The 72,089-nt window shown below is 47.4% G+C and overlaps 2 protein-coding genes across 2 annotated transcripts; both read left to right on the top strand.

The window, feature by feature from the left end:
* The first annotated feature begins 1,954 nt into the window (after positions 1-1,954).
* Positions 1,955-32,691, top strand: LOC146075904 (uncharacterized). Its single transcript, XM_083185588.1, has 2 exons — positions 1,955-2,114; positions 27,052-32,691. Exon 2 carries the CDS (start codon positions 27,226-27,228, stop codon positions 28,438-28,440), a length of 1,215 nt encoding a protein of 404 aa, XP_083041714.1. The 5' UTR covers positions 1,955-2,114; positions 27,052-27,225; the 3' UTR covers positions 28,441-32,691.
* A 27,692-nt stretch (positions 32,692-60,383) lies between these two features.
* On the top strand, positions 60,384-71,169 carry LOC146075903 (uncharacterized). The gene is made up of 2 exons (XM_083185587.1): positions 60,384-60,475; positions 67,839-71,169. The coding sequence occupies exon 2, from the start codon at positions 68,010-68,012 to the stop codon at positions 69,309-69,311; it is 1,302 nt and encodes a 433-aa protein (XP_083041713.1). The 5' UTR covers positions 60,384-60,475; positions 67,839-68,009; the 3' UTR covers positions 69,312-71,169.
* Positions 71,170-72,089: the final 920 nt, after the last annotated feature.

Raw genomic sequence — 72,089 nt, 5'->3', positions numbered from 1 at the left:
ACATCCTCGTGGAGGATTTTTGCCTGGTAGCAATTTGATAGGACAGTCCCATGGACGATGAGGAGGTAATTGGTCAGTAGCTTTCTTGCAGAATACGTCAGCGAAGTCTCTATATGAGGTAGGTAACCCTTCTGGGATTTGGAGGGTGACTTGACGGGATGGTGTCACCGTTTTAAGGCAGGACTTGGTGCAGGATGCACCCCACGCCAAGACCTGGGACGAGGCCCAATCGATACTAGGGTTATGGGCACGTAACCAGGGGAGGCCCAAAACAATTGGGTATGTTGACTTGGGTATGACAAGAAACTGTATTTTTTCTACATGCAACAGACCGATTTGTAGGGTTAAAGGTTGGGTTTGCAAAGTAACAGTGTCACCTAATATACGACTTCCATCCACAGCTGTTAGATATAATGGACGCTGAAGGGGAACAGTAGGTAATTGCCAACGTTTGACGACATCAGCCGTGATGAAACTTTCCGCTGCGCCTGAGTCCAGGAGCGCTGGTAAATGTCGGAGCTGTTGTTTGACTTGTAGTGATACTTGAAAAATACAGTCTTTAGTATTTGGAGAGGTAGTAACAACTCCTAACCTGCCCTCTCTCTTACAGGTTAAGTTCTGGCGTTTCCCGGTCTCTTGGGACAAGAATCCACGGAATGCTGAGGATCAGCGCAATAGAGACAGAGATGTTCATCATGCCGACGTCTTAGTTCGGCTGAGGACAACTTGAAACGGTTAGCCTGCATAGGTTCTTCCGTCAGTAGTGACGGAGTTTTGGGTATAGGTAGATGCCGACTAGGAGATGCTCGACTTTTCTCTTGATGTCTCTCTCTGAGTCTTAGGTCAATCTTAGTGCATAAGTAGATTAGATCCTCCAACGTGGAAGGCAGGTCTCTAGCCGCTAGTTCGTCTTTAATTTCAGGAAGGCTGCGAGGAAAGCCTCCTCATTCCATGCTAGCTCAGCTGCCAGAATTTTAAACTGGATAAGGTATTGACCCACTGTCCTGGAACCTTGAAGTAGGCGTAGTATCTCAGTGGCAGCAGTACTAATTCGACCTGGCTCATCGAAGATAATTTTAAAAGTACTGATAAATCGAGCATAGTCTGACAGCAGTGGATCTGCTTTTTCCCATAAGGGAGAAGCCCAATTGGCTGAAGGTAATTGGTAGTGCAGGCAGCCTGCAGGGAAGGCGACAGGTTTCAGAACCAGGAAGTGTGTGCAGTACACTCCAGGCAGCGTGTCCAGCAAGGCCCAGGCAGAGTTCACAGCATCATGGCGCCTCAGTGTGGGAGGCATGGGTGGCAGACATGGCGGTCGTCACAGACATATCATTAATCATTGAAAAGTTATTAATATATTATATAGCTGTGCAAACTGTAGAATGCTACACTTGCTGAATGACTCTAATCATACAGAGTATAAGACCTTCCCTTTGCCTCTAACATAGGCAGGTGTGTGTCTCATGCAGCAGCCATTTTGTGTCATGATGGGTATTCAGAGTGGATTACTTTTGTGCAAATTCTCAATCCTATTGTTTACCAAACGACCGTGGACACGCAAGGCAAAAAAGTGAGGAAAATAGCGAATGGATCTAATTTGATTTGACAGACAGCCACCATTTGTCGGTGGTAACTGTCTGGTTTCTTGTAGTGTCATGAATAATGCAGGCATGCCCAAAAGTTTTCAGGGAGGGTCTGTGACATTAGCTCTGGCCTCCATCAGCCGGATTCTGTTGCTCAGATGTGGAAGGGTCGGACTTGATGGTGAGTGAATGTGCAACCCATTCTGTTTGTACTAGATCAATGATTTTGCTTTCTCTGGCAAGCTCTCTCCAATGGCTGCAAATGTCCAGTCACACACGCACATCTGTGATGTCACTTGGCAGTGATTCTGTCCTCTCAGACTGGCCCCTTCTAGTCAGCAGGGCTGTAGTGATGCTCCACTTCCTGTCAGTCAGCCATGACACCAGGCTGGGGTGTGTGAGAGGAAAGAATCCCAGCAGCAGATGTGAAGATCTGAGATCAGAGACCTGGATATCGCGCTGCACTTCTCTCATCTTCCAGTAACAGGGTGGAGGAAATAAGCAGATTGCAGCAGTCAGCCCTCATCTGAGGTAAGACATAAGCGCTGCAGCCCCTGTCACTCCTCACAGATACAGTCTCTCTCCCTCCTGATGTACAGGGCTAGCCCCGTATGTGTCCTGCCCCAGACTCATGGCTCCCTGCTAGTTACACATGACCTGCAGCAGTCAGCCCTCATCTGAGGTAAGACACTAGTGCTGCAGCCCCTGTCACTCCTCACAGATACAGTCTCTCCCTCCTGATGTACAGGGCTAGCCCCGTGTGTGTCCTGCTCCAGACTCATGGCTCCCTGCTAGTTACACATGACCTGCAGCAGTCAGCCCTCATCTGAGGTAAGACACTAGTGCTGCAGCCCCTGTCACTCCTCACAGATACAGTCTCTCCCTCCTGATGTACAGGACTAGCCTCATATGTGTCCTGCCCCAGACTCATGGCTCCCTGCTAGTTACACATGTCCTGCAGCAGTCAGCCCTCATCTGAGGTAAGACACTAGTGCTGCAGCCCCTGTCACTCCTCACAGATACAGTCTCTCCCTCCTGATGTACAGGGCTAGCCCCGTATGTGTCCTGCTCCAGACTCATGGCTCCCTGCTAGTTACACATGACCTGCAGCAGTCAGCCCTCATCTGAGGTAAGACACTAGCGCTGCAGCCCCTGTCACTCCTCAGATACAGTCTCTCCCTCCTGATGTACAGGGCTAGCCCCGTATGTGTCCTGCTCCAGACTCATGGCTCCCTGCTAGTTACACATGACCTGCAGCAGTCAGCCCTCATCTGAGGTAAGACACTAGCGCTGCAGCCCCTGTCACTCCTCACAGATACAGTCTCTCCCTCCTGATGTACATGGCTAGCCCCGTATGTGTCCTGCCCCAGACTCATGGCTCCCTGCTAGTTACACATGTCCTGCAGCAGTCAGCCCTCATCTGAGGTAATACACTAGCGCTGCAGCCCCTGTCACTCCTCACAGATACAGTCTCTCTCTCCTTATGGTACAGGGCTAGCCTCGTATGTGTCCTGCTCCAGACTCATGGCTCCCTGCTAGTTACACATGACCTGCAGCAGTCAGCCCTCATCTGAGGTAAGACACTAGTGCTGCAGCCCCTGTCACTCCTCACAGATACAGTCTCTCTCTCCTGATGTACAGGGCTAGCCCCGTATGTGTCCTGCCCCAGACTCATGGCTCCCTGCTAGTTACACATGACCTGCAGCAGTCAGCCCTCATCTGAGGTAAGACACTAGCGCTGCAGCCCCTGTCACTCCTCATAGATACAGTCTCTCTCTCCCTCCTGATGTACAGGGCTAGCCCCATATGTGTCCTGCACCAGACTCATGGCTCCCTGCTAGTTACACATGACCTGCAGCAGTCAGCCCTCATCTGAGGTAAGACACTAGTGCTGCAGCCCCTGTCACTCCTCACAGATACAGTCTCTCTCCCTCCTGATGTACAGGGCTAGCCCCATATGTGTCCTGCCCCAGACTCATGGCTCCCTGCTAGTTACACATGACCTGCAGCAGTCAGCCCTCATCTGAGGTAAGACACTAGTGCTACAGCCCCTGTCACTCCCCACAGATACAGTCTCTCTCTCTCCTGATGTACAGGGCTAGCCCCGTATGTGTCCTGCTCCAGACTCATGGCTCCCTGCTAGTTACACATGACCTGCAGCAGTCAGCCCTCATCTGAGGTAAGACACTAGCGCTGCAGCCCCTGTCACTCCTCACAGATACAGTCTCTCTCTCCCTCCTGATGTACAGGGCTAGCCCCATATGTGTCCTGCACCAGACTCATGGCTCCCTGCTAGTTACACATGACCTGCAGCAGTCAGCCCTCATCTGAGGTAAGACACTAGCGCTGCAGCCCCTGTCACTCCTCACAGATACAGTCTCTCCCTCCTGATGTACAGGGCTAGCCCCGTATGTGTCCTGCACCAGACTCATGGCTCCCTGCTAGTTACACATGACCTGCAGCAGTCAGCCCTCATCTGAGGTAAGACACTAGCGCTGCAGCCCCTGTCACTCCTCACAGATACAGTCTCTCTCTCCTGATGTACAGTGCTAGCCCCGTATGTGTCCTGCCCCAGACTCATGGCTCCCTGCTAGTTACACATGACCTGCAGCAGTCAGCCCTCATCTGAGGTAAGACACTAGTGCTGCAGCCCCTGTCACTCCTCACAGATACAGTCTCTCTCTCCTGATGTACAGTGCTAGCCCCGTATGTGTCCTGCCCCAGACTCATGGCTCCCTGCTAGTTACACATGACCTGCAGCAGTCAGTTCTCATCTGAGGTAAGACACTAGCGCTGCAGCCCCTGTCACTCCTCACAGTTACAGTCTCTCTCCCTCCTGATGTACAGGGCTAGCCCCATATGTGTCCTGCACCAGACTCATGGCTCCCTGCTAGTTACACATGACCTGCAGCAGTCAGCCCTCATCTGAGGTAAGACACAAGCGCTGCAGCCCCTGTCACTCCTCACAGATACAGTCTCTCTCCCTCCTGATGTACAGGGCTAGCCCCATATGTGTCCTGCACCAGACTCATGGCTCCCTGCTAGTTACACATGACCTGTAGCAGTCAGCCCTCATCTGAGGTAATACACTAGCACTGCAGCCCCTGTCACTCCTTACAGATATAGGGCCACATTTATCAAGCAGATATTGACCAAAAAAATGCGAAAAACGGGCATTAACGCTAAATTTCAGTATCCCACAAATGTATCAAATAGCTATCACAATTATTACCGCAAAAAGCAGGGCACGGATATCGCATCTATGCTGTTTTCGCAGTTCCTATGTTTACAATGGGAACTGCAGTCTTGTGAAATGTATCAAGTTCTGAAAGCATTTCTCTTTCAGAACTTGATCGCAGATAAGCTCGCATTGTGAAAGTCGCGTTAGAACCCTCCCCAGTGTCCCCTCCTCCCTTACCTCTCACTGTGCTGCCCTGCCGCTCAGCAATACTGACAACTTTACCCACGGAGCGGGGTCCCGACAGGAGGCAGCTTGTGTCCTCAGTACAGCAGCGCTGACCAGAGGACCATCCACCCTGCAGGAGCCCCCACTGGAGACGTGTTTCCCATCAAGCTTTAGCCGCAAAAGTCAGCGACTGCACACCAGTGAAGGGGGACTGGGAGCGGCGCTGGCGGACTTTGAAAACATAAGTGACCGGGTGCAGGGGGGAACGGCCGCTGGTTGTGTTTTATATAGTGCAGCTCAGTCCCCAGTCAATCCTCCCAGCACGCCGAGTTTGAAAACATACAGTGACCGGGTGCAGGGATGAATGGACAATCAATGACCGCTGATAGAAGATAGTGCTGCTCATGCTCAGTCCCCAGTCTGCCCCCTCCCCCTTCCCCCTCACATGCCACCTACAAAGGCCTTGATTGGCCTAGTGAAAAGGGGGAGTGTCCAGGGGAGTGAGAAACACTTCTCCTCTGCATCGCTGATGATCGCCAGAATAGACTTTTTACGCACCCGCTCTCCCTGCCACTGCTCTTCATACATTCCGGTGATGTAGCTGAACATCGCGATGCGATGCTAATGCGATATTTAGCGATGTTATCGTGATGACATCGCAGTTTATTGATAAATGCAGCCCATAGTCCAGGGTTGCCGACTCTCCCGGAATTTCCGTGAGACTCCCGGAATCCTGGGACATCTCACGGACTCCCGGAAGAGGGCTCCTTTCTCCCGCAGCTGCTGCTTTGCGTCCCCTATATGTATACTGCGCATGCGCGATGACGCCACTGACATCACACGATGAAGCCGCGCCATACACATCGCGGCAATAGTAGTACCTGCAGGCTGCATCAGCTAGGAGACCTCCCCCATCTCCGCGTACAGTGTGGAAGTGAAGCCGGCCCTAGCAGCAACAGGTGCGGCTTGCACTTCCGTCCTCCAGGCAGTGTACAGCTACTGTTAGCTAGTAGTCACAGTCAGCGAAGTCTTTTCCAGCAGCAGCACAGTGACAGCCGGCTCCGACTTTCAGACTGCACACACGGAGACTGCAGCACGGTAATTGGATACTCTAGGCTTCTGTCTGAATTCCCTGCGCAGCAGATATCACTTGTATTAAAGTAAACAGTGCCCAAGCAGCAGCAGAGTTGCTGCAATAATTTATCCTCTCCCTCCTTGAGTCTGTCCTCCTCCTCCGGAGAGTAAGCATAACCATTTAACCCTTTGAGGACTACAGTGCAGGTGATCCACAGAGATATTTTTCTGATTGGTTGCGGACCATATTAATATCAAGTACTGCAGGGGCCACTGGTGACTCTAGGCCCGCCCCCAGGTGACTATAGGCCCGCCCCCTGGTGACTCTAGGCCCGCCCCCGGCTTTTAATTTTCTCCCTGAAATTATTTTTCAAAAGTAGGCAACCCTGATACAGTCTCTCCCTCCTGATGTACAGGGCTAGCCCCGTAGGTGTCCTGCACCAGACTCATGGCTCCCTGCTAGTTACACATGTCCTGCAGCAGTCAGCCCTCATCTGAGGTAACACACTAGCGCTGCAGCCCCTGTCACTCCTCACAGATACAGTCTCTCTCCCTCCTGATGTACAGGGCTAGCCCCGTATGTGTCCTGCCCCAGACTCATGGCTCCCTGCTAGTTACACATGACCTGCAGCAGTCAGCCCTCATCTGAGGTAAGGCACTAGTGCTGCAGCCCTTGTCACTCCTCACAGATACAGTCTCTCTCCCTCCTGATGTACAGGGCTAGCCCCGTATGTGTCCTGCTCCAGACTCATGGCTCCCTGCTAGTTACACATGTCCTGCAGCAGTCAGCGCTCATCTGAGGTAAGACACTAGTGCTGCAGCCCCTGTCACTCCTCACAGATACAGTCTCTCTCCCTCCTGATGTACAGGGCTAGCCCCATATGTGTCCTGCTCCAGACTCATGGCTCCCTGCTAGTTACACATGACCTGCAGCAAGTGAGCCCTCATCTGAGGTAACACACTAGTGCTGCAGCCCCTGTCACTCCTCACAGATACAGTCTCTCTCCCTCCTGATGTACAGGGCTAGCCCCGTATGTGTCCTGCCCCAGACTCATGGCTCTCTGCTAGTTACACATGACCTGCTGCAGTCAGCCCTCATCTGAGGTAACACACTAGTGCTGCAGCCCCTGTCACTCCTCACAGATACAGTCTCTATCTCTCCTGATGTACAGGGCTAGCCCCGTATGTGTCCTGCTCCAGACTCATGGCTCCCTGCTAGGTACACATGACCTGCAGCAGTCAGCCCTCATCTGAGGTAAGACACTAGCGCTGCAGCCCCTGTCACTCCTCACAGATACAGTCTCTCCCTCCTGATGTACAGGGCTAGCCCTGAATGTGTCCTGCCCCAGACTCATGGCTCCCCGCTAGTTACACATGACCTGCAGCAGTCAGCCCTCATCTGAGGTAAGACACTAGCGCTGCAGCCCCTGTCACTCCTCACAGATACAGTCTCTCTCTCCTGATGTACAGGGCTAGCCCCGTATGTGTCCTGCTCCAGACTCATGGCTCCCTGCTAGTTACACATGTCCTGCAGCAGTCAGCCCTCATCTGAGGTAAGACACTATTGCTACAGCCCCTGTCACTCCTCACAGATACAGTCTCTCTCTCCTGATGTACAGGGCTAGCCCCATATGTGTCCTGCTCCAGACTCATGGCTCCCTGCTAGTTACACATGACCTGCAGCAGTCAGCCCTCATCTGAGGTAAGACACTAGCGCTGCAGCCCCTGTCACTCCTCACAGATACAATCTCTCTCCCTCCTGATGTACAGGGCTAGCCCCGTATGTGTCCTGCTCCAGACTCATGGCTCCCTGCTAGTGACACATGACCTGCAGCAGTCAGCCCTCATCTGAGGTAACACACTAGTGCTGCAGCCCCTGTCACTCCTCACAGATACAGTCTCTCCCTCCTGATGTACAGGGCTAGCCCCGTATGTGTCCTGCCCCAGACTCATGGCTCCCCACTAGTTACACATGTCCTGCAGCAGTCAGCCCTCATCTGAGGTAACACACTAGTGCTGCAGCCCCTGTCACTCCTCACAGATACAGTCTCTATCTCTCCTGATGTACAGGGCTAGCCCCGTATGTGTCCTGCTCCAGACTCATGGCTCCCTGCTAGTTACACATGACCTGCAGCAGTCAGCCCTCATCTGAGGTAAGACACTAGTGCTGCAGCCGCTGTCACTTCTCACAGATACAGTCTCCCTCCCTCCTGATGTACAGGGCTGGCCCCGTATGTGTCCTGCCCCAGACTCATGGCTCCCTGCTAGTTACACATGTCCTGCAGCCGTCAGCCCTCATCTGAGGTAAGACACTAGTGCTGCAGCCCCTGTCACTCCTCACAGATACAGTCTCTCTCCCTCCTGATGTACAGGGCTAGCCCCGTATGTGTCCTGCTCCAGACTCATGGCTCCCTGCTAGTTACACATGACCTGCAGCAGTCAGCCCTCATCTGAGGTAAGACACTAGTGCTGCAGCCCCTGTCACTCCTCACAGATACAGTCTCTCTCTCTCCTGATGTACAGGGCTAGCCCCGTATGTGTCCTGCCCCAGACTCATGGCTCCCTGCTAGTTACACATGTCCTGCAGCAGTCAGCCCTCATCTGAGGTAAGACACTAGTGCTGCAGCCCCTGTCACTCCTCACAGATACAGTCTCTCTCCCTCCTGATGTACAGGGCTAGCCCCGTATGTGTCCTGCCCCAGACTCATGGCTCCCTGCTAGTTACACATGTCCTGCAGCAGTCAGACCTCATCTGAGGTAAGACACTAGTGCTGCAGCCCCAGTCACTCCTCACAGATACAGTCTCTCTCCCTCCTGATGTACAGGGCTAGCCCCGTATGTGTCCTGCCCCAGACTCATGGCTCCCTGCTAGTTACACATGACCTGCAGCAGTCAGTACTCATCTGAGGTAAGACACTAGTGCTGCAGCCCCTTTTTTTAGGGAAAACGCGAGCAACAAAACCACCGAATATCCAATCAACCACAAAAAAGAGGGAACACTCGGACAGAACATCAAGAAAACGAGAAGGGGATGCAGGGGGGGCCAAAAGCAAAAAACAGAGAATAAAGAGAACAAACCAGAAGACAAAAAAGTAGGAGAAGGCGTATTCAACCTGAGCAACCACACCCTGACGACAGAACATCTTAAAATACTGGACAAAGGCCTAAAATTCGCACCATCAAACAAACTAAACAAGTTCGAAACATATCTGGACCTCCATAATTTTGCACGGAAACTATCCCTCAAAAAGTTCTTCGCCAACACAGTACCAACAGAATCAAGGAACCAAGAAGGACCCCACAAACACACAACCCTGAAACCCCCCTCAAACTTCTATCCGAGCCATGTCAACGGACCACAAATTAACGCATTCGTGAAAATGGTGGAAAAAGACTTAGAAATACTTGAAACAGAAAAGAAACACAACAAAGGGAACAAGAAATACAAAGACAACCTAACCCGAAAAGAACGGGAAGCACTACAAGAACTACAAGACCAAAAATCCATCATCATTAAACCAGCCGACAAGGGAGGGGGAATAGTGATCATTAACAAAACAGACTACCTAGAAGAAGCCAACAAAATTCTCAACGACAGAACAACTTACAGCAAATTAGACGGAGACCCAACCAACACCTTCAAAAGACAACTAAACAGACTCCTCACGGAAGGCCTCACCACCGGGATCCTCAACCAGAATGAATACAAATTCATCAACACCAACCACCCGGTCATCCCTGTTTTTTATTATCTTCCAAAGATTCATAAGAACCCCACCAACCCACCAGGCAGACCTATAATCTCAGGGATCTCATCACTCACATCAAACCTTTCAGAATACCTGGATACCATACTCCAACCATATGTACAAGAACAAAGATCCTACCTGCGAGACACCACCCAAGCTCTGAACAGATTAGAAAACATCACATGGGAACAAGACCTATGGATAGCGACCTCCGACGTCACATCGCTGTACACAGTCATTGATCACGAACAAGGCAGAGAGAGCATCAAATACCACTTGGAAAAAGACCACACCACAACACCCGAATACCGCAACTTCATCCTGGACAGCATAACCTTCATACTCCAACACAACTACGTGTGGTTCGAGAACCAGTTCTACCTACAGACCACTGGGACCGCAATGGGTACGAAATTCGCACCAAGTTATGCGAATCTATTCATGGGGTGGTGGGAGGACAACTACATTTGGAATGAACACAACTGGAAAGGGAACCTTATCACATGGAACAGGTATATAGATGATGTCCTATTTATCTGGAAGGGGACCGAGGAATCACTTAAACTCTTCCTCGAACACATCAACAACAACAACAACAACCTAAGATTTACCACCGAGTACAGCAAGACAGAAGTCAACTTCCTCGACCTCAAGATCTTCATCGAGGACACAAAACTACACACAAAAACATACAGGAAAAAAGTGGATGTGAACAGCTTCATCCTCTCCACCAGCGGACACCATCCACAATGGCTGCAGACCATACCCAAAAGCCAATACATCAGATTACGCCGAAACTGCTCAAGACTGACAGACTTCCATGAACAAAGTGAAGAACTAACAACACAATTCAAAGAAAAACAATACAACAACGAACACCTGAACGAAGCAAGAAAAGAAGTAGAAGCCATAGAAAGGAAGAACCTACTCAAATACAAAAACAAAGACACCAAGAAAGAACTAGGAATACCACTCTTCATTACCAACTACTCCCAACAAGCAACAAAAATAAAGCAGATCCTCAGAAAGCACTGGCCAATACTCCTACAGGATGAACAACTGAGCGAGCACATTCAGGACAGACCAAGAGTGATATTCAGAAAAGCGCCCAACATACGAGACAAACTTGTCCACAGCTGCATTCCACCAAAGCTCAAGAAGCAAGGCACAATCAACGGGAAGGAACCACCCAAGGGCTTCTACCACTGCGGCCAATGCACCGGATGCAAGAACCAGAAACAACTCAGCACTAAACCAAGGGAAGAATTCACATCAGCATCAACAGGCAATACATATCGAATCAAAAGTCAAATCACCTGCGACAACAAAGGAGTAATATACCTTCTAGAATGCCCCTGCGGGAAACAGTATGTGGGAAGAACAACAAGAACCCTGAAGACACGCATAAAAGAACATCTAAACAACATCAAGAAGGGGTTCGAAGACCACAACCTATCACAACATTTTAAACAACACCACAACAGTGATCCCAAACATCTCACGTTCATAGGAATCGAGAGAGTAACACAAAATTGGAGAGGAGGAGACTACACACAACTCATCAACAAAACAGAACTCAGGTGGATGTACGAACTGAAAACACTTAACCCAAGAGGACTCAATCTAGACAACGAGGTCAAATCAATAGTCGGAAAAAAGAAATAAATCCGCCTGGACATTCTAAAAACCATGGAAGCGACCAACATTCACCAACAGACTATATAATCCCAAACTTTTTGTACCATTTCTAGTTTCTATTTCCTTGATCCTCACCCCCCCTCAAGCCCGCCAATCACCACACCCCCCGTCCCACCCTCCATCTTTCCGTTTCCCACCCCCCCCCCCCCCCACCGGAAAAACACCCATCCCCCCAATTAAATACGACATCACCGCCCAACAACACAAGAAATCTTCATTGCCCTATACAGGCATAGCCCGTTTAAGCATACAAATATCCTATTTAAAAACAAGCCCCCTGCGCCCGATCCTATATTTACAGACAACACCACCGTAATTGCACATTCCAAATGTGCATATATAACCCACATCCACACAATAACGTGGAATCCAGAAACAATGGTTACCACTAGCAACCACAAACGTGTCTGCTCGGGATCAGCGCAGACACAAGCATCAAAGAACACCAATCAAGAAGCAGACAGAAGCACCAACCAATCAGACACCAGCAAGAACCAGAAGCACCAATCAGATGACAAAAGACCATACAGAAGACCCGCCCCCAGCCTACTTAAGACTGACAAGCCACAGAGACTGTAAAACTCCCTAGAAGAAGGCCAGCACCAGGCCGAAACGCGTTGGAGAAACACCAGGAAAACAAGCTCCATTATCCCAACCATAAACAGCCCCAAGAGCACCCCGGCGAGTGAGAGCACCCCAAGCAACGGCAGAAGCATACGGGACCAGAAGGGAAGCGCGAGAGTAACACCGTCCGACTACCGCGACGGCAAAGTGAAACATCCGCCGGGCAGAAGGAAGATCGTGACGGGAACGGGAGGAGGTAAGTAGCCAGGGTCCGTCGGCAAGGACTCGCGACGGGGGAGACGCTAACCAGCCTAATCCCCGCTCGCGACCTCTGCCAGACGCTCCACGCCCCTGACCGCAGGCCTCAGACTAGCAAGGCAGACGGCGCATAGCCCGACACCGGACCTAGTCGAGCCAACGCGGGGAAAGGAAGCACACGGAGCGCCCAGACCCGGGCCGCTACGTCCTTCCACCCGACCAGCTCCCAAGCACTGCACACTCCAGCAGCACCCTCCGTACAGCATCAGAACGACCACCGGCAAACAACTACCCTCGGCACGCCACCCAGTATCACCAGTCTGGGCCCCCGAGCAAGACCTGTGGAAGGCTCCAAGGAACAGCGCACAGACAAGCGGGACGCCGCACCTGTGCCCACCGCCAACAAGCCCACAACCCCTTCCCCCCCCCCTCCAACCATCATCCGACCCCGGACTCTGTCCCTATCCAGAGACCCCCGGAATCGGAACATTCCCTAATACCCCAATCCCATTATCCCACCACCGCTGTTTGTGTTACCAAAAAGCCCCCCTCCCCCCCCCACCCCATCCTTGTGTGTATATGTGCCAACCGCACATATTGTATTCTATGAAACATTGTTAACCCTTTGTACTACTATTATTTCATTAAAGGCAATTTAAGCAAAACAAACCGGCTTATAATTGTGTCATCGCACCAAACACCAAAGGGGTGGAGCGCTTCACTGAACCCCCATTCTACTGCCTACCCTCGATTGGCCCAGTCACCCAATAAGTGGAGCAGCTAACCCCGACCACTGGGAACAGTGCGCAGGAACAAAAAGACTCAACACTCATCTGAGGTAAGACACTAGTGCTGCAGCCCCTGTCACTCCTCACAGATACAGTCTCTATCTCTCCTGATGTACAGGGCTAGCCCCGTATGTGTCCTGCCCCAGACTCATGGCTCCCTGCTAGTTACACATGTCCTGCAGCCGTCAGCCCTCATCTGAGGTAAGACACTAGTGCTGCAGCCCCTGTCACTCCTCACAGATACAGTCTCTCCCTCCTGATGTACAGGGCTAGCCCCGTATGTGTCCTGCTCCAGACTCATGGCTCCCTGCTAGTTACACATGACCTACAGCAGTCAGCCCTCATCTGAGGTAATACACTAGCGCTGCAGCCCCTGTCACTCCTCACAGATACAGTCTCTCTCCCTCCTGATGTACAGGGCTAGCCCCGTATGTGTCCTGCTCCAGACTCATGGCTCCCTGCTAGTTACACATGACCTGCAGCAGTCAGCCCTCATCTGAGGTAATACACTAGTGCTGCAGCCCCTGTCACTCCTCACAGATACAGTCTCTCCCTCCTGATGTACAGGGCTAGCCCCGTATGTGTCCTGCCCCAGACTCATGGCTCCCTGCTAGTTACACATGACCTGCAACAGTCAGCCCTCATCTGAGGTAAGACACTAGTGCTGCAGCCCCAGTCACTCCTCACAGATACAGTCTCTCTCCCTCCTGATGTACAGGGCTAGCCCCGTATGTGTCCTGCACCAGACTCATGGCTCCCTGCTAGTTACACATGACCTGCAGCAGTCAGCCCTCATCTGAGGTAAGACACTAGTGCTGCAGCCCCTGTCACTCCTCACAGATACAGTCTCTCCCTCCTGATGTACAGGGCTAGCCCCGTATGTGTCCTGCCCCAGACTCATGGTTCCCTGCTAGTTACACATGACCTGCAGCAGTCAGCCCTCATCTGAGGTAAGACACTAGTGCTGCAGCCCCTGTCACTCCTCACAGATACAGTCTCTCTCCCTCCTGATGTACAGGGCTAGCCCCGTATGTGTCCTGCCCCAGACTCATGGCTCCCTGCTAGTTACACATGACCTGCAGCAGTCAGTACTCATCTGAGGTAAGACACTAGCGCTGCAGCCCCTGTCACTCCTCACAGATACAGTCTCTCTCTCCCTCCTGATGTACAGGGCTAGCCCCGTATGTGTCCTGCACCAGACTCATGGATCCCTGCTAGTTACACATGTCCTGCAGCAGTCAGCCCTCATCTGAGGTAAGACACTAGCGCTGCAGCCCCTGTCACTCCTCACAGATACAGTCTCTCTCTCTCCTGATGTACAGGGCTAGCCCCGTATGTGTTCTGCTCCAGACTCATGGCACCCTGCTAGTTACACATGACCTGCAGCAGTCAGCCCTCATCTGAGGTAAGACACTAGTGCTGCAGCCCCTGTCACTCCTCACAGATACAGTCTCTCTCCCTCCTGATGTACAGGGCTAGCCCCGTATGTGTCCTGCCCCAGACTCATGGCTCCCTGCTAGTTACACATGACCTGCAGCAGTCAGTACTCATCTGAGGTAAGACACTAGCGCTGCAGCCCCTGTCACTCCTCACAGATACAGTCTCTCTCCCTCCTGATGTACAGGGCTAGCCCCGTATGTGTCCTGCTCCAGACTCATGGCTCCCTGCTAGTTACACATGACCTGCAGCAGTCAGCCCTCATCTGAGGTAAGACACTAGTGCTGCAGCCCCTGTCACTCCTCACAGATACAGTCTCTCTCTCCTGATGTACAGGGCTAGCCCCGTATGTGTCCTGCACCAGACTCATGGATCCCTGCTAGTTACACATGTCCTGCAGCAGTCAGCCCTCATCTGAGGTAAGACACTAGCGCTGCAGCCCCTGTCACTCCTCACAGATACAGTCTCTCTCTCTCCTGATGTACAGGGCTAGCCCCATATGTGTCCTGCTCCAGACTCATGGCTCCCTGCTAGTTACACATGACCTGCAGCAGTCAGCCCTCATCTGAGGTAAGACACTAGTGCTGCAGCCCCTGTCACTCCTCACAGATACAGTCTCTCTCTCTCCTGATGTACAGGGCTAGCCCCGTATGTGTCCTGCCCCAGACTCATGGCTCCCTGCTAGTTACACATGTCCTGCAGCAGTCAGCCCTCATCTGAGGTAAGACACTAGTGCTGCAGCCCCTGTCACTCCTCACAGATACAGTCTCTCTCCCTCCTGATGTACAGTGCTAGCCCCGTATGTGTCCTGCCCCAGACTCATGGCTCCCTGCTAGTTACACATGTCCTGCAGCAGTCAGCCCTCATCTGAGGTAAGACACTAGCGCTGCAGCCCTTGTCACTCCTCACAGATACAGTCTCTCTCTCTCCTGATGTACAGGGCTAGCCCCGTATGTGTCCTGCCCCAGACTCATGGCTCCCTGCTAGTTACACATGACCTGCAGCAGTCAGCCCTCATCTGAGGTAAGACACTAGCGCTGCAGCCCCTGTCACTCCTTACAGATACAGTCTCTCTCCCTCCTGATGTACAGGGATAGCTCCATATGTGTCCTGCACCAGACTCATGGCTCCCTGCTAGTTACACATGACCTGCAGCAGTCAGCCCTCATCGGAGGTAAGACACTAGTGCTGCAGCCCCTGTCACTCCTCACAGATACAGTCTCTCTCCCTCCTGATGTACAGGGCTAGCCCCGTATGTGTCCTGCATCAGACTCATGGCTCCCTGCTAGTTACACATGACCTGCAGCAGTCAGCCCTCATCTGAGGTAAGACACTAGCGCTGCAGCCCCTGTCACTCCTCACAGATACAGTCTCTCTCTCCTGATGTACAGGGCTAGCCCCGTATGTGTCCTGCTCCAGACTCATGGCTCCCTGCTAGTTACACATGACCTGTAGCAGTCAGCCCTCATCTGAGGTAAGACACTAGTGCTGCAGCCCCTGTCACTCCTCACAGATACAGTCTCTCTCTCTCCTGATGTACAGGGCTAGCCCCGTATGTGTCCTGCTCCAGACTCATGGCTCCCTGCTAGTTACACATGACCTGCAGCAGTCAGCCCTCATCTGAGGTAAGACACTAGTGCTGCAGCCCCTGTCACTCCTCACAGATACAGTCTCACTCTCCCTCCTGATGTACAGGGCTAGCCCCGTAGGTGTCCTGCTCCAGACTCATGGCTCCCTGCTAGTTACACATGACCTGCAGCAGTCAGCCCTCATCTGAGGTAAGACACTAGTGCTGCAGCCCCTGTCACTCCTCACAGATACAGTTTCTCCCTCCTGATGTACAGTGCTAGCCCCGTATGTGTCCTGCTCAAAACTCATGGCGCCCTCTGACGAAGTCTAGATGACGAATCACGTCAGGGCATGGCCTACGACGCTCCCTCTCTCCTCACTACTGACGTCTGGCTCCTGGTTACCCCTGCACGCCTCCCTGCAAGCCAGCATAGCGGTGTCCTTTGGCGGATCCTTGTTCCAGCGCAGACGTGTGAGCAGTCTAGCCTGTGGCTATGTTTTATGCTTGTACCTGGATTTTATCATTGTCTATTAAGCTTTTTATAAACCTTTTATTTTTATTACACATCACAGGTGCATCGCTTGTGTGCCACCATGTGTGCTGGTACACCCTATAGTGATGGTGATGCATGCACTGTCTATCCTGCTTATCCGACATTCGATACACAGATTGCTCAGCACACATCACGGGTGCATCGCTTGTGTGCCACCATGTGTGCTGAGCGATCTGTGCTTTAGCACCTCACTCAGCATGGAGGCAGCATCGCCCCGTGTGTACACCCTATAGTGATGGTGATACATGCACTGTCTATCCTGCTTATCCTACAGTAGATGCACAGATTGCTCAGCACACATCACGGGTGCATCGCTTGTGTGCCACCATGTGTGCTGAGCGATCTGTGCTTTAGCACCTCACTCAGCATGGAGGCAGCATCGCCCCGTGTGTACACCATATAGTGATGGTGATGCATGCACTGTCTATCCTGCTTATCCTACATTAGATGCACAGATTGCTCAGCACACATGACAGGTGCATCGCTTGTGTGCCACCATGTGTGCTGAGCGATCTGTGCTTTAGCACCTCACTCAGCATGGAGGCAGTGTCACCCTGTGTGTACACCGTATAGTGATGGTGATGCATGCACTGTCTATCCTGCTTATCCTACATTAGATGCACAGATTGCTCAGCACACATGACAGGTGCATCGCTTGTGTGCCACCATGTGTGCTGAGCGATCTGTGCTTTAGCACCTCACTCAGCATGGAGGCAGCGTCGCCCCGTGTGTACACTGTATAGTGATGGTGATGCATGTACTGTCTATCCTGCTAATCCTACATTAGATGCACAGATTGCTCAGCACACATCACGGGTGCATCGCTTGTGTTCCGCCATGTGTGCTGAGTGATCTATGCTTAAGCACCTCACTCAGCATGGAGGCAGCATCGCCCCGTGTGTACACCGTATAGCGATGGTGATGTGTGCACTGTCTATCCTGCTTATCCTACATTAGATGCACAGATTGCTCAGCACACATCACGGGTGCATCGCTTGTGTGCCGCCATGTGTGCTGAGCGATCTGTGCTTTAGCACCTCACTCAGCATGGAGGCAGCGTCGCCCCGTGTGTACACCGTATAGCGATGGTGATGCATGCACTGTCTATCCTGCTTATCCTACAGTAGATGCACAGATTGCTCAGCACACATCACGGGGGCATCGCTTGTGTGCCGCCATGTGTGCTGACGATCTGTGCTTTTGCACCTCACTCAGCATGGAGGCAGTGTCGCCCTGTGTGTACACCCTATAGTGATGGTGATGCATGTACTGTCTATCCTGCAAATCCTACATAAGATGCACAGATTGCTCAGCACACATCACTGGTGCATCGCTTGTGTGCCGCCATGTGTGCTGAGTGATCTATGCTTTAGCACCTCACTCAGCATGGAGGCAGCATCGCCCCGTGTGTACACCGTATAGCGATAGTGATGCATGCACTGTCTATCCTGCTTATCCTACAATACATTAGATATACAGATTGCTCAGCACACATCACGAGTGCATAGCTTGTGTGCAGCCATGTGTGCTGAGTGATCTGTGCTTTAGCACCTCACTCAGCATGGAGGCAGTGTCGACCCGTGTGTACACCATGTAGTGATGGTGATGCATGCACTGTCTATCATGCTTATCCTACAATAGATACACAGATTGCTCAGCACACATCGCAGGTGCATCTCTTGTGTGCCACCATGTGTACTGAGCGATCTGTGCTTTAGCACCTCATTCAGCATGGAGGCAGCGTCACCCCGTGTGTACACCCTATATCGATGGTGATGCATGCACTGTCTATCCTGCTTATCCTACAGTAGATGCACAGATTGCTCAGCACACATCACAGGTGCATCCCATGTGTGCCACCATGTGTGCTGATGATCTGTGCTTTAGCACCTCACTCAGCATGGAGGCAGCGTCACCCCGTGTGTACACCCTATAGCGATGGTGATGCATGCACTGTCTATCCTGCTTATCCTACATTAGATACACAGATTGCTCAGCACACATGGCGGGTGCATTGCTTGTGTTCCGCCATGTGTGCTGAGTGATCTATGCTTTAGCACCTCACTCAGCATGGAGGCAGCATCGCCCCGTGTGTACACCGTATAGCGATGGTGATGTGTGCACTGTCTATCCTGCTTATCCTACATTAGATATACAGATTGCTCAGCACACATCACGGGTGCATCGCTTGTGTGCCGCCATGTGTGCTGACGATCTGTGCTTTTGCACCTCACTCAGCATGGAGGCAGTGTCGCCCTGTGTGTACACCCTATAGCGATGGTGATGCATGCACTGTCTATCCTGCTTATCCTACATTAGATGCACAGATTGCTCAGCACACATCACAGGTGCATCGCTTGTGTGCCGCCATGTGTGCTGAGCCATCTGTGCTTTAGCACCTCACTCAGCATGGATGCAGCGTCGCCCCGTGTGTACACCGTATAGTGATGGTGATGCATGCACTGTCTATCCTGCTTATCCTACATTAGATGCACAGATTGCTCAGCACACATGACAGGTGCATCGCTTGTGTGCCACCATGTGTGCTGAGCGATCTGTGCTTTAGCACCTCACTCAGCATGGAGGCAGTGTCACCCTGTGTGTACACCGTATAGTGATGGTGATGCATGCACTGTCTATCCTGCTTATCCTACAGTAGATGCACAGATTGCTCAGCACACATGACAGGTGCATCGCTTGTGTGCCACCATGTGTGCTGAGCGATCTGTGCTTTAGCACCTCACTCAGCATGGAGGCAGCATCGCCCCGTGTGTACACCGTATAGTGATGGTGATGCATGCAAAGTCTATCCTGCTTATCCTACATTAGATGCACAGATTGCTCAGCACACATGACAGGTGCATCGCTTGTGTGCCACCATGTGTGCTGAGCGATCTGTGCTTTAGCACCTCACTCAGCATGGAGGCAGTGTCACCCTGTGTGTACACCGTATAGCGATGGTGATGCATGCACTGTCTATCCTGCTTATCCTATATTAGATGCACAGATTGCTTAGCACACATCACGGGTGCATCGCTTGTGTGCCGCCATGTGTGCTGAGCGATCTGTGCTTTAGCTCCTCACTCAGCATGGAGGCAGCATCGCCCTGTGTGTACACCCTATAGTGATGGTGATGCATGCACTGTCTATCCTGCTTATCCGACATTAGATGCACAGATTGCTCAGCACACATCACGGTGCATCGCTTGTGTGCCGCCATGTGTGTTGAGCGATCTGTGCTTTAGCACCTCACTCAGCATGGAGGCAGCGTCGCCCTGTGTGTACACCCTATAGTGATGGTGATGCATGCACTGTCTGTCCTGCTTATCCTACATTAGATGCACAGATTGCTCAGCACACATCACGGGTGCATCGCTTGTGTGTCGCCATGTGTGCTGAACGATCTGTGCTTTAGCACCTCACTCAGCATGGAGGCAGCGTCACCCCATGTGTACACCCTATAGTGATGGTGATGCATGCACTGTCTATCCTGCTTATCCTACATTAGATGCACAGATTGCTCAGCACACATCACGGGTGCATCGCTTGTGTTCCGCCATGTGTGCTGAGTGATCTGTGCTTTAGCACCTCACTCAGCTTGGAGGCAGCGTCGGGCCATGTGTACACCCTATAGTGATGGTGATGCATGCACTGTCTATCCTGCTTATCCTACAGTAGATGCACAGATTGCTCAGCACACATCACGGGTGCATCGCTTGTGTGCCGCCATGTGTGCTGAGCAATCTGTGCTTTAGCTCCTCACTCAGCATGGAGGCAGCGTCACTCCGTGTGTACACCCTGTAGTGATGGTGATGCATGCACTGTCTATCCTGCTTATCCTCCATTAGATGCACAGATTGCTCAGCACACATCACGGGTGCATCGCTTGTGTGCCGCCATGTGTGCTGACGATCTGTGCTTTTGCACCTCACTCAGCATGGAGGCAGTGTCGCCCTGTGTGTACACCCTATAGTGATGGTGATGCATGTACTGTCTATTCTGCTAATCCTACATAAGATGCACAGATTGCTCAGCACACATCACGGGTGCATCGCTTGTGTGCCGCCATGTGTGCTGAGTGATCTGTGCTTTAGCACCTCACTCAGCATGGAGGCAGTGTCGACCCGTGTGTACACCATGTAGTGATGGTGATGCATGCACTGTCTATCATGCTTATCCTACAATAGATACACAGATTGCTCAGCACACATCGCAGGTGCATCTCTTGTGTGTTACCATGTGTACTGAGCGATCTGTGCTTTAGCACCTCATTCAGCATGGAGGCAGCATCGCCCCGTGTGTACACCCTATATCGATGGTGATGCATGCACTGTCTATCCTGCTTATCCTACAGTAGATACACAGATTGCTCAGCACACATCACAGGTGCATTGCTTGTGTGCCGCCATGTGTGCTGAGCGATCTGTGCTTTAGCACCTCACTCAGCATGGAGGCAGCATCGCCCCGTGTGTACACCATATAGCGATGGTGATGCATGCACTGTCTATCCTGCTTATCCTCCATTAGATACACAGATTGCTCAGCACACATCACGGGTGCATCGCTTGTGTGCCGCTAGTGTGCTGAGCGATCTGTGCTTTAGCACCTCACTCAGCATGGAGGCAGCGTCGCCCTGTGTGTACACCCTATAGTGATGGTGATGCATGTACTGTCTATCCTGCTAATCCTACATTAGATGCACAGATTGCTCAGCACACATCACGGGTGCATTGCTTGTGTTCCGCCATGTGTGCTGAGTGATCTATGCTTTAGCACCTCACTCAGCATGGAGGCAGCATCGCCCCGTGTGTACACCGTATAGCGATGGTGATGTGTGCACTGTCTATCCTGCTTATCCTACATTAGATGCACAGATTGCTCAGCACACATCACAGGTGCATCACTTGTGTGCAGCCATGTGTGCTGAGCGATCTGTGCTTTAGCACCTCACTCAGCATGGAGGCAGCATCACCCTGTGTGTACACCGTATAGCGATGGTGATGCATGCACTGTCTATCCTGCCTATCCTACATTAGATTCACAGATTGCTCCGCACACATCACAGGTGCATCTCTTGTGTGCCACCATGTGTACTGAGCGATCTGTGCTTTAGCACCTCATTCAGCATGGAGGCAGCGTCACCCCGTGTGTACACCCTATATCGATGGTGATGCATGCACTGTCTATCCTGCTTATCCTACAGTAGATGCACAGATTGCTCAGCACACATCACAGGTGCATCCCATGTGTGCCACCATGTGTGCTGATGATCTGTGCTTTAGCACCTCACTCAGCATGGAGGCAGCGTCACCCCGTGTGTACACCCTATAGCGATGGTGATGCATGCACTGTCTATCCTGCTTATCCTACATTAGATACACAGATTGCTCAGCACACATGGCGGGTGCATTGCTTGTGTTCCGCCATGTGTGCTGAGTGATCTATGCTTTAGCACCTCACTCAGCATGGAGGCAGCATCGCCCCGTGTGTACACCGTATAGCGATGGTGATGTGTGCACTGTCTATCCTGCTTATCCTACATTAGATATACAGATTGCTCAGCACACATCACGGGTGCATCGCTTGTGTTCCGCCATGTGTGCTGAGTGATCTGTGCTTTTGCACCTCACTCAGCATGGAGGCAGTGTCGCCCCGTGTGTACACCATATAGTGATGGTGATGCATGCACTGTCTATCCTGCTTATCCTACATTAGATGCACAGATTGCTCAGCACACATCACAGGTGCATCGCTTGTGTGCCGCCATGTGTGCTGAGCCATCTGTGCTTTAGCACCTCACTCAGCATGGATGCAGCGTCGCCCCGTGTGTACACCGTATAGTGATGGTGATGCATGCACTGTCTATCCTGCTTATCCTACATTAGATGCACAGATTGCTCAGCACACATGACAGGTGCATCGCTTGTGTGCCACCATGTGTGCTGAGCGATCTGTGCTTTAGCACCTCACTCAGCATGGAGGCAGTGTCACCCTGTGTGTACACCGTATAGTGATGGTGATGCATGCAAAGTCTATCCTGCTTATCCTACATTAGATGCACAGATTGCTCAGCACACATGACAGGTGCATCGCTTGTGTTGCCACCATGTGTGCTGAGCGATCTGTGCTTTAGCACCTCACTCAGCATGGAGGCAGTGTCACCCTGTGTGTACACCGTATAGCGATGGTGATGCATGCACTGTCTATCCTTCTTATCCTATATTAGATGCACAGATTGCTTAGCACACATCACGGGTGCATCGCTTGTGTGCCGCCATGTGTGCTGAGCGATCTGTGCTTTAGCTCCTCACTCAGCATGGAGGCAGCATCGCCCTGTGTGTACACCCTATAGTGATGGTGATGCATGCACTGTCTATCCTGCTTATCCGACATTAGATGCACAGATTGCTCAGCACACATCACGGTGCATCGCTTGTGTGCCGCCATGTGTGTTGAGCGATCTGTGCTTTAGCACCTCACTCAGCATGGAGGCAGCGTCGCCCTGTGTGTACACCCTATAGTTATGGTGATGCATGCACTGTCTGTCCTGCTTATCCTACATTAGATGCACAGATTGCTCAGCACACATCACGGGTGCATCGCTTGTGTGTCGCCATGTGTGCTGAACGATCTGTGCTTTAGCACCTCACTCAGCATGGAGGCAGCGTCACCCCATGTGTACACCCTATAGTGATGGTGATGCATGCACTGTCTATCCTGCTTATCCTACATTAGATGCACAGATTGCTCAGCACACATCACGGGTGCATCTCTTGTGTTCCGCCATGTGTGCTGAGTGATCTGTGCTTTAGCACCTCACTCAGCATGGAGGCAGCGTCGGGCCGTGTGTACACCCTATAGTGATGGTGATGCATGCACTGTCTATCCTGCTTATCCTACAGTAGATGCACAGATTGCTCAGCACACATCACGGGTGCATCGCTTGTGTGCCGCCATGTGTGCTGAGCAATCTGTGCTTTAGCTCCTCACTCAGCATGGAGGCAGCGTCACTCCGTGTGTACACCCTGTAGTGATGGTGATGCATGCACTGTCTATCCTGCTTATCCTCCATTAGATGCACAGATTGCTCAGCACACATCACGGGTGCATCGCTGGTGTGCCGCCATGTGTGCTGACGATCTGTGCTTTTGCACCTCACTCAGCATGGAGGCAGTGTCGCCCTGTGTGTACACCCTATAGTGATGGTGATGCATGTACTGTCTATCCTGCTAATCCTACATAAGATGCACAGATTGCTCAGCACACATCACGGGTGCATCGCTTGTGTGCCGCCATGTGTGCTGAGTGATCTGTGCTTTAGCACCTCACTCAGCATGGAGGCAGTGTCGACCCGTGTGTACACCATGTAGTGATGGTGATGCATGCACTGTCTATCATGCTTATCCTACAATAGATACACAGATTGCTCAGCACACATCGCAGGTGCATCTCTTGTGTGCCACCATGTGTACTGAGCGATCTGTGCTTTAGCACCTCACTCAGCATGGAGTCAGCGTCGCCCCATGTGTACACCATATAGCAATGGTGATGCATGCACTGTCTATCCTGCTTATCCTACAGTAGATGCACAGATTGCTCAGCACACATAACGGGTGCATCGCTTGGGTGCCGCCATGTGTGCTGAGCGATCTGTGCTTTAGCACCTCATTCAGCATGGAGGCAGCGTCACCCCGTGTGTACACCCTATAGTGATGGTGATGCATGCACTGTCTATCCTGCTTATCCTACATTAGATGCACAGATTGCTCAGCACACATCACTTGTGTTCCGCCATGTGTGCTGAGCGATCTGTGCTTTAGCACCTCACTCAGCATGGAGGCAGCATCGCCCCATGTGTACACCCTATAGCGATGGTGATGCATGCACTGTCTATCCTGCTTATCCTACATTAGATGCACAGATTGCTCAGCACACATCACGGGTGCATCGCTTGTGTGCCACCATGTGTGCTGAGCGTTCTGTGCTTTAGCACCTCACTCAGCATGGAGGCAGCAGCGCCCTGTGTGTACACCCTATAGTGATGGTGATGCATGCACTGTCTATCCTGCTTATCCTACATTAGGTGCACAGATTGCTCACCACACATCACGGGTGCATCGCTTGTGTGCCACCATGTGTACTGAGCGATCTGTGCTTTAGCACCTCACTCAGTATGGAGGCACCGTCGCCCCGTGTGTACACCGTATAGCGATGGTGATGCATGCACTGTCTATCCTGCTTATCCTACATTAGATGCACAGATTGCTCAGCACACATCACGGGTGCATCTCTTGTGTGCCACCATGTGTGCTGAGCGTTCTGTGCTTTAGCACCTCACTCAGAATGGAGGCAGTGTCGCCCCGAATGTGTACACCCTATAGTGATGGTGATGCATGCACTGTCTATCCTGCTTATCCTACATTAGATGCACAGATTGCTCAGCACACATCACTTGTGTGCCGCCATGTGTGCTGAGCGATCTGTGCTTTAGCACCTCACTCAGCATGGAGGCAGCGTCTCCCCGTGTGTACACCCTATAGTGATGGTGATGCATGCACTGTCTATCCTGCTTATCCTACATTAGATGCACAGATTGCTCAGCACACATCACGGGTGCATCGCTTGTGTGCCACCATGTGTGCTGAGCGTTCTGTGCTTTAGCACCTCACTCAGCATGGAGGCAGTGTCGCCCCGTGTGTACACCCTATAGTGATGGTGATGCATGCACTGTCTATCCTGCTTATCCTACATTAGATGCACAGATTGCTCAGCACACATCACTTGTGTGCCGCCATGTGTGCTGAGCGATCTGTGCTTTAGCACCTCACTCAGCATGGAGGCAGCATCGCCCCATGTGTACACCCTATAGCGATGGTGATGCATGCACTGTCTATCCTGCTTATCCTACATTAGATGCACAGATTGCTCAGCACACATCACGGGTGCATCGCTTGTGTGCCGCCATGTGTGCTGAGCGATCTGTGCTTTAGCACCTCACTCAGCATGGAGGCAGCAGCGCCCTGTGTGTACACCCTATAGTGATGGTGATGCATGCACTGTCTATCCTGCTTATCCTACATTAGGTGCACAGATTGCTCACCATACATCACGGGTGCATCGCTTGTGTGCCACCATGTGTACTGAGCGATCTGTGCTTTAGCACCTCACTCAGTATGGAGGCAGCGTCGCCCCGTGTGTACACCGTATAGCGATGGTGATGCATGCACTGTCTATCCTGCTTATCCTACATTAGATGCACAGATTGCTCAGCACACATCACGGGTGCATCTCTTGTGTGCCACCATGTGTACTGAGCGATCTGTGCTTTAGCACCTCACTCAGCATGGAGTCAGCGTCGCCCCATGTGTACACCCTATAGCGATGGTGATGCATGCACTGTCTATCCTGCTTATCCTACATTAGATGCACAGATTGCTCAGCACACATCACGGGTGCATCCCTTGTGTGCCGCCATGTGTGCTGAGCGATCTGTGCTTTAGCACCTCACTCAGCATGGAGACAGCATCGCCCAGTGTGTACACCGTATAGCGATGGTGATGCATGCACTGTCTATCCTGCTTATCCTACATTAGATACACAGATTGCTCAGCACACATCACGGGTGCATCGCTTGTGTGCCACCATGTGTGCTGAGCGTTCTGTGCTTTAGCACCTCACTCAGCATGGAGGCAGTGTCGCCCCGTGTGTACACCCTATAGTGATGGTGATGCATGTACTGTCTATCCTGCTTATCCTACATTAGATGCACAGATTACTCAGCACACATCACTGGTGCATCGCTTGTGTGCCGCCATGTGTGCTGAGCGATCTGTGCTTTAGCACCTTACTCAGCATGGAGGCAGCGTCACCCCGTGTGTCCTCGGCTTTTGTTGGTCATCCAGCTACTTTGGTACAACATTGTGGCCTAAAAAGTAATGGTGTGAGTTGTGAGGTGTTCAGAATAGACGGGAAATGAGTGGAAATAAATGTCCTTGTTGTAATAATACTGTAGGAACAAAAAACATTCTGTAATTTTAGATGTTTCTATCATTTAAAAAAAATTACAGATCCAAAACCAAAGCACAAAACCTGGGAGGGTGGTTTTGGCAAAACCAATCCAGAGCCAAAGCACTAAACCCATAAAATGTCCGGGTGCACACTCCTAACTGGCATCTGCTGTAGTAAGGTAGCGAGATCTGTGCTGTGTATCTGACAGCAAATAGTCCCAGCCATTTGGCAGCATACAGAAATATAAAACAATGGTCCAGGACTGATATATGTTCTATATAGAAATGTTCCTTACACAATATAACCCTGACATCACACTTGTACTACAGTATGTTAACCTTTTACATTTTACCTGTCTTACAGGACGATTGTACAACATCTTCTTATATTTTGAGTCCAAATCCTGCTCAAGGTGACGTTGTTCTCTGATCCAGACAATTAAAGTCATCATTTCTTCTTACACCTGGAGGATTAAAGTGACTTTATTTTGCGGATAGAAGAAACATTCAACAATTATTTTTTCTTATCTCGTACAGGATGAGCCTCACAGGAGAGAGACCACATGTGTGCTCTGAGTGTGACAAAGGCTTTACATATAAATCAGAGCTTCTCAGACATCAGAGGAGTCACACAGGAGAGAAGCCATATAAATGTTCTGAATGCAGCAAATGTTTTTCCCGGAAGTCACAGCTTGTTCTACATCAGAGGAGTCACACAGGAGAGGAACCATATAAATGTTCTGAGTGCAGCAAATGTTTTTCCCAGAAGTCGCATCTTGTTCTACATCAGAGGAGTCACACAGGAGAGAAGCCATATAAATGTTCTGAATGTAGCAAATGTTTTTCCCAAAAGTCACATCTTGTCCGACATCAGAGGAGTCACACAGGAGAGAAGCCATATAACTGTTCTGAATGCAGCAAATGTTTTTCCCAGAAGTCACAGCTTGTCATACATCAGAGGAGTCACACAGGAGAGAAACCATATAAATGTTCCGAATGCAACAACTGTTTTCCCCATAAGTCAGATCTTGTCCGACATCAGAGGAGTCACACAGGAGAGAAGCCATATAAATGTTCTGAATGCAGCAAATGTTTTTCCCAGAAGACACAGCTTGTTATACATCAGAGGAGTCACACAGGAGAGAATCCATATAAATGTTCTGAATGCAGCAAATGTTTTCCCCTGAAGCCACAGCTTGTCCAACATCAGATGAGTCACACAGGAGAGAAGCCATATAAATGTTCTGAATGTAGCAAAAGTTTTCCCCAGAAGTCACAGCTTGTCCTACATCAGAGGAATCACATGGGAGAGAAACCATATAAATGTTCTGAATGCAGCAAATGTTTTTCCCAGAAGTCAAATCTTGTCCTACATCAGAGGAGTCACACAGGAGAGAAGCCATATAAATGTTCTGAATGCAGCAAATGTTTTTCCCAGAAGTCACATCTTGTCCAACATCAGAGGAGTCACACAGGAGAGAAGCCATATAAATGTTCTGAATGCAGCAAATGTTTTTCCCATCAGTCACATCTTGTCCAACATCAGAGGAGTCACACAGGAGAGAAGCCATATAAATGTTCTGAATGCAGCAAATGTTTTTCCCGGAAGTCACATCTTGTCCAACATCAGAGGAGTCACACAGGAGAGAAACCATATAAATGTTCTGAATGCAGCAAATGTTTTTCCCAGAAGTCAAATCTTGTCCTACATCAGAGGAGTCACACAGGAGAGAAGCCATATACATGTACTTAATGCACCAAATGTTCTTCCCATAGGCTACAGCTTGTTATACATCAAATGAGAGAAATTACATGGCTGAGTCACATAATTATGGCCACCTCCTACATATGACAGCACCGTGTACACCGTGAAGTATACTCAGTGCTATTTTTGTAGGAAAATAGGTTCAGGAACTGTGGGCGGGGCAGAAAGTGGGTGGTGATGTGGGAGGAGCTAAAAAGGGGCAGGGCATTACATTTAAAAAAAAGAAAGAAAAACATATAATTCCTCCCAACAGTGGCAGTAACATAACAATCCCCAGCAGCAAAGTGGAGAATATGCGCACACCTTAGGCGCGCAAGAGTGTAACCTCACTGCAAGGGGCACAGCATTGCAAGAAAATACTACTTTATACCGCAGTTTTGCAACCTGCACGCCGAGAATTGGCCCATTATACATATGCCCCACTCCGTAACGCTTATTATACATATGCCACACACCGTGATGCCCATTATACCTATGCTATTACTGATGCCTGTCCTTGTGTTTCCCTCCTATATCCCTATAGATTATAAGCTTGCAGCAGGGCCCTCTAACCTCCAAGTCTGTCTGTTGTTACCCAGTTTGTTTTATCACGGTCTACTATTGTAAAGCGCAATGGAATCTGCTGAGCTATATAAGAAGCTGTAACGGAATCTGCTGCGCTATATAAGAACCTGTAACGGAATCTGCTGCGCTATATAAGAAGCTGTAATGGAATCTGCTGCGCTATATAAGAAGCTGTAACGGAATCTGCTGCTCTATATAAGACACTGTAACGGAATCTGCTGCGCTATATAAGAAACTGTAACGGAATCTGCTGCGCTATATAAGATGCGGTACTTATGTATTATCTGGGCTCCCATGTTAAATGCACCCCATTTTTTGATACCCCTACTGTCCAACTACGCATGGAGTTGATTTTATATAGTGTGGTGAGCACAGCGAGCCACCGTGCCCGAAGCGTGGCGAGGGGACGCGGTCTCATAAGAAAAACGGGAGCCCAGATATTACATAAGTACCTAAGATGCTGTAACGGAATCTGCTGCGCTATATAAGATGCTGTAACGGAATTTGCTGTGCTACTTAAGACACTGTAACGGAATCTGCTGCTCTATATAAGAAACTGCAATGGAATCTGCTGCTCTATATAAGACACTGTAATGGAATCTGCCACGCTATATAAGACACTAACAGAATCTGCTGTGCTATATTAGAAACTGCAATGGAATCTGCTGCACTATATAATACACTGTAATGGAATCTGCTGCACTATATAAGACGCTGTAAAGGAATCTGCTGCGCTATATAAGACGCTGTAACAGAATCTGCTGCGCTATATAAGACACTGTAACGGAATCTGCTGCACTATATAAGACGCTGTAACGGAATCTGCTACGCTATATAAGACACTGTAACAGAATCTGCTGCTATATAAGACACTGTAACAGAATCTGCTGCGCTATATAAGACACTGTAACAGAATCTGCTGCGCTATATAAGACACTGTAACGGAATCTGCTGCGCTATATAAGACACTGTAACGGAATCTGCTGCACTATATAAGAACCTGTAACAGAATCTGCTGCGCTATATAAGACACTGTAACAGAATCTGCTGCGCTATATGACACTGTAACGGAATCTGCTGCGCTATATAAGACACTGTAACGGAATCTGCTGCGCTATATATAAGACACTGTAACGGAATCTGCTGCACTATATAAGAAACTGTAACAGAATCTGCTGCGCTATATAAGACGCTGTAACGGAATCTGCTGCGCTATATAAGACCCTGTAACGGGATCTGCTGCGCTATATAAGACACTGTAACGGAATCTGCTGCGCTATATAAGACACTGTAACGGAATCTGGGGGGAGAGGGGGTAACTAATTACCACCTTGTATAGGGGGCGCAGTGGATATGGGGTGCTTCGCCAAGCTGCAGTGTGGGTAGGGGGTAGTCAACCTCCTTTTGGATACAGAAGAAACACAAGGGGGTACACTGCGCTAAAGAATAAGTGGTAATAAACAAATGTGTGCCAATGGAATGAAAAAGTTGTAAATTTTAATTAAAAAACATGTAGAAGAACATTGGGTATGACATATAAATGTAGATAAAAATTCACCAAGTAAAATGAAAGAGGGGTGTTAAAAATAGTCCAGTTGATACGGTACCGTATTAATGTAGCCACTGATGGGTAAGTCCGTTCCTATGTTGTCTCCTTGTAAATGGCTGGGTCATGTGGTAACCAAATATCTAGAATCACCCGCGGTAATAGTTTAATGTGGAGTGTTGTTCTCCTACTTGGAATAAATATCCTCACCTCCAAATCATCACCTCCAATTACACAAAGGAAGTGGGCTTTAATGCATATCTTCACTTCAACAGTGCGCACTATCTTCCGTGGAAAAAAGGGATCCCGAAGGGACAATTACTACGCCTCTTTCGTAACTGTACCGAATTTAACACCTTTGAAATCCAGGCAAAAGAGATGATGACTTCTTTTAGACAAAGAGGCTATCCAAACTCCCTACTAACAAAAGCGTATGAAGAAGTTATAGCTACAGATCGAGATAAACTTCTAACTCCCTACCCAAAGGGACAAGCTCAGAAAACAGGCTGGGATACCCAAGCCATGTATATCTCACAATTTAATCAACAATCAACCCAGATTAAAAAGATTATTTCGAAAAACTATAACATATTAAAATCCGATTACTTATTGAAAGATGTTCTCCCCCCCGACCCAGTGTTTATATTTAGAAAGAACAAGACTTTGAAAAATCAATTAGCTCCTAGTATGCTAAAATAAATTAAAACCAACCCAACCACTTCCAACCTTACATGGTTGGGCCCCAAACCAAATGTTTTTTTTCACTGTGGAGGAAACAGGTGCATTACCTGTAAACATATCAAAGTCCGACCATCAGATACTCTTCTGGATGGGGAGGGCAACATGGTACAATTCAATGGGTTCATGAATTGTAATACAGACTATCTCAGCTACTTGCTGATCTGCCCCTGTCATCTCAAGTATGTAGGGAGAACCACTAGGCGAATAAAAACCCGCTTCCTAGAACACCGTCGTAACATCTCCAAACATCTCATTAATCACAGCCTACCGAGACACTTCCTTGAGGCACATGCTGGGAATCCAGAAGGCCTCACCCTTATAGGTCTGGAACATATTACAAGAACACCTAGAGGCGGAGACCGCTTCAGCAGACTCTGTAGACAAGAGGTCTACTGGGTGTACAAACTCCGCACTATATATCCAGATGGCCTCAATGAGGCAATAGAACTTAACACCATCATAAACTAAAGATTGTCTATAGATTACCATCCCTATACAACAATACCCTACCCTTCTGCCCATTCCTCTCCTCCTGTTTTCCCTCTACCCCCAACCGCCCTCCCCCCCCCGTCCCTTTCTCCCCTCCTATACCCAGTTTTTCTAGTTGGTTTAGATTTCTCACTCAAACCCTACCTGAATTAGAACAGTAGAGGTCAACATATACATAATGCGTATACTAAAATATAATAAATAATATATAAAAAATGCCAAAATGTTCCTATCGGGATGATACTCTCAATATTACTCAGCACATAATATTTGAGAAAATATATGCTACTGTATATAATTTTGGGATACCGCAATGGTTATTATTTCAATATGGAAGCCCCTCTCCTTGGATAACCCATTTGAGAATGTCTTTTCCACAAGATAGGCTCAAATATTACCAGAAATTATTTGTGCAGCTCTTTATTGTTTATAACATTATATGTCTGAAAAATGTACATAAACTTGCTACTATTTACTCAAAATTGATGTATTTATTTATATTTATATATATATATATATATATATATATTATTATTCTTTTTAATATTCCGTGTACCTCTTTTTTTTTTTTTTTTTTTGTATAATCTTTTTATTGAACATTTTTAGACATGTCATATAACATATCAGTATAGGATAAGAGATTACAATCAAAGGAGCAGATTTAAAACTGAGGCCTTCCGAGTTACAGACATTTGTCAGCATCAATTGACATTAACATTAACCATTTTCTGTCTTAGCTTTTGCAGATATAGCTCTGCTCAAAATCTTATCCACTCTAAACTGGGTCTGTTGTATAAACAGGCCCAAATTACACGTAAAGTAAAGTATATAACATATCCACTAACATTAATTGGCCACTAAACATATGCACATAGACAGACGGGAAAAGGAAAGGGAAGAGGGGGAGTGATAAATAATACAGATTATAGGTGAGGGGGGAGGGGGGTTACCGGTCTTAAGGGGGGATACATAAGTTATTACGAATATTACAATATGTACAGCTATTCTGTCACCAAGATACAAATTAGAATGAGGGTATACACCTATTACTTTTAACAAGATATAGATAGGGTTTTTGTATGTTAGTTGCTTACAAACTTCGTTTAATCAATGAGTCTCCAAATCTGCCAACAGATTCTGTTTTACATTGTCGTCCAAAGTTTCAATAAAGAAATTCCATTTTATCAAAAATTTGCGTAGCCCTTTTTTTTGGTCTAACCGTGCATATTTCCTTTCAAAGTACATGATTTGTATGAGCTTCTGTTTCACATGAAGTAGGTTAGGTGCAGCTTTCTTCGTCCAATACAATAAAATGCATTTCCGCGCCACCGTAACTATTGTTATTAGCAGTGGAAGTGCTTCGGAATCTATAACTTCAGTCCGCCATTCATGGTAAGAAAGCCCCATACATGCAGACGGAGATATAGACCATTTAACTGAAAACATCTTGTTGATAAATTCTATTACTTTGCACCAGAACCTTTTAATTTTGGGACAATCCCACATGCAGTGGGCAAAGTCTGCTTTAGAACAATTACACTTATTGCAGTACCCTAGCTCTTCCGCCACCATGTGCCGCCTCTGGTGGGGCGTAATATACGCTCTATGAATGGTTCGAATATGGACTTCCTGGAGGTATGCAGATTTTAAAAATTTCATTGAAGAAGAATGCAAATAAATTATCTGGTCTAGACCCTGAATGTGTGGCAAGTCGACGGCCCACCTCTCCACCAGTCCATCCCAGTGTGAGGTATTGGAGAAGAGCTTTTCGCTTAACAGCCTGTATAAACAGCTCAATCTATATTTTTTCGTATAGATATAACTTAGTAATGTATCTATCGATTGAATCATACCCATCCCCTGATGGGGAATGTTTTTAGTAACCTTAGGTTTGAACTGTGTGGAGAAGTGCCTTGCCTGGTAGTACATAAACAACTGTGACTTATCTAGGTTATATTTTTCACTTAGAACTGAAAGGCCTTTCTCTTTCCAGTTGAGGAAGCGGATATCTAATAACGAAGGTGGGAACGCCGGATTCCCCCAGAGAGGTCTATATGAACTGTCACAAGGATTAGAGTGCATAATTCGATGTATCTGATTCCATGCTTGGTAGGTATCTTTAAACAGAATGTGGTCTCTGATCTCTGGCATGATGGCTCCATGTCTCAATTGCAGTAATGCTCCTGGAGCATATGGGAAGAAAATATCTTGGTCTAAGGTCCTATTAGTAAATGTGGACCTATTCAGAAGCCAGTCTCTAATATATCTGAACTGGATAGATAATACATAACATTTCAGATCAGGGTAGCCTAACCCCCCTGCGGATGTTTGGGCTTTAAGCTTAAATTTGGCAATTCTGGGCCTTTTTCCCTTCCAAAGGAATTTCGTAAATAATGATTCTAGCATCAAAATATCTCCTGACTTCAAAGAAATAGGTATCATCTGCATGCAGTATAAAATTTTTGGCAGAATACTGTAATTGATCTAATAATTGCCATTCTCCCTATTAATGAAATGGGGAGATCCTTCCAAGCTTCAAGTTTAGTCTTAATTTGTGAAATTATTGGATTATAATTCAATGTATATAAATGGGAGAGATTGTTACTAATTTGAATGCCCAGATATTTAAAGTTCGACTGACAAATTGGAATTGGCGAGTTCAAAGCGTGTATAGCTTGCCAATTAACTGTTCCTAAGGGGAGGAGCTCTGACTTAGACATATTAATCTTATAGCCGGACAAGTTTCCGAATGACTCGATGAGGTGCAGAAGAGCCGGCAAGGAATGGGAGGAGTTGGAAAGAAATATAAGGGTGTCATCTGCAAATAGTGCAATCTTGATTTCAACTTTTCTAATAGTAATTCCTTGGATTAGCGGCGATGTTCTTATCGCTATGGCAAGGGGTTCCACAGCAATTGCGAACAGGAGTGGGGAAAGGGGGCACCCCTGTCTTGTGCCTCTTCTAAGTTGGAATGGAGATGACAACAAGCCGTTACAGGCTATTCTAGACATTGGGGCAGTATACAGAGTTCTAACTATATCAATAAATCCTGATGGGAATCCAAAATTTTTCATGGTTTGAAACAGATATGGCCACAGCACCATGTCGAATGCTTTCTCGGCGTCCAGTGCGAGGATTAAATTGTCCCCGCTCCTGTCCGCCGAGAGAGCATGCGACCGCTGTATAGCCGCCAACAATCTTCTCATGTTTGAAACAGAGTGGCGTCCGAAAATAAACCCTGTTTGGTCGTCACTAATTATATTTGGGAGTATACCTTTCAACCTTTCGGCCATAATTTTTGTTAGGAGTTTATACTCTATATTCAAGAGCGAAATGGGTCGATATGACCCTGGGGAGTGTAGGTCACGGCCCTTTTTAGGGAGGACCTTAATAATGGCTTCGGAAAAGTATGCTGGAAGTTCTCCACTTTTTGTTATAGCATTGAAGCTAGCTGCTACAGGCTTAACTATTAAGGGTTCCATAAGTTTAAAAAATTCATTTGAGAAGCCGTCTGGCCCAGGGACCTTGGCAGGTTTGAGTTTACCAATTGCCCATTGGACTTCTAACTCTGAGATCGGGGCCACCAATTGTGATATCATCTCCTCTGGCACTTGTGGGTATTCAAGGGCATTCCAATAGGTGAGAGAAGGGATTTGGGGGGGGGATTTGCCGACTCATCTACACCCTCCATCAACCCATCCTCTGCCATGTCCCAGGGCGGAATAAACATTTTCATAAAAATGTTTCAAAATTTCAGCAATTTGACTATCAGTTTTTGTCAGTGTTCCATCCTCCTTATAGAGAGGTTGTACGATGGTTCTCTGTCTAGAACCTTGCAATAAATTAGTAAGCATTTTCCCTATTCTATTGCCGAACTTATAAAATTTCGAGTTGACATTAAATAAATACTTCTCACCAAGAGCATTAAAATATTCAGAACTTAATAACTGGGCATTCTGGTAAGCGGTTTTATTATGTATAGAGGGATTTTGTTTATACATTTGGAAGGCATTTGTGAGATCTTGTTGTAGGGTTATATATTTTTTATTTTGTGATTTTTTTTAAATTTGCAGTAAATGAAATTATCTCTCCCCTAAGGACCGTTTTTGCGGCTTGCCAAAAAATCTTGTGGTCTTTTGCTTCAAATTCCACATTTTCTTTCTGAAATAGGGTCCAAATATTTTTTAAATGGTCGCCTAGACTCTCCGACTGGGCCAAATGGGACGGGAACTTCCAAGATGTTGATAACTTGGTGGGTGCCCTGAGCTCCAAAGTCAGAGATATCAGTCCATGATCCGATAAAATTGGGGGTTGTATTAATGGATCTGATGTTTTTGCAAATAAAGGTTCTGCCACTAAAATGTAATCAATTCTGGACCATGAATTGTAAGTTAAAGACAAACATGTGAAGTCCTTCTCTGTTGGATTATGGACTCTCCAGGCATCCACCAAGTTCAAAGCTTTTGCTATATAAGGGACTCCAATTTTTGGAAGTGAGAAGGCTCTACTAGGCCTCACTGATCTGTCTAATACTATGGAAGATATCAAGTTGAAGTCTCCGCATAATATCAAACTCACCGGGTCCAGGGCGTAAAGTTTAGCTAGGATCGCTGTAAAAAATGCTTTTTTATAATTTGTGGGAGCATAGATGTTGCAAATAGTCAACTTGCTGTTATCTAGTATAATATTTGAGAATAAGAACCTACCGCCAGGATCAGAGACCTCAGATACCACCTGTAAGTTCAAAGACCGCCTTGCCAAGGTAGCCACTCCACACGACTTAGAGTTAAGGCTTGAGGAACCCACTACCACCCAACCAATCATTTGAAGTTTTTTTACCTCAGGAGACATCAAGTGGGTCTCCTGTAGGCAAATGATATCAATCTTTTGCTTGTTCAAATATGTTAGGAGTTTCCTCCTTTTAGCTGGGGTGTGAATCCCTCTAATATTTAAGGATCCAATCTTAAGTGACATGGTAAATTTTTAGTTGTTGGAAAATTCTGCTGTAAACCATTCCTTTCAGAACCGGTAAAAGGATAGGGGGGAAGACACATGAGGAACATATTAGACGAAAATAGACATACATTCTAACAATCTTATGAGGAGTAACAAAAACTTTAAGGTTGGACTTCCAGCGTCCTATAGACCTGTGAACCCCACAGTTCCCCAGGTCCTGGGTAGATTATTTCTGGATGTTAACGAGAACTCAGCTCGCTTCATCCACCCACCCCAGCCCACTTATTAATACTGAATTATATTATATTAATCCCTATTACTTTAATGATTTAGCATATTAATCTTTCTGTGACTTTCAACCCATCCGAATACTACTTTTTAGACTAAATTTCTTCTCTCACTCCACTCTTTGCAATATCATTTGATTCGGCGGGTAGGAATGGCACAGAAAGAGAAAATTAGGTATACATGTGTATATAACTTAACATATTAAAAGAAGTATATATAAACTTGAAATGTATTAAACTTGAAACAAATATGGACTTGAAACAAGCCCACCACCCCAACGGCAGAAGAGCCCAAGGCTCAATTCTACTTATCCCACGCAGAGTCATTCATAATAGACCCAGACTGAACCTGTTGCAGAATCATGACAACTCAGTCTGTGTAAATCTCAGCCATTAGATGGAGCTGCAGTTATCAGAAATGTCCCCTTCTCTTCTTCCAGACTTCTCTGCTTCAAGGAACGCTTCTGCTTCTCTGGCAGTTTCAAAGTCTCTGTATCCTGTGCCAGAAAAGATTCTGAGTCGAGCCGGGAACATTAAAAAGAATTTTCTATTCTCCTTAACCAGAGCAGAACAAATATGTGAAAAGGAGCGTCTTGATTTCGTTACAGCAGGTGAAAAGTCCTGAAACATACGCAAGGAATGTCCTTCCCATATGATGGGGTTAGATTTTCTTGAGGCATTCCATAATATCTGGCGATGTAGATAATTCAAGACTTTGAAAATGACTACTCTGGGTCTTGAGGTATCCTGTGCGTTGATACGGCCAAGTCTGTGGATCCTTTCTATAGACATGTCTGTGCATTGCCCCGTCACCTCAAGCAGGGAGGGGAGAGTATTCCTGACAAAGAAGTCCAGTTGCGGCCCCTTTAGGGATTCAGGTAAACCCGTTATTCTTAGGTTTTTCCGTCTGGCCCTATTTTCAATATTCTCCAACCCCTCATTAAGGATTTTATTTTCCTTTTCCAATGTGAGCATTGATTTCTTTAGCGAGGTTATGTTTTCCATGTTAGTGGAAATGCTTTCCTCTGCTGTGTCAATGCGCAAGGTTAAACTGCAAAGCTGTATAGAAATGTCCCCTACTGCTTTTTGCAGTAAGGGTTGGACCGCTGCTTGTATCAGGGCAGTAAAGTCTTTTTGCGAGAAGGACTGCATACCTGTGGGAATGGGCATCTCTCCCTCCCGTTGGCGCTCCTCCGTAATAGGCTTCTTGGCTGCAGGTGTGCCTCGCGCGTTATCGGGGTCCGGCGCCATATTGTGCTCTCCCTTCCTCTTATCCTGCCTCGGTGTTAGAGACGTCGGCGCCTGCTTCATAGTCGGCGGAGGTCCCTCGGTCGTCTCTGTGCCTTCTGCGGGGCGGCAGGGGGATCGGGACCTGCTTCTGCGTGCGGGATTCAGCTTGAAAACAGGTTTGGGCTGAGGCGAGTGACGGAGCGATATGGAGAGGCTCCTCACCTCACCATGCCGGAACCGGAAGTCTCTACCTCTTTTAGTTTACTTCTTTTTTATATGTATTTCCTTCGTATTCATTATTTATATCCCTGTAAAACCCTTTTGTTTACTTACTTACTTATATGAATTGTTTTATTTGTATAAATTAACACCAGCACCACTGGAATATTACAGCCTCTTAATTATACAACCTTAGACGCTGTCTTCCCTTATTAAAGATGGCGTCTGTACTATTTCCGGCAGGAAGCTTTAATTAAAACATTATAAAGACCGTTATGGCCACTGTGGAGCGCAATAAGGAACACTATGCGCTCCACAGCCAGGAAATATTCCGCCCTCTGGCGCGCCTAAATGCCGCTGCGTCATGCCCAGTGCCAGCGATGACGCTTAGATCATAACAGCCAATCCGGAAGTACCGTGCGTTCCACATACAGGAAACACGTCACTTTCCGGAAATTCTGTGCGTTCCACAGGACGCCTGAACCTACATCCGGTCTGTATAATTAAAAGGGTTTTCTGTGTATTTATAACACTCGTTTTAGCATTTATTTGATATATTAACAGTCAGTCTCTCCTGCTCATGATCCTCACATAAATATCAATATATTTTGAATGTTCAGCTATTTGATTTCATACACATGTGCCAATTGAACTGTGATAAGCCAGAGGGTATATAAACCCCACAGTGACAACACCATGTACACCTTGATAAAGCCTATTCTTGGCAAAACGCGTTGGTGAATAAAGAGGGTGCCTCTATCCAGTTTTGGACCTTGATACCTACCACTGTTTTGATCCGGACCAGTCTCCTCGCCTATAATCCAATAAGACCACGGATATCAATTGGGAAACCTAACAAGGGCCCATCCAGGATCGAACCCGAACGGAGGATATTTATTCCAAGTAGGAGAACAACACTCCACATTAAACTATTACCGCGGGTGATTCTAGATATTTGGTTACCACATGACCCAGCCATTTACAAGGAGACAACATAGGAACGGACTTACCCATCAGTGGCTACATTAATACGGTACCGTATTAACTGGACTATTTTTAACACCCCTCTTTCATTTTACTTGGTGAATTTTTATCTACATTTATATGTCATACCCCATGTTCTTCTACATGTTTTTTAATTAAATGCTGCACTATATAAGACACTGTAACGGAATCTGCTGCGCTATATAAGACACTGTAACGGAATCTGCTGCGCTATATAAGTACACTGTAACGGAATCTGCTGCGCTATATAAGTACACTGTAACGGAATCTGCTGCGCTATATAAGACGCTGTAACGGAATCTGCTGCGCTATATAAGACACTGTAACGGAATCTGCTGCGCTATATAAGACACTGTAACGGAATCTGCTGCGCTATATAAGACACTGTAACGGAATCTGCTGCGCTATATAAGACACTGTAACGGAATCTGCTGCGCTATATGACACTGTAACGGAATCTGCTGCGCTATATAAGTACACTGTAACGGAATCTGCTGCGCTATATAAGTACACTGTAACGGAATCTGCTGCGCTATATAAGATGCTGTAACGGAATCTGCTGCGCTATATAAGACACTGTAACGGAATCTGCTGCGCTATATAAGACGCTGTAACGGAATCTGCTGCGCAATATAAGACGCTGTAATGGAATCTGCTGCGCTATATAAGACACTGTAACGGAATCTGCTGCGCTATATGACACTGTAACGGAATCTGCTGCCCTATATAAGACACTGTAACGGAATCTGCTGCGCTATATAAGACACTGTAACGGAATCTGCTGCACTATATAAGAACTTGTAACGGAATCTGCTGCACCATATAAGAAACTGTAACAGAATCTGCTGCACTATATAAGAACCTGTAACGGAATCTGCTGCGCTATATAAGAAACTGTAACGGAATCTGCTGCGCTATATAAGACGCTGTAACGGAATCTGCTGCGCTATATAAGACGCTGTAACGGAATCTGCTGCGCTATATAAGACACTGTAACGGAATCTGCTGCGCTATATAAGACACTGTAACGGAATCTGCTGCGCTATATAAGACACTGTAACGGAATCTGCTGCGCTATATAAGACACTGTAACGGAATCTGCTGCGCTATATGACACTGTAACGGAATCTGCTGCGCTATATAAGTACACTGTAACGGAATCTGCTGCGCTATATAAGTACACTGTAACGGAATCTGCTGCGCTATATAAGATGCTGTAACGGAATCTGCTGCGCTATATAAGACACTGTAACGGAATCTGCTGCGCTATATAAGACGCTGTAACGGAATCTGCTGCGCAATATAAGACGCTGTAATGGAATCTGCTGCGCTATATAAGACACTGTAACGGAATCTGCTGCGCTATATGACACTGTAACGGAATCTGCTGCCCTATATAAGACACTGTAACGGAATCTGCTGCGCTATATAAGACACTGTAACGGAATCTGCTGCACTATATAAGAACTTGTAACGGAATCTGCTGCACCATATAAGAAACTGTAACAGAATCTGCTGCACTATATAAGAACCTGTAACGGAATCTGCTGCGCTATATAAGAAACTGTAACGGAATCTGCTGCGCTATATAAGACGCTGTAACGGAATCTGCTGCGCTATATAAGACGCTGTAACGGAATCTGCTGCGCTATATAAGACACTGTAACGGAATCTGCTGCGCTATATAAGACGCTGTAACGGAATCTGCTGCGCTATATAAGACGCTGTAACGGAATCTACTGCGCTATATAAGACACTGTAACGGAATCTGCTGCGCTATATAAGAAACTGTAACAGAATCTGCTGCGCTATATGAGAACCTGTAACGGAATCTGCTGCGCTATATAAGAAGCTGTAACGGAATCTGCTGCGCTATATAAGAAGCTGTAACGGAATCTGCTGCGCTATATAAGAAGCTGTAACAGAACCTGCTGCGCTATATAAGAAACTGTAAATAAATAATGAAATAAATGATGCAGTTGAAATGAGGACATAAGTTGTATTACCTTGGAGATGCATAAACCCACTGAGATTTGACAAAACATCTACTGTAAACAGTATCAACATTACTACAATAAGAAGCATTATAAGAAGACATAACATACATGTTATTGGCATGTCACATGGCATGCCAGCTGGCTGGGCATAGGGGCAATGTAACCTGCCAATGGATATCCATTGGCAGGTTACATTGCCCCTATGCCCAGCCAGCTGGCATATGCCATTCGCCCAGTGTTGCCTCCAGCTCCATCATATTATATGATGGAGCTGGAGGCAACACTGGGCGAATGGCATGTGCCAGCTGGCTGGCTGGCTGGGCATAGGAGCAGTGGTTACCTTGCTGATGATGGTGGTGCATTGCCATCAAATTACTTCCTGCTATGCCATCCCCCTAACCAGCTGTGCTACTGCTCATACAGTAATAGACGTTGGCATATGCCCCCCTGAACTGTCTGGCCATGCTTGCGCTGTCTGGATCATGTTATTTAAGTTAACATAAGGCCATAAGCCAAACAACATTTCCTCAAGATTACCTCAAAGTGATGATGGTAGTCGTGACTGTTGTTCAGGCTCCGCTCTCTGGCCTGTGCAGGCTGCGTGGTTGTGGCAGGGAGGGTGGGCCTCGGCCGGCTGCTGCTGGGGGCGCGCTGCCAGGTGATGGGCAGATGAAGGGAGTCTGGAGAGAGTAGCTGGGCGGCCGGGGCTCTGGCTGCTGCTAGGCAGCTCCAGAGATCCAGGAAGGCCTCCCGCAGCTCTGACACCATCATGCGCTGGCTCAGAGTCATCCGATCCCAGGATGCACTGCAGGCCGGGTTGCTCGATCCCAGGTTGCACTGCAGAGCTGCGCGATCCCTGGGCTGCGGCTGCGGGCATCGGAGACTGACTGCACTGGGACTCGGGCAGGGGAGCGGGCAGGCGATGCCGGTGCCGGGCGGCCTGGAGCATTGGGAAACCTGACAGAGTCAGAGCAGTTACATCCATCCGCGCTGCGGCTATTTGAAATGATGCACCGACTTAAGACTAGAAAGCCAAATGGCGCTTGCGGCCTGGCAACCAAACAGGAGCCACCACTGCCTGATTGGCTGCCAGACCACGGACTCCAATTGGTTCAAGCAAGAAACCCCTGGCATTGAGCAAGTAAACCCTACCAATGAGCAAGTAGGTAAGCGGCACTTATGTGGCATTAATATGTAATTATTATTATTATCCTTCATTTATATAGCGCCACAAGGGTTCTGCATTGCCCAGTTACAGAGTACACATAATCAAACTGGAAGGAGAGGACCAAGAACAGAACCTTGTGGGACACCAACTGTTAGTGGAAGTGGGGGGGAGGTAGTATTATGAGAGGATACAGAGAAGAAACGATCAGAGAAGTAGGAGGACAACCAGGAGAGAGCAGTATCACACAGACCAAAGGAGTGAAGGATTCGGAGAAGGAGAGGGTGGTCCACGGTGTCAAAAACAGCAGAGAGGTCAAGAAGAATAAGCAGAGAGTAGTGGCCCGTAGATTTGGCAGCATGAAGATCATTGCCGACTTTTGTGAGGGCAGTTTCAGTGGAGTGGAGAGAGCGGAATGTGTCAAGCAGAGAGTGGGAGGAAATGAAGTCAGTGAGGCGGTTGTAGACAATACGCTCAAGGAGTTTGGAGGTAAAAGGGAGGAGAGAGATGGGTCGGTAGTTGGAGAGGGTGTTAGGATCAAGGGTAGATTTTTTAAGAATAGGGGTGACAATAGCATGCTTGAAGACAGAGGGGACAGTGCCTGCTGAGTGGGAGAGATTGAGAAGGTGGGCAAGATGAGAACAGGCAGAAGGAGAGAGGTGGGAGGGCATAGGGTCAAGTGGGGAGGGGGTGGTGGGGGCAGGAATGGATGAGGGCCAAAAATTCCTCACCAGATACATGGGAGAAAGATGTTAGAGTTGGTGAGAGGGAAGGGGAGGGTGGAAAAGGGATAGGAGGTGGCTGGTTGCTGGCGATTTGGTGGGATAAAATGTCTTCACGTATGGAGTCAATCTTGGATGTGAAATAAGTGGCAAAGTCAAGAGCAGACAGTTAGGAAGGTAAAGGAGGTGGTGGTGGGCAGAAGAGGGAGTTCACAGTGGCAAAGAAGCTTCAGGGGTTGGAAGACTGGGAGGAGATGATAATTTTGAAGTAAGATTCTTTAGCGAGGGAAAGGGCAGCACCAAAGGATGAGAGCATAAATTTAAAGTGGAGGAAGTCTGCCATTGTCGCTCAGCATTTGGTATGCCATGGTTGAGGTGTTGATTTGCGAGGGGGAATTGTGGTTGGTGGGGCGACAGTAGATGCAAGAACAGAAAGATTAACCACGTGGGTGCGTGGGGGCGACAGTGTCAAGTGCAGAGGTAAGGGATGAATTGTATAGGGAAGTGGCTTGTTCAGCGCATGAGAGAGAGAGAATAGGAGAGAGAAGTGAGACAAATAGGGAGGACAAGGATGAGGTGTCAATAGCCTCAATGTTAGGTTTGGTAATGTAGCCTTAGGAGGTAGAGATGGGGCAGCAGAGAGAGATAAGGTAAAGGAGAGCAGGTGGTGGTCATACAGGGGAAAAAGGAGAGTTGGATAAATCAGAAATATCACAACGATGAGTGAAAACCAGATCCAGTGAGTTCCCATTCACATGTGAGGGTGAGGTGGTCCACTGGGAGAGACCAAGTGAAGATGTGAGAAGTTTAGAGACAGGTGATTTTGAGGTGTTATCAATAGGGATGTTGAAATCACCTATGATAATAGAGGGAATGTCAGAAGTGAGGAAGCCAGGATCAAAATTGTCAAGAAAATTGAAGGGCATGCCAGCAACTCGAAGATTGGCAGGTTGGTAGAGGCGTATAGCATGAACCTCAAATGTAGAGAATGTAAGGGATGGTTCTGGAGGAATGAGTTGATAGGCGTAGCTAAAGGGTAAAAGGACTCCAACACCACCACCATGGCGACCTCCAGGTCGAGGTGTATGTGAGAATGTGAGGCCCCCAGCAGAGAGAGCAGCAGGAGAAGTAGTGTCAGAGTAGGTGATCCAGGTGTCCGTAATGACTAGGAGATGAGTTGGAAATGAAGAGGTCATGAGTGGGAACCAGTTTGTTGCAAACAGATCTAGCATTCCAGAGGGCACAGGATATGAGTTAGTGGTTGGGATGGGAATGAGATTATCAGGATTGCTATAGCATTGAGGTGATACTAATTTAGAAGGTAGAGCTGTAGAGGGTGTAGTGATTGTGCTGACTCCTGGGCTAGGAAGGGAATCTGTAGGAGGAAAGAGGGAGCAGGGCTGAGTGGAGGACCTGTGCTGGGGAAGAAGTGAGTGCGTAGTGGGGTAACAGGAGAGGAGAGGAAGGGTAACGAAGGGGAGGATGTGAGATGTAGGAGATGGGCTTTACTGTGTGTTGCATATTGTGCAATGTGCAGTATGGTTTGTGGCATATTGTGTAATGGGCATTATGGTGCGTGGAATAATGTGCAATGGGCATTATGGTGTGTGGCATAATGTGTAATAGGCATTACGGTCTGCATAATCCCCTGTCCCACAAATCCATGCCCTAAATGTTTGCTGCGAGTCTTTGGTGTGCACTATTCCATTTTTTTTATGGGTGTTGGGTTGTTTTGCAATGTGGGGCATAAGTTGAATTAGGGATGGTATTATGTGGCCCACATTATTCTTTTTATGGGTGTGTGGGATAGGCCATAAAATTAAAGCTTTCAGGGAGACACCAAACACCTTAGCACCCACCCTGGCTTTGATATATGGGGGAAGGTGAGGTGGGGGAAAAGAGTTCCCCCACCTCTCCAGGACCACTTTTAAGGACTGGATTTATATAAATCAGTCCTGATAGTCAGGAGTGGTCTTAGGGGCACTTTCTTCCTGGGACAGTCTCTCTATCAGGAACTAGAGCTGCAGTAAAACTACAAACAGTGGTGATGGGGGTTGCTGGTATTGAGCTCTGTAATATACAGCTGTTCTGCTGATGCTGGTACTGAGCTCTGTAATATACAGCTGTTCTGCTGATGCTGGTACTGAGCTCTATAATATACAGCTGTTCTGCTGCTGCCGGTACTGAGCACTGTAATATTCAGCTGTTCTGCTGCTGCCGGTACTGAGCACTGTAATATACAGCTGTTCTGCTGGTGCTGGTACTGAGCTCTATAATATACAGCTATTCTGCTGATGCTGGTACTGAGCTCTGTAATATACAGCTATTCTGCTGGTGCCGGTACTGAGCTCTGTAATATACAGCTGTACTGCTGGTGCCAGTACTGAGCTCTGTAATATACAGCTGTTCTGCTGGTGCTGGTACTGAGCTCTGTAATATACAGCTGTTCTGCTGGTGCCAGTACTGAGCTCTGTAATATACAGCTGTTCTGCTGATGCTGGTACTGAGCTCTATAATATACAGCTGTTCTGCTGCTGCCGGTACTGAGCACTGTAATATTCAGCTGTTCTGCTGGTGCCGGTACTGAGCTCTGTAATATACAGCTGTACTGCTGGTGCCGGTACTGAGCTCTGTAATATACAGCTGTTCGGCTGATGCTGGTACTGAGCTCTATAATATACAGCTTTTCTGCTGGTGCCAGTACTGAGCTCTGTAATATACAGCTGTTCTGCTGGTGCCGGTACAGAGCTTTCATAGGCGAATCTAAAATTATGGTAATGGGTGGTCCCAGATCTAGAAACAATAGCAGGGGGACCTTTGCGCGGCGTAGCCGCACGGCAAAAAGGGGGCATGGCCACATGGGAAGGAGGTATGGCATCACAAAAAGGGGTGTAGTATTACACTTTAGACCATGGGTCCTCAAACTGTGGCCCTCCAGATGTTGTGAAACTACAAATCCCAGCATGCCTTGCAACAGTTTTAACACTCCCTTATAGCAAAACTGTGGCAAGGCATGCTGGGATTTGTAGTTTCACAACATCTGGAGGGCCGCAGTTTGAGGACCCATGCTTTAGACCATACACAGTAATGCCCATTACACATTTTAGCAAACTCCGTACTACCCATTACACATAAAGCCACACGCCATAATGCCTATTACACATAGGGCCACACACCATAATGCCCATTACACATTGTGCCACACATCATGATGCCCATTACATATTTGCCACATGCTTACCTACATGCTCATTGCTAGGGGGTTCTTGCTTGATGGCACCATAGTACCCATTACACATGATGCCGCACATCATAGTACCCATTACACATGATGCCACACACCATAGTACCCATTACACATGATGCAACACACCATAGTACCCATTACACATGATGCCATGCACCATAGTACCCATTACACATGATGCTGCACACATAATGTCCCTTACACATGATGCTGCACACATAATGCCGCTTACACATGATGCTGCACACCTTAATGCCTCTTACACATTAAGCCACACATTATGTGTAATGCCCCCAAATACCGCCACTTGTAGTGCCCCTTAAGCAATGCCCCCAAAAGTGCCACTTACTGTAAATTTTTATATGAGCCTTCGCTGCTGCTGCAGGGGGAGATGGAGAGTGGTGCAGATGCTTCTATGGGGAGAGGAGCAGAGTGCAGCGCAGAGCACGCTCCCACTCCCCTCCTGGTGTCCCCTCTAGCCGAGTGGACATTTGAAATATTGTGCGCGCTGTTGTTATGAGTGACGTCGGGGGAGCACGCCGGGCGCCGGCACCACATGATTAAAGGGGAGTCGGGCTGAGGTGAAAGCGGGGAGAAGAATTGGAGCGGAAGCTGCAGGGGTGACAGTCATTGACAGCTGGGCAGAGAGCAGGGGGCTGCCCGGATGTATTCAGAGCACTGCAGGTCACGGCTGTTACATGAGACCAGTATCATATTGAAGAACTTTTGAGTTGGCTTTGAATGATTTTGCTCCCGTGAAACTGGGCTCTTTGGTTCCAGAGAAATCTGCCCTCAAAGAACATAAACAGTCATGAAATTACATTTAAGAAATGGAAAAAAAAACGGTTCAACCTCAATATCCCTGGAACCAATTAACCGATATAGTTCCAGCCTGGTATCAGATTGAAGGCCCAGCGATTTGGGTTCGACTGAGATCAACCTCGAGCTTCAGTGATGCCGAAGGGGGAACTGGCAGCCGTTGAACTGGGTAGGGGTCGGAATTAGCGGGTCCCATGTTATCCTATAGGGAAAACGTTCCAGCTTTGCCTGGCAGTATCTCCGGTTCCCAGGGGGCTAGAGACACGGGGCTGGGCTTGTTGGAAAGCCAATGGGCTAATGGGTGGTCATGTGTACCCCTGGACCACCCCCTAGATTTGCCTATGTGAGCTTGATAATATACAGCTGTTCTGCTGATGCTGGTACTGAGCTCTGTAATTTTCAGCTGTTCTGCTGATGCCGGTACTGAGCTCAGTAATATACAGCTGTTCTGCTGATCCCAGGACTGAGCTCTGTAATAGGGAAGGTGCAGCATGGCCCTCCTGGGCTCCTGGGATATAATAGAAATAGACTGTGCTGCATAATATGGTCCTCATTCTGATACTTTCGGTCCCCCATGCATTTGCACGGGGGACACATGGTTGTGCTCTGTGCAGGGCTTCTGTACCGTGATGCTCTACCATCGGCGGGGGGAGGACGGGTGTGGTGGCAGCACTCCGACATGAGAAGGACCAGTGTTCCCTTACAAATGCTGGCCATTCCCACTGACATATTTGCGAGTCCTGGTGAAATCATTCAATGGTCAGGTCCATCAAATGATTTCTCCAGCAGTGGGCACATGTGAGGGGAGGTGTGTTCATAACACTTCCCCTTGTATAGTTGTGAGGGGATACGGCGGTGCGGCACAGCAACTGCTCGGTAAGCTGCGAGCTTCGTATCTTACCGAGCAGATCAGAATGGGGCCTCTGTTTTTTAGTTGCAATACCGAACGCACATCGGAATCGCAAGCCCTCGTAACACTGGGCGATTTTGGCTAACCTTCCTTACCATTTTGGCTATGGCCCTTATTCAGATCTGATCGCAGTACAAATTTGTTCTCAAAATGGGCAAAACCATGTGCACTGCAGGTGGGGCAGATGTAACAGGTGCAGAGAGAGTTACATTTGGGTAGGGTGTGTTGAAACTGAAATCTAAATTGCAGTATAAAAATAAATCAGCCAGTATTTACCCTGCACAGAAACAAAATAACTCACAAAAATCTAACTCTCTCTGCATACACTGTAATGGCTAATACACCAAAAAGCTTATTACACATTAGACCACACATCATAATACCTTTACATTTTATGCCACATAACTGCTGCTTTCCTACATGCTCTTTGACAGGCGTTACATGCTCGTTGCCAGACACTACATGCTTATTGCCAGGGGTTTCTTTCTAGATGCCAGGGGTGACATGCTATTGCCAAGAGTTACATGGGGTATGGGTCATAGGTTTGACAAGAGGAAGGTCGACCGTGTTAAAACACAAATGAACGCATCAATAATCCTATGCTTTTATTATACTCTGTTTTCTTAAATACTGCTATTATTGCTGCAGATGGCATTAACTTGTTGCCCAAGGTACTAGCCACGGCGTATGAGGCCTACCCTTTGCGCTAAGCAGCAATAGTTTGTCAGAAGCAGAAGCCATTTTGTCAGCTCTGACTTGCATAAAATATTACAAAATGGCGCAGGGAGTCAGAATACTGCTAAAAGAAGGGATTTCTTATGGAGAATTGTTTTGTTTTTCTGGGTATAAGAATGCAGTATTGATAGAACAGAAGACGAGGTCAGACAGTCAGTCTGCACGGTTTTGTCAGCAGTAATGAGAACTAACCTCGACATTTCTCTTCCTAGTAACCAGGCTTAGATGACGTGAATTATTATGATATCATTAATTCAATAATGACTTGTCCAATCACATTGTAGCGCATATGAATAATGGAGTAACTGGGCTGAATAAAGTGTAAATATTGGGCATAAAGAGGGAGGGGTTAAGGAATTGAGGAACAGTTCCGAGGACAAGTGATTGGAGCTGGGGGTGCAGGTAAATTATCCCTGAGGTGTTGGCTGATAACTGCCCCCGTCTTCTGTAACTGAGTTAGGTTCTTTTTATTAAGGAATTAGTCCATTATTATTATACTGTATCTGTTATGTGATAAGTTTGCTTTGGCCTTTGCAATAATATTATACAATGTAACCAAGTTCTCTGTTACTATCTGTCACTATTTTCATATAAAGCATTTCCTATATGTTACCAGTTGGTGTCGGAGTGAAATTATTTCAGCGTTTGCCGTTATATTTAAGGGTTATAAAGTATCCATGTAATTCTGCGTTATCAACAGTCATTGGGCCGACCACTGAAGGATGACACGCATCAAGGCCGACATGGGTTAGATCGACACACGCATTAGGTCGACATGCACAAGGTCCACAGTCAAAAGGTTGACATGGGGTTTTCTCATTATTTTGTTCCATAAGTTGACACAGTCGACATGGACATTGCATCACGTCCCCTCGCATGACTTGCTTTGCTCGGCACAATATTTTATTTTCCCACCATGCCCTAGTGGATGGTAGGACATGAAATACCGTCTGTCGCCTCAAAAAAAGTGAAAAACCCCATGTCGACCTAATACATGTGTCGAACTAATGACCTTGTCGACCTAATCCTATGCTGACCTTCAGTCATGTCAACCTTCATGCATGTTGACATTCAGTGGTTGATTGTCTACCTTCCTCTTGTTGACCTAGTGACCTTCTACCATTACATGCTCATTGCCACAGGGGAAGTTACAGGCTGGTTGGCAGGTGGAGTTACATGCTCATTGCCCAGGGAGAATACATGCAGATTGCCAGGGGGAGCTCGTTCCCCAAGGGCTGTCACATGCTCGTTGTCTGGGGGTGTGCACTGTGTGACAGCGCTCAAGGAATCTGTATTTCCAAGTAGCACTGATCGCTCCCCTGTCAGATGTTAGAGGTTCTGGAGCATCTCTAGCATCTGTCTCCAACCAGACGGCAGCCATCTTTGGAGGGGTGCAGGGCCTCTGTATGCGACAGTGTCATTTTTTTTTTGTTCCAGAAAACAACATAGGGCTTATTTTAATTAACATTGATGACCATTATTCTCCGCTTCTATCACCATCATGCCCATCAGTCCTGCTTTTATCACCATCATGTCCCTCAGTCCTGCTTTTATCCCCATCATGCCCATCAGTCCTGCTTTTATCCCGATCATGCCCATCAGTCCTGCTTTTATCCCCATCATGCCCATAATTCCTGCTTTTATCACCATCATGCCCATCAGTCCTGCTTTTATCCCCATCATGCCCCTCAGTCCTGCTTTTATCCCCATCATGCCCATCATTCCTGCTTTTATCCCCATCATGCCCCTCAGTCCTGCTTTTATCCCCATCATGCCCATCAGTCCTGCTTTTATCTTCATCATGCCCCTCAGTCCTGCTTTTATCCCCATCATGCCCATCAGTCCTGCTTTTATCCCCATCATGCCCCTCAGTCCTGCTTTTACCCCCATCATGCCCCTCAGTCCTGCTTTTACCCCCATCATGCCCATCAGTCCTGCTTTTATCCCCATCATGCCCATCAGTCCTGCTTTTATCCCCATCATGCCCCTCAGTCCTGCTTTTATCCCCATCATGCCCTTCAGTCCTGTTTTTATCCCCATCATGCCCCTCAGTCCTGATTTTATCACCATCATGCCCCTCAGTCCTGCTTTTATCCCCATCATGCCCATCAGTCCTGCTTTTATCCCCATCATGCCCCTCAGTCCTGCTTTTATCCCCATCATGCCCATCAGTCCTGCTTTTATCCCCATCATGCCCCTCAGTCCTGCTTTTATCCCCATCATGCCCATCAGTCCTGCTTTTATCTTCATCATGCCCCTCAGTCCTGCTTTTATCCCCATCATGCCCATCAGTCCTGCTTTTATCACCATCATGCCATTCATTCCTGCTTTTATCCTCATCATGCCCCTCAGTCCTGCTTTTATCCCCATCATGCCCATCAGTCCTGCTTTTATCCTCATCATGCCCCTCAGTCCTGCTTTTATCCCCATCATGCCCAACAGTCCTGATTTTATCACCATCATGCCCCTCAGTCCTGCTTTTATCCCCATCATGCCCATCAGTCCTGCTTTTATCCCCATCATGCCCCTCAGTCCTGCTTTTATCCCCATCATGCCCATCAGTCCTGCTTTTATCCCCATCATGCCCCTCAGTCCTGCTTTTATCCCCATCATGCCCATCAGTCCTGCTTTTATCTTCATCATGCCCCTCAGTCCTGCTTTTATCCCCATCATGCCCATCAGTCCTGCTTTTATCACCATCATGCCATTCATTCCTGCTTTTATCCTCATCATGCCCCTCAGTCCTGCTTTTATCCCCATCATGCCCATCAGTCCTGCTTTTATCCTCATCATGCCCCTCAGTCCTGCTTTTATCCCTATCAGGCCCCTCAGTCCTGCTTTTATCCCCATCATGCCCATCAGTCCTGCTTTTATCACCATCATGCCATTCATTCCTGCTTTTATCCTCATCATGCCCCTCAGTCCTGCTTTTATCCCCATCATGCCCATCAGTCCTGCTTTTATCCTCATCATGCCCCTCAGTCCTGCTTTTATCCCCATCATGCCCAACAGTCCTGCTTTTATCACCACCATGCCCATCAGTCCTGCTTTTATCCTCATCATGCCCATCAGTCCTACTTTTATCTTCATCATGCCCCTCAGTCCTGCTTTTATCACCATCATGCCCATCAGTCCTGCTTTTATCCCTATCAGGCCCCTCAGTCCTGCTTTTATCCCTATCAGGCCCCTCTGTCCTGCTTTTATCCCCATCATGCCCATCAGTCCTGCTTTTTTCCCCATCATGCCCATCAGTCCTGCTTTTATCCCTATCAGGCCCCTCAGTCCTGCTTTTATCCCCATCATGCCCCTCAGTCCTGCTTTTATCACCATCATGCCCCTCAGTCCTGCTTTTATCCCCATCATGCCCCTCAATCACCTTACATTTTAAGCACAACTGCCGCTTTCCTTTCCTTACAGATGCCGCTCAATCCTTGAGGTATGTGGTAATGTCACATGCGCAATGCATCCCTGGGACCGCTGATGCCAGCAGAGGCTTCAGCGGTACCAGGGCTGCCAGGGTCCAGGGCTAAATCTTTAACAGCAGCATCCATTTCATGCGGGGGGGGGGGGGGGAGATGGAAGCATTGTAGTTTAGCACAGGGACTGGGCAAAATGGGGATTTAGCTGGGGCTTATTTCCAGGGTAGGGCTTATTTTGGACCGTTGTGCAGAAATAAGGGTAGGGATTATTATCGGGGTAGGTCTTCTTGTTGGGGAAACATGGTCGTACAAAAGAGAGCTGTGTATCCAGTACAGAATTCCTGCAGCTCCTCTGAGTACGGGGTTTCCTTCTGTGACTGGCTGATGTATGAGTTCTGGATATTTCTATAGTCACCCTGCACACTGCCCTGTATCACCCTACAGGGCCCTGCCAAGTCCTCAGTGACAGTAGGTGAGATCACACGTCTATAAACACCTCCGCAATCTACATTGTATTAAACAGTGACACAGCATATATATGTTTTCCTAAGGTGGAGATTGCCTTTTATTGTCAGCAAATACAAGACTGCAATCATTTATACTGCTGACAGCTATAGTGAACTTTTTATAAAACATATGAGTTTCTGAGCACTGGACAAGGGGCACAAAAATCTTTTCAAGTGGAACACACTACGCCAGGGGTGTCAAACTCAAATTCATCGGGGCCGCATCAGCAGTTTGGTCACCCTCAAAGGGTCGCTGTATAATAATAATGCAATGACACCACAGGCTGCTCCCGCTGTATAATAATAATGCAATGACAGCACAGGCTGCTCCCGCTGTATAATAATAATGCAATGACACCACAGGCTGCTCCCGCTGTATAATAATAATGCAATGACACCACAGGCTGCTCCCGCTGTATAATAATAATGCAATGACAGCACAGGCTGCTCCCGCTGTATAATAATAATGCAATGACACCACAGGCTGCTCCCGCTGTATAATAATAATGCAATGACACCACAGGCTGCTCCCGCTGTATAATAATAATGCAATGACACCACAGGCTGCTCCCGCTGTATAATAAGAATGCAATGACACCACAGGCTGCTCCCGCTGTATAATTATAATACAATGACACCACAGGCTGCTCCCGCTGTATAATAATAATGCAATGACACCACAGGCTGCTCCCGCTGTATAATAATAATGCAATGACACCACAGGCTGCTCCCGCTGTATAATAATAATGCAATGACACCACAGGCTGCTCCCGCTGTATAATAATAATGCAATGACACCACAGGCTGCTCCCGCTGTATAATAATAATGCAATGACAGCACAGGCTGCTCCCGCTGTATAATAATAATGCAATGACACCACAGGCTGCTCCCGCTGTATAATAATAATGCAATGACACCACAGGCTGCTCCCGCTGTATAATAATAATGCAATGACACCACAGGCTGCTCCCGCTGTATAATAATAATGCAATGACAGCACAGGCTTCTCCCGCTGTATAATAATAATGCAATGACACCACAGGCTGCTCCCGCTGTATAATAATAATGCAATGACACCACAGGCTGCTCCCGCTGGATAATAATAATGCAGTGACACCACAGGCTGCTCCTGCTGTATAATAATAATGCAATGACACCACAGGCTGCTCCCGCTGTATATTAATAATGCAATGACACCACAGGCTGCTCCCGCTGTATAATAATAATGCAATGACACCACAGGCTGCTCCTGCTGTATAATAATAATGCAATGACACCACAGGCTGCTCCCGCTGTATAATAATAATGCAATGACAGCACAGGCTGCTCCCGCTGTATAATAATAATGCAATGACAGCACAGGCTGCTCCCGCTGTATAATAATAATGCAATGACACCACAGGCTGCTCCCGCTGTATAATAATAATGCAATGACACCACAGGCTGCTCCCGCTGTATAATAATAATGCAATGACAGCACAGGCTGCTCCCGCTGTATAATAATAATGCAATGACACCACAGGCTGCTCCCGCTGTATAATAATAATGCAATGACACCACAGGCTGCTCCCGCTGTATAATAATAATGCAATGACACCACAGGCTGCTCCCGCTGTATAATAAGAATGCAATGACACCACAGGCTGCTCTTGCTGTATAATAATAATGCAATGACACCACAGGCTGCTCCCGCTGTATAATTATAATGCAATGACACCACAGGCTGCTCCCGCTGTATAATTATAATGCAATGACACCACAGGCTGCTCCCGCTGTATAATAATAATGCAATGACACCACAGGCTGCTCCCGCTGTATAATTATAATGCAATGACACCACAGGCTGCTCCTGCTGTATAATAATAATGCAATGACACCACAGGCTGCTCCCGCTGTATAATAATAATGCAATGACACCACAGGCTGCTCCCGCTGTATAATTATAATGCAATGACACCACAGGCTGCTCCCGCTGTATAATAATAATGCAATGACCGCACAGGCTGCTCCCGCTGTATAATATAACAATAGTAATGCCATGACACAAATTATTATACAGGGGGAGCAGCCTGTGGTGTCATTGCATTATTATTATTATACAGAGGGAGCAGCCTGTGGTGTCATGGCATTACTTTTATATTATACAGGGGGAGCAGCCTGTGGTGTCATGGCATTATTATTATACAGGGGGAGCAGCCTGTGGTGTCATGGCATAATGCCATGACACCACAGGCTGCTCCCCCTGTACAATAATAATGACACCACAGGCTGCTCCCCCTGTATAATATAAAAGTAATGCCATGACACCACCACTAGATATATTGTTTTTTTATGTAACTTACTGTATTTTATCCCTCAGGCTCCTTTACTGCTGCTGTGGCTCCAGTAATTTCAATTCCACTCTTTGCGCCGCGGCCTGTCCTGCTGCGGCCCCCCGACTCGGCCTGCCTTCCTTCCTCTCTGCAGATGCGTGGGTGGGAGGCGTCATCGTCATGACGTCCCCACCCAGCGTCTGCCACTGCCTCGATAAGAGGGAACAGGCTGCCGGGCCCTCTTCCACGTAGCCGTGGAGGCCGGCGGCCATGTTCCTGTGGCCGCAGACATCCTTTAAAAGACCACAGGAACATGGCCGCCGGCAGTGCAAAGAAAACCTCTCAAAAAAGATCTAAAAAAAGAGAATAAAAGGTGAAGGCTGGCGGCGGCTGCGCGGGCCACATGGCGAGGTCTGTCGGGCCGGATTTGGCCCGCGGGCCTTGTGTTTGACACCCGTGCACTACGTCATATTCCACATGTATTCTTAATGAATTATTCTTTGATTTATTGTATTGTTGTTACTTGTTTTTTAGGTGGCCGCCTAGAATGTTTTTATAAAATGTATTTGTTACATTAAATATGATGATACATATTGATCATTATAAATAAGCATTTGTGTAAGTATAATTATCCGCGGTGCCTCGATTTTTTAAACAAACAAAATTAGCGCAGCTTTCCAATTCTTTGTGGTTTTGCAATCTTTTCTGTCCTCCACCTGGGCATGTAATATGTATGTCCAGATACAGGTACACTTTGCCCTAATTCAACAAGGATCTCTACACCCCCAGCGGCCTCCAAAAATCATTAGTTCCCCCAATTTTGTATGTCCAGATACAGGCCAGTTGTTGTGTACATAGAAATATTAATATAAAAAAAACTATTTTTATAATTTATATATAATTTTAATATATTTGTATTTAGCGCCCAATTTTTGACACTATAATATAGTGTCTGTCCCTTTTATATATATCTGTAATCAAGGTGAACACCCGTGCATCTGACACCCGTCCTGCTCCCGCCGGTGCATCGACGCACCCGGTGTGTACAGAGGGTGGAACCTTCAGATGTGTGCCATCACTATAGTTAATGGGGAAAAAAACAAAAGACATATGAGGATCATCAGAAGAACCACATACAAACATAAATGAGCAGAGGGGTGAGCATACTACACAGAAGTCATGCAGATAGAAGTAAAAACAAAAAACACAGAGGATTGCAGTGAGGTGCTGACAGCCAAGTGACTAGATGGAGAGTCACACCCGCTGATGTCCATTCCCAGTGCTAGAGCAGGAAGTGCTGGGCAGCTGGCGGCTCATATCGGCTGTACAGGGCTGGACGGCTGGCGGCTTCACGTAGTCCATCTGGGGGCAGCTTCTGCATTGATGGCAGAAGTGTTTGATAGGCTAGAGGGGATTGCCCCCTTCGCCTCCCCCCCCCCCCCCCTATATCTGTGCCTAGTACCTGTCTTTTATTGTATACCTAAAATACATAAAGGCCCATTGCACCCGCTGGTAGACCTACAGATGGGTCAGACTCATTGTTTCCACCAAACCGCCACAGGACATGGACGTGCAAGCGTCTCACAGGCTCACGTGTCCATTACCAAGAATGGGGTGTGTCTCCACGTGTGCACGCCCCCCATTCTTATGGAGGATGACACAATGGGAGCTGATCCGATGAGCGGTCCCATCTGTATCATTGCTGCACAAAATACTTTATTTCAGCCAACATCCTGTCAGATCCAGGTAACAATACATCTGTTCTTACCACTAAAGTGTCTCTCCAGAATGTCAGTGTGCTCCAGGTCTGGATATCTTCAGTGCTTCTTGCATGCAGTCTACAGCACAGCTTCCCCACAGTCTCTACAGACGTCTCCTGACGCTGCAGCAATCCCTGAAGAATGAAGGGAGGGAAATGGCACAGGCTAATGTAACGGTATAATTTACAGGGTTTCAACTGTACATATGAAAAACCAACATGTTTACTGCGGCAACTAAATGGTTCGCAGTGTCTGGTTGGTGGTGCTCCCAAAGGATGTTCAGCAATGAAACTGAAAAAAATGGTGGTCACGAGGATGACTACAAGAGAACATACGTGAGGTTTTTTGGGGCACGCTTTACAGAATAATTAAGGTGATATGGTATGATGGTAATAAGTTAAAAATACCATTTTTATTAGATATGCGCTAAAAGGAGAAAGAAAGGTGAAATGGTCACTTGTGTTAATTAACAAATGAGCAGGTTGGTCACCTGATGAGGAGAGTCCTGAACAATTTCACTATAGCCGGCGCAATGAAAGGATAAGTATATGGTCCACCTGTCAACCAAAGGTGGTCTGTTATTGATGCTTGACACAAAGATACAATTATTTTATATATAAATATAGGTGTACGTGGCCTCCGTCTAACAAGCAAGCAAGGAGTACATTGAAATCAATTGAAATTGAGACTGCTATAGTAGAAAAGGAGAAGTACAGAGTTGGGTCAGACACTGGGTGTTTCTGCTATTCCCTAGTATTACTACACCGCATATTCCCAGTGAGTCCCCCCCACAGGTACTAAGCCAGCCAATCACTGCTTAGCTGCTGAAATCGGTACGGGATCAGGCGATCCAGTGATGTATGGTAGTAAGTTTACCAAGTGAGAGGGCACCTGTGTTGATACCCAAGGAAAGGTAGAATGCTTCTGCTTTCAGAAGTGCCACCAGTACGTCACCCTGTTACCTGCCTGTATTGCAGGGAGATTTATGGTATGGCACAACTGATGAGAGAGCATGGAACTAAATAGAAAATTAGGAGGTGGGTTGGTGTCTCCGGCGTGTCTCACCTTCTGCTGTCCACCATCTACTGATAGTATTCAATGGTGGAATGGTGGATGAGAGAGGCGAGTAACGTCCACCCCTTCCCTGAGGTATAAGATTTAAGGTGTAAATGAGTTGGTGGAGGACAGAAGGGGAAGGGGGAGGAGAGGACAAAAGGTAGAAGAGGAGAGCAGTCTGATAATTTGAATGCCAATTGGTATAGGTACAGAAATGAACAATTTCTGGGATGAAACAATGGAGGTGTCCTCTTTGCTGGTGCAAATGGTTGTCACCAGTATCAGTATAGTTTTAATGGGACCGCTGTGACAGCCTAAGGAATTTTATCCTAAATTGCCTGGTCTGTACGATTTTAGGTGGGTTTTTTTGGGTGAATTGACATCTGTCATTCCCCTGACCCGGTCAAAATAGTCATCGTATGCCGTGGAGTACAGTAACAGCGTCCTTTGACAAAGCCGCAGCGAAACACGTGTCAGGACGACGCCTCTGACTCACCTCCGCATGAAACAAACATCCGCATGAAGACAAAAAGTTCCAGATCCGCCACATCCTGACATGTAGCACTCGTTATATTGTCTACATCATAGTGTGTCCATGTGGACTATACTATGTTGGAATGTCCACCCGACAATTCAAGAAGAGAATGGCCGCCCACCGCTCGTCCATAAAGGCAGCTTTGGAAAACAAACCAATGGACCAGCCAGTAGCGGCCCACTTCAAAGCACAGGGCCACACACTGGCATCATTACGCTACTTCATCATTGACCATGTTCCACCTATGCCCAGGGGGGATGATCGTCAGAAAGCATTCCTAAGACTTGAGGCAAGGTGGATCTTTAGACTTAATACAGTCTCACCTAAAGGTCTCAATGAGCGCATAATGTGGAACACGCTGGCATAGCTCCCTTTGGAATGGTTACAATCTTCCCCCTGAACGTCCCTATGAGCATCAGATGGACATACCCCTTTCTACCTAAGGTCTTGTTATCCACCGCTGTGAGTTTCTACCTTGCCCTATCAGACATCATGTATGTCAACCCTGCTGCATAGAACCCAGCGGACTATAAATCTACAGTTAAGATGATCCCTGACATTCCAGACCACAGGGTACAAAACTGCTCCATATGTTCTATATGCATACAGATTTATTACAACATTGCATAACCACAATGATCACAATGTTGCTAGTCTTTACACCAGCAGAGTGTTTTTATAATAGTGGATGTACATAATCTTTGTTTTTACACAGCACAGTTTGACTCACTACAAGCACCGTCCCCTATGACCGCTGTTACGCAGTGCCAGGTAACCTAGTTACGGTCTGTCAACATCCACGCTACCCTGTATGTATGGCAACGGGCGTCGGCGTGTCAGACGTAACTGGGTGACGTCAGAACCCGGAAGTAGCGCCTGCTCTGCATCCAGCTGGCGGCGTCTCTGACGAAACGCGTTAGGGCGTGGCCTGTGATACCCGTGTCCTGCTGATCCCGGGACTAGCCCCTTTGTTCCTGCACCTTGACAAAGGGGCTAGTCCCCGAAACGTTGGAGTTTTTTGAAAATCCACCGAGTGCCGCAGTTTGTTTGTACACTGATACAACTACGCTACCCATCGGACCCTGAGGGCACCGGGGAATTTGAGTTGTGAAAGACGGAGTGCCAAGCCGCAAACACAGGAATATATAAATATATATATATATATATAAACACCACTTTGAAGTAGCACTCCCTTGCTTCAGGATATCGTTCAAGGGTGCCCGCCCAGGTCACCTCCAGTAACCAATATACAAACTCCGCGTGGTGGCACTCCAAATAAAGCTTCCTTACACCGCAGGTAACGACAACGTTTCGAGGTTTTTATTTAACACCCACATTGTGTGACCTGATGAAGAGGTGTTAAATAAAAACCTCGAAACGTTGTCGTTACCTGCGGTGTAAGGAAGCTTTATTTGGATTGCCACCACGCGGAGTTTGTATATATATATATATATATATATATATATATATATATATACACACACACACACACACACACACATATTCTTTATTGAAAACTCCTTGTGTATGTAGATGTATTACTTGTCACAATGCACTAGTTAGAATACTTTAGCTTTTGTCCTATCTGTAATGCTGCTACACTGGTTTATGGCTTGCTGTGCTTTGTCATGTTATTACAGGTTTGGAACATCTGGGCACCCGTAGTTGTAGTACAGAGAGGACTGCAGAACTACAGGATGACGTCAGAGAGGCGGAGTCACGTGACCAGGCAGGAAGTCCCTCTGGTATCTGCAGACGGAGCTGGCCGGACTCCATTCCGAATACACACATCACAGGCTGAGGTATATAATCTGTGTATTACTGTATTTCCTGTGTGATCTCTGCACCCTGCACTCTAGGGATGGGACATCAGTTATATGATGTTTTCAAAATTGGTTACAAAACATCATTTAGACCTTAACATTGGTACTCTAAAACCGATGTTAACTGATGTTTCATTTTTTTTAAATGAACTGTCTAGTTAAGCCAATAATACAGAAATAAACTTATGAGATGATAAATAATCCTTCTATTAAGTTTATCTTGTTGGAGGCTTACAGCTTACACACACATTGGATATATGATTCATGCTTTGTGGTAAATCAAATTTGTCACGGAGGGGAAAAAGTGAAGCATTAACTAGCAAAAATGTATTGCAACAACTCACAGCATACACACAGCCCAGTACATACACTACTACACTATACCATATATACACACACAGCCCAGTACAGACACTACTACACCATGCCATATATACACACACAGCCCAGTACATACACTACTACACCATGCCATATATACACACACAGCCCAGTACAGACACTACTACACCATGCCATATATACACACACAGCCCAGTACATGCACTACTACACCATGCCATATATACACACACAGCCCAGTACAGACACTACTACACCATGCCATATACACACAGCCCAGTACATGCACTACTACACCATGCCATATATACACACAGCCCAGTACAGACACTACTACACCATGCCATATATACACACACAGCCCAGTACATGCACTACTACACCATGCCATATATACACACACAGCCCAGTACAGACACTACTACACCATGCCATATATACACACAGCCCAGTACATACACTACTACACCATGCCATATACACACACACAGCCTAGTACATACACTACTACACCATGCCATATATACACACACAGCCCAGTACATACACTACTACACCATGCCATATATACACACACAGCCCAGTACATACACTACTACACCATGCCATATATACACACACAGCCCAGTACAGACACTACTACAGCATGCCATATATACACACACAGCCCAGTACAGACACTACTACACCATGCCATATATACACACACAGCCCGGTACATGCACTATTACACCATGCCATATATACACACACAGCCCAGTACAGATACTACTACACCATGCCATATATACACACACAGCCCAGTACAGACACTACTACACCATGCCATATATACACACAGCCCAGTACAGACACTACTACACCATGCCATATATACACACAGCCCAGTACAGACACTACTACACCATGCCATATATACACTGCCCAGTACATACACTACTACAGCATGCCATATACACACAGCCCAGTACATACACTACTACACCATGCCATATATACACACACAGCCCAGTACATACACTACTACACCATGCCATATATACACACACAGCCCAGTACATACACTACTACACCATGCCATATATACACACACAGCCCAGTACATACACTACTACACCATGCCATATACACACACACAGCCCAGTACATACACTACTACACCATGCCATATATACACACACAGCCCAGTAATGACCCCAAACAGCCCTTCATGCCCCTCTCCACCCCCTGCTCGGATGGTTCCATACAATCATTTTCTGCATAGAATTCTCTCCATGTTCGGACGTGCAAGGCATTCGCACATGCGCAAACACCAACCATCAGCCGGCCGTCCGCACACGCAGCCGTCTGACTCAATCAGAATAAGGGCCATAATGTGAAAAGTCATCAAATATGGAAATGAGATGATTGCAGATTGCTATGATTCGGAGAACTTGATGAGCTTTTCCTGGGAGACCACCTGTTGCTGAAATGATTGGTTTGTTAAAGGGGGCGTGTCCTGTTTATACAACATAAGGGGTGGTGGGAGGGACCAAGGACAGCTCCATCTTGCACCTCTTTTCTTTGCATTATATGCTACTTGGAGCATATTTTGGTGTTTTATAAAACTGTCATCCTGTCTTCCACAGCAGTGCCACTCCTGGATGTTGCAAGTGCTAGATCGCCTAGAAATAAAGCACGGATTACTTTGTGTGTACACCGTATAGTGATGGTGATGCATGGTCCTGTTGGTGTTAAGCGATCTATGCTTTAGCACAGGCATGTCCAACGTTGGCCCTCCAGATGTTGTGAAACTACACATCCCAGCATGCTTTGCCACCGTTTTGCTATTAGAGAATGCTAAAACTATTGCAAAGCATGCTGGGATGTGTAGTTTCAAAACATCTGGAGGGCCAACGTTGGACATGCCTGCTTTAGCACCTCACTCAGCATGGAGACAGCATCGCCCCGTGTGTACACCCTATAGCGATGGTGATGCATGCACTGTCTATCCTGCTTATCCTACATTAGATGCACAGATTGCTCACCACGCATCACGGGTGCATCGCTTGTGTGCCGCCATGTGTGCTGAGCGATCTGTGCTTTAGCACCTCACTCAGCATGGAGGCAGCGTCGCCCCGCGTGTACACACTATAGTGATGGTGATGCATGCACTGTCTATCCTGCTTATCCTACATTAGATGCACAGATTGCTCACCACGCATCACGGGTGCATCGCTTGTGTGCCGCCATGTGTGCTGAGCGATCTGTGCTTTAGCACCTCACTCAGCATGGAGGCAGCGTCGCCCCGCGTGTACACACTATAGTGATGGTGATGCATGCACTGTCTATCCTGCTTATCCTACATTAGATGCACAGATTGCTCAGCACACATCACAGCTGCATCGCTTGTGTGCCACCATGTGTGCTGAGCGATCTGTGCTTTAGCACCTCACTCAGCATGGAGGCAGCGTCGCCCCGCGTGTACACACTATAGTGATGGTGATGCATGCACTGTCTATCCTGCTTATCCTACATTAGATGCACAGATTGCTCAGCACACATCACAGCTGCATCGCTTGTGTGCCGCCATGTGTGCTGAGCGATCTGTGCTTTAGCACCTTACTCAGCATGGAGGCAGCGTCGCCCCGTGTGTACACCCTATAGCGATGGTGATGCATGCACTGTCTATCCTGCTTATCCTACATTAGATGCACAGATTGCTCACCACGCATCACGGGTGCATCGCTTGTGTGCCGCCCTGTGTGCTGAGCGATCTGTGCTTTAGCACCTCACTCAGCATGGAGGCAGCGTCGCCCCGTGTGTACACCCTATAGCGATGGTGATGCATGCACTGTCTATCCTGCTTATCCTACATTAGATGCACAGATTGCTCAGCACACATCACAGGTGCATCGCTTGTGTGCCGCCATGTGTGCTGAGCGATCTGTGCTTTAGCACCTCACTCAGCATGGAGGCAGCGTCGCCCCGTGTGTACACCCTATAGCGATGGTGATGCATGCACTGTCTATCCTGCTTATCCTACATTAGATGCACAGATTGCTCACCACGCATCACGGGTGCATCGCTTGTGTGCCGCCATGTGTGCTGAGCGATCTATGCTTTAGCACCTCACTCAGCATGGAGACAGCATCGCCCCGCGTGTACACACTATAGTGATGGTGATGCATGCACTGTCTATCCTGCTTATCCTACATTAGATGCACAGATTGCTCACCACGCATCACGGGTGCATCGCTTGTGTGCCGCCATGTGTGCTGAGCGATCTGTGCTTTAGCACCTTACTCAGCATGGAGGCAGCGTCGCCCCGTGTGTACACCGTATAGCGACGGTGATGCATGCACTGTCTATCCTGCTTATCCTACATTAGATGCACAGATTGCTCAGCACACATCACAGCTGCATCGCTTGTGTGCCGCCATGTGTGCTGAGCGATCTGTGCTTTAGCACCTCACTCAGCATGGAGGCAGCGTCGCCCCGCGTGTACACACTATAGTGATGGTGATGCATGCACTGTCTATCCTGCTTATCCTACATTAGATGCACAGATTGCTCAGCACACATCACAGCTGCATCGCTTGTGTGCCACCATGTGTGCTGAGCGATCTGTGCTTTAGCACCTCACTCAGCATGGAGGCAGCGTTGCCCCGCGTGTACACACTATAGTGATGGTGATGCATGCACTGTCTATCCTGCTTATCCTACATTAGATGCACAGATTGCTCAGCACACATCACAGCTGCATCGCTTGTGTGCCGCCATGTGTGCTGAGCGATCTGTGCTTTAGCACCTTACTCAGCATGGAGGCAGCGTCGCCCCGTGTGTACACCCTATAGCGATGGTGATGCATGCACTGTCTATCCTGCTTATCCTACATTAGATGCACAGATTGCTCACCACGCATCACGGGTGCATCGCTTGTGTGCCGCCCTGTGTGCTGAGCGATCTGTGCTTTAGCACCTCACTCAGCATGGAGGCAGCGTCGCCCCGTGTGTACACCCTATAGCGATGGTGATGCATGCACTGTCTATCCTGCTTATCCTACATTAGATGCACAGATTGCTCAGCACACATCACAGGTGCATCGCTTGTGTGCCGCCATGTGTGCTGAGCGATCTGTGCTTTAGCACCTCACTCAGCATGGAGGCAGCGTCGCCCTGTGTGTACACCCTATAGTGATGGTGATGCATGCACTGTCTATCCTGCTTATCCTACATTAGATGCACAGATTGCTCAGCACACATCACAGCTGCATCGCTTGTGTGCCGCCATGTGTGCTGAGCGATCTGTGCTTTAGCACCTCACTCAGCATGGAGGCAGCGTCGCCCCGTGTGTACACCCTATAGCGATGGTGATGCATGCACTGTCTATCCTGCTTATCCTACATTAGATGCACAGATTGCTCAGCACACATCACGGGTGCATCGCTTGTGTGCCGCCATGTGTGCTGAGCGATCTGTGCTTTAGCACCTCACTCAGCATGGAGGCAGCGTCGCCCCGTGTGTACACCATATAGTGATGGTGATGCATGCACTGTCTATCCTGCTTATCCTACATTAGATGCACAGATTGCTCAGCACACATCACAGGTGCATCGCTTGTGTGCCGCCATGTGTGCTGAGCGATCTGTGCTTTAGCACCTCACTCAGCATGGAGGCAGCGTCACCCCGTGTGTACACCCTATAGTGATGGTGATGCATGCACTGTCTATCCTGCTTATCCTACATTAGATACACAGATTGCTCAGCACACATCACAGGTGCATCGCTTGTGTGCCGCCATGTGTGCTGAGCGATCTGTGCTTTAGCACCTCACTCAGCATGGAGGCAGTGTCGCCCCGTGTGTACACCCTATAGCGATGGTGATACATGCACTGTCTATCCTGCTTATCCTACATTAGATATAAAGATTGCTCAGCACACATCACGGGTGCATCGCTTGTGTGCCGCCATGTGTGCTGACGATCTGTGCTTTAGCACCTCACTCAGCATGGAGACAGCATCGCCCCGCGTGTACACACTATAGTGATGGTGATGCATGCACTGTCTATCCTGCTTATCCTACATTAGATGCACAGATTGCTCAGCACACATCACAGCTGCATCGCTTGTGTGCCGCCATGTGTGCTGAGCGATCTGTGCTTTAGCACCTTACTCAGCATGGAGGCAGCGTCGCCCCGTGTGTACACCCTATAGCGATGGTGATGCATGCACTGTCTATCCTGCTTATCCTACATTAGATGCACAGATTGCTCACCACGCATCACGGGTGCATCGCTTGTGTGCCGCCCTGTGTGCTGAGCGATCTGTGCTTTAGCACCTCACTCAGCATGGAGGCAGCGTCGCCCCGTGTGTACACCCTATAGCGATGGTGATGCATGCACTGTCTATCCTGCTTATCCTACATTAGATGCACAGATTGCTCAGCACACATCACAGGTGCATCGCTTGTGTGCCGCCATGTGTGCTGAGCGATCTGTGCTTTAGCACCTCACTCAGCATGGAGGCAGCGTCGCCCTGTGTGTACACCCTATAGTGATGGTGATGCATGCACTGTCTATCCTGCTTATCCTACATTAGATGCACAGATTGCTCAGCACACATCACAGCTGCATCGCTTGTGTGCCGCCATGTGTGCTGAGCGATCTGTGCTTTAGCACCTCACTCAGCATGGAGGCAGCGTCGCCCCGTGTGTACACCCTATAGCGATGGTGATGCATGCACTGTCTATCCTGCTTATCCTACATTAGATGCACAGATTGCTCAGCACACATCACGGGTGCATCGCTTGTGTGCCGCCATGTGTGCTGAGCGATCTGTGCTTTAGCACCTCACTCAGCATGGAGGCAGCGTCGCCCCGTGTGTACACCATATAGTGATGGTGATGCATGCACTGTCTATCCTGCTTATCCTACATTAGATGCACAGATTGCTCAGCACACATCACAGGTGCATCGCTTGTGTGCCGCCATGTGTGCTGAGCGATCTGTGCTTTAGCACCTCACTCAGCATGGAGGCAGCGTCACCCCGTGTGTACACCCTATAGTGATGGTGATGCATGCACTGTCTATCCTGCTTATCCTACATTAGATACACAGATTGCTCAGCACACATCACAGGTGCATCGCTTGTGTGCCGCCATGTGTGCTGAGCGATCTGTGCTTTAGCACCTCACTCAGCATGGAGGCAGCGTCACCCCGTGTGTACACCCTATAGTGATGGTGATGCATGCACTGTCTATCCTGCTTATCCTACATTAGATACACAGATTGCTCAGCACACATCACGGGTGCATCGCTTGTGTGCCGCCATGTGTGCTGAGCGATCTGTGCTTTAGCACCTCACTCAGCATGGAGGCAGCGTCACCCCGTGTGTACACCCTATAGTGATGGTGATGCATGCACTGTCTATCCTGCTTATCCTACATTAGATACACAGATTGCTCAGCACACATCACGGGTGCATCGCTTGTGTGCCGCCATGTGTGCTGAGCGATCTGCGCTTTAGCACCTCACTCAGCATGGAGGCAGCGTCACCCTGTGTGTCCTCGGCTTTTGTTGATTATCCAGCTACTTTGGTACAACATTTTGGCCTAAAAAGTAATGGTGTGAGGTGTGAGGTGATCAGAATAGACGGGAAATGAGTGGAAATAAATGTCATTGTTGTAATAATACTGTAGGAACAAAAAAAACATTCTGTCATTTTTTATGTTTCTATTATTTAAAAAAATACTCATCCAAAACCAATCCAGAGCCAAAGCACTAAACCCATAACATGTCCGGGTGCACACTCCTAACTGGCATCTGCTGTAGTAAGGTAGCGAGATCTGTGCTGTGCATCTGACAGCAAATAGTCCCAGCCATTTGGCAGCATACAGAAATATAAAACAATGGTCCACGACTGATATGTGTTCTATATAGAAATGTTCCTTACACAATATAACCCTGACATCACACTTGTACTACAGTATGTTAACCTTTTACATTTTACCTGTTTTACAGGACGATTGTACAACATCTTCTTATATTTTGAGTCCAAATCCTGCTCAAGGGGACGTTGTTCTCTGATCCAGCCAACTAAAGTCATCATTTCTTCTTACACCTGGAGGATTAAAGTGACTTTATTTTGTGGATAGAAGAAACATTCAACAATTAATTTTTCTTATCTTGTACATGATGAACCTCACAGGAGAGAAACCACATGTGTGCTCTGAGTGTGACAAAGGCTTTACACGTAAATCACAGCTTCTCATACATCAGAGGAGTCACACAGGAGAGAAGCCATATAAATGTTCTGAATGCAGCAAATGTTTTTCCCGGAAGTCAGATCTTGTCCTACATCAGAGGAGTCACACAGGAGAGAAACCATTTACATGTTCTGAATGCAGCAAATGTTTTTCCCGGAAGTCAGATCTTGTCATACATCAGAGGAGTCACACAGGAGAGAAACCATATAAATGTTCTGAATGTAGCAAATGTTTTTCCTCTATATCACATCTTGTCCGACATCAGAGGAGTCACACAGGAGAGAAACCATATAAATGTTCCGAATGCAGCAAATGTTTTTCCCAGAAGTCAGAGCTTGTCCAACATCAGAGGATTCACACAGGAGAGAAACCATATACATGTTCTGAATGCAGCAAATGTTTTTCCCAGAAGCCATATCTTGTCCAACATCAGAGGAGTCACACAGGAGAGAAGCCATATAAATGTTCTGAATGCAGCAAAAGTTTTCCCCAGAAGTCTCAGCTTGTCATACATCAGAGGATTCACACAGGAGAGAAGTCATATAAATGTTCTGAATGCAGCAAATGTTTTTCCCAGAAGTCAGATCTTGTCCAACATCAGAGGATTCACACTGGAGAGAAACCATATAAATGTTCTGAATGCATCAAATGTTTTTCCAAGATGTCACATCTTGTCCGACATCAGAGGAGTCACACAGGAGAGAAGCCATATAAATGTTCTGAATGCAGCAAATGTTTTCCCCAGAAGTCAGATCTTGTCCGACATCAGAGGAGTCACACAGGAGAGAAACCATATAAATGTTCTGAATGCAGCAAATGTTTTCCCCAGAAGTCAGAGCTTGTCCGACATCAGAGGAGTCACACAGGAGAGAAACCATATAAATGTTCTGAATGCAGCAAATGTTTTCCCCAGAAGTCAGAGCTTGTCCTACATCAGAGGAGTCACACAGGAGAGAAACCATATAAATGTTCTGAATGCATCAAATGTTTTTCCCAGATGTCATATCTTGTCCGACATCAGAGGAGTCACACAGGAGAGAAACCATATAAATGTTCTGACTGCAGCAAATGTTTTCCCCAGAAGTCAGATCTTGTCCGACATCAGAGGAGTCACACAGGAGAGAAACCATATAAATGTTCTGAATGCAGCAAATGTTTTCCCCAGAAGTCAGATCTTGTCCGACATCAGAGGAGTCACACAGGAGAGAAACCATATAAATGTACTTAATGCACCAAATGTTCTTCCCATAGGCTACAGCTTGTTATACATCAAATGAGAGAAATTACATGGCTGAGTCACATAATTATGGCCACCTCCTACATATGAGAGCACCGTGAAGTATACTCAGTGCTATTTTTGTGGGAAAATAGGTTCAGGAACTGTGGGCGGGGCAGAAAGTGGGTGGTGATGTGGGAGGAACTAAAAAAGGGGCGGGGCATTGCATTTAAAAAAAAAAAAAAAGGAAAAACATATAATTCCTCCCAACAGTGGCAGTAACATAACAATCCCCAGCAGCAAAGTGGAGAATATGCGCACACCTTAGGCGCGCAAGAGTGTAACCTCACTGCAAGGGGCACAGCATTGCAAGAAAATACTACTTTATACCGCAGTTTTGCAACCTGCACGCCGAGAATTGGCCCATTATACATATGCCCCACTCCGTAACGCTTATTATACATATGCCACACACAGAGATGCCCATTATACCTATGCTATTACTGATGCCTGTCCTTGTGTTTCCCTCCTTTATCCCTATAGATTATAAGCTTGCAGCAGGGCCCTCTAACCTCCAAGTCTGTCTGTTGTTACCCAGTTTGTTTTATCACGGTCTACTATTGTAAAGCGCAATGGAATCTGCTGCGCTATATAAGAAACTGTAACGGAATCTGCTGCGCTATATAAGAAGCTGTAACGGAATCTGTTGCTCTATATAAGAAACTGCAATGGAATCTGCTGCGCTATATAAGACACTGTAACGGAATCTGCTGCGCTATATAAGACACTGTAACGGAATCTGCTGCGCTATATAAGAAACTGCAATGGAATCTGCTGCGCTATATAAGACACTGTAACGGAATCTGCTGCGCTATATAAGACACTGTAATGGAATCTGCTGCGCTATATAAGACACTGTAACGGAATCTGCTGCGCTATATAAGACACTGTAACGGAATCTGCTGCGCTATATAAGAAACTGTAACGGAATCTGCTGCACTATATAAGAAGCTGTAACGGAATCTGCTGCGCTATATAAGAAGCTGTAACGGAATCTGTTGCTCTATATAAGAAACTGTAACGGAATCTGCTGCGCTATATAAGACACTGTAACAGAATCTGCTGCGCTATATAAGATACTGTAACGGAATCTGCTGCGCTATATAAGACACTGTAACGGAATCTGTTGCTCTATATAAGAAACTGCAATGGAATCTGCTGCTCTATATAAGACACTGTAACGGAATCTGCTGCGCTATATAAGACACTGTAATGGAATCTGCTGCGCTATATAAGACACTGTAACGGAATCTGCTGCGCTATATAAGACACTGTAACGGAATCTGCTGCGCTATATAAGACACTGTAACGGAATCTGCTGCGCTATATAAGACACTGTAACGGAATCTGCTGCGCTATATAAGACACTGTAACGGAATCTGCTGCGCAATATAAGACACTGTAACGGAATCTGCTGCGCTATATAAGACACTGTAACGGAATCTGCTGCGCTATATAAGACACTGTAACGGAATCTGCTGCACTATATAAGACACTGTAACGGAATCTGCTGCGCTATATAAGACACTGTAACGGAATCTGCTGCGCTATATAAGACACTGTAACAGAATCTTCTGCGCTATATAAGACGCTGTAACAGAATCTGCTGCGCTATTTAAGAAACTGTAAATAAATAATGAAATAAATGATGCAGTGGAAATGAGGACATAAGTTGTATTACCTTGAAGATGCATAAACCCACTGAGATTTGACAAAACATCTACTGTAAACAGTATCAACATTACTACAATAAGAAGCATTATAAGAAGACATAACATACATGTTATTGGCATGTCACATGGCATGAATAGAGGGGGGTGTCTGCAAGGAGCAGACCAAAAGACAAATGTGCCTTTTTGGGCGCACTCTTGATAATATGAATTTGATATGATTATTGCATTAAAACATAGCTTTTAATCAACTTCTTATACTAAAATACTGTGAACATTCATCAATTTACGATCAATCGTTTGATGGATTTTTAATTCAATTTATACGTATAATTAAAAATCCATCAAACGATTGATCGTAAATTGATGAATGTTCACAGTATTTTAGTATAAGAAGTTGATTAAAAGCTATGTTTTAATGCAATAATCATATCAAATTCATATTATCAAGAGTGCGCCCAAAAAGGCACATTTGTCTTTTGGTCTGCTCCTTGCAGACACCCCCCTCTATTCAGTTACAAATACTGAATGTGTTGGGCGCACCACCAATCCATGACTACTCCAATCTTTTAGTAGTCCAGTATATTGGTTTTACCTATGTTTTTCAGATTTACATGAAATCAATGTATTAGTCTGTGCGGATCCTATACCCCTTTTCCCATGTCACATGGCATGCCAGCTGGCTGGGCATAGGGGCAATGTAACCTGCCAATGGATATCCATTGGCAGGTTACATTGCCCCTATGCCCAGCCAGCTGGCATATGCCATTCGCCCAGTGTTGCCTCCAGCTCCATCATATTATATGATGGAGCTGGAGGCAACACTGGGCGAATGGCATGTGCCGGCTGGCTGGGCATAGGAGCAGTGGTTACCTTGCTGATGATGGTGGTGCATTGCCATCAAATTACTTCCTGCTATGCCATCCCCCTAACCAGCTGTGCTACTGCTCATACAGTAATAGACGTTGGCATATGCCCCCCTGAACTGTCTGGCCATGCTTGCGCTGTCTGGATCATGTTATTTAAGTTAACATAAGGCCATAAGCCAAACAACATTTCC

Source organism: Crinia signifera, chromosome 4 (genome assembly GCF_055691185.1).
Source record: "Crinia signifera chromosome 4, ASM5569118v1, whole genome shotgun sequence".
Lineage (NCBI taxonomy): Eukaryota > Metazoa > Chordata > Amphibia > Anura > Myobatrachidae > Crinia > Crinia signifera.
Note: the sequence above shows the minus strand (reverse complement) of the source record. Positions and strands in the feature narration are given on the sequence as shown.

What these genes read in the sequence shown, in the direction of transcription:
- LOC146075904 (XM_083185588.1), top strand. Translation starts at nt 27,226, where the DNA reads ATGAGCCTCACAGGAGAGAGACCACATGTGTGCTCTGAGTGTGACAAA.
- LOC146075903 (XM_083185587.1), top strand. Translation starts at nt 68,010, where the DNA reads ATGATGAACCTCACAGGAGAGAAACCACATGTGTGCTCTGAGTGTGAC.